This window comes from Augochlora pura, chromosome 10, assembly GCF_028453695.1.
Source record: "Augochlora pura isolate Apur16 chromosome 10, APUR_v2.2.1, whole genome shotgun sequence".
In the NCBI taxonomy this organism is placed as follows: domain Eukaryota; kingdom Metazoa; phylum Arthropoda; class Insecta; order Hymenoptera; family Halictidae; genus Augochlora; species Augochlora pura.
In genome coordinates, this window is record NC_135781.1 from 4,497,449 (window position 1) to 4,569,537 (window position 72,089).

At 39.9% G+C, this 72,089-nt stretch overlaps 1 protein-coding gene and 1 long non-coding RNA gene across 3 annotated transcripts in view; one reads left to right on the forward strand and one right to left on the reverse strand.

The window, feature by feature from the left end:
* Positions 1–8,378: 8,378 nt before the first annotated feature.
* Trpgamma (Transient receptor potential cation channel gamma) lies at positions 8,379–51,621 on the reverse strand. 2 transcript variants are annotated; one of them, XM_078191905.1, is made up of 17 exons: positions 51,494–51,621; positions 45,525–45,759; positions 42,136–42,284; positions 39,962–40,157; positions 30,538–30,708; positions 28,491–28,725; positions 21,955–22,075; positions 18,737–19,021; positions 17,622–17,755; positions 17,394–17,523; positions 16,232–16,427; positions 15,954–16,148; positions 15,849–15,866; positions 13,852–14,077; positions 11,206–11,568; positions 10,166–10,567; positions 8,379–8,545 (listed from the first exon to the last, which is right to left on the reverse strand). In XM_078191905.1, exons 1-17 carry the CDS (start codon positions 51,604–51,606, stop codon positions 8,379–8,381), a joined length of 3,336 nt encoding a protein of 1,111 aa, XP_078048031.1. In that variant the 5' UTR covers positions 51,607–51,621. The 2 variants fall into 2 exon arrangements, with proteins under 2 accessions (XP_078048031.1, XP_078048030.1); XM_078191904.1 differs by lacking the exon at positions 15,849–15,866 and having other exon boundaries at positions 11,206–11,541.
* Positions 51,622–67,441: 15,820 nt separating this feature from the next.
* LOC144476142 (uncharacterized) overlaps positions 67,442–72,089 on the forward strand; it is a 4,772-nt gene continuing 124 nt past the window's right edge. The window contains exons 1-3 of the long non-coding RNA XR_013494978.1: positions 67,442–67,550; positions 67,703–67,782; positions 70,573–72,089. The exon at positions 70,573–72,089 is cut by the window's right edge and continues 124 nt beyond it. This is a non-coding gene — a long non-coding RNA (uncharacterized LOC144476142). The remainder of the gene's footprint in view (positions 67,551–67,702; positions 67,783–70,572) is intronic.

The following is a 72,089-nucleotide window of genomic DNA, read 5'->3' on the forward strand; positions in this document are numbered from 1 at the left end:
CCTTCCGCTCGATACTTCTAGTGTCGAACGCTTCGCGCGAACGGATATACCAATCAAGGTAGAACGATAATAATGATCGAATAACCCCGACGACTTCCACTAAACAATCAGCCTCCGACACGGGACCCCGTCCCAGACAGGCAATGTGATCCCCATTTTTCCCTCCCCCGCGGATACGTTCGGTGCGCGGGCGCGCGCGTGAAATATGCAGTCAGAAACGATAATATGAAATTTTCGATCTCGTGAAAAAATTCCGCTACGCTCGTTACAACTATTATAAGTTCGCCTCTCGAACGGTACGATCTATATAATTACGGTTCGCCCGGCCTTATCTCGTTAATAAAACAGTTGGTTCCGTGGTTTTTTTTTTCTTTGTTCCGTTCATCTTTTTTTTTTGTTTTTTTTTTTGTTTTTGGTATCGTTTCGTTTCATCGTTGATCCTTTCCTCCCCACCACCTCCCACCTCCCCCCCACCCCCCCTTACTCTGTCAACCGCCACACACGCATACCGCGCTCACATTGTTTCCTTGATCGCGCAATAATGACCGCTCGCAAAATTGTAACATTCACTACGACGTTTGCCAAGTGGGACAGCTAAACTTTACATTTACAATAATAATCTCATAAATAATACACGTAGGCGGTACGCTGTGACTAGTGCGATCTGCCGGGCCCAGCGGAAACGAACCCACGAATTCGACGGTCGGTTTTTTTGACCGTCTTCGTCTCGCGGCTGTTGTAAATCGTATGAAAAAAAGAATTCATACTTGAGAGATTCGTGACAATTATTCTGAACAGATTCGAACGGAGATGCTTCGTAAATTCGTACGAAATTCGAAGCTACTCTATTAGCGCGATCGGAATAAAATGGTTAGAATAGATTATAGAGGACGATGACTTAACCCCTTGCCGTACTTTAACGAGTCAGACTCGTGATGGAGATTGCTATTAACCCTTTGGCTACGGCAGACTTTGGCACGGCCGTAGATTTTCGTTAGACATGCATTTCTGAGGATGTATATTAAAATATTCAAAATATTGAATTCTGTTACATTATACCAATATTACTTGAAGTGAACAATAATATTAAGATTTTTTACAATATATATATATAGCATAAATATTACACAATATATAATTAATGAAATTTAATAATAAACGGGGGCGAAATTTGATCTTGACGCCTATTGGCGCCTACAGTACCGGGAAGCCAACGTGTGTCGGACGCCAATAGGCGCCAACAGTAGTCAAAGGGTTAAATATGAAAGTTTGTTCGCTCCCTTCAGGAGGAATCAAATTTTATTCTCTTGTCACCAATCGTTAAACATTCGACTAGATGTAAGCACATATTAAATAAAAAATTCCTTTTTCTTCTAAGAAATTAGTGCGATCGATCATAGTAATCGTAAAGAAAATAGGGCAAGGGGTTAATTTGTTTAAATATCCTAGCGTAGATCAACTTATACAAATTACAAATTAATCAACTTATACATCACAATGGGAATCGACTTCTGCGGCTGGTCAGAGATAATGGCGATCACTATAATCGACAACAAAAAATCGTTCTGTTATGGCAGCTCCATTATAAATACGTCAAAGATGAAAAAGTTCATCATTTAATCAAAAGATTAAAAGTCACAGAATATCAATGTAATTGAGACAATGAAACCGGGGTAGGTTGCAACTGACTCTAGTGAAAGATCCCCTGAATCTTTTGTAGTTTAACAATCCTAGGAGAGTGCATCCTACTCGAACACGTCGTGATAAAATTTAACCCTTTGCGGTCGTATTAAGTTTATAGATAATTGTCATGGTTGTACGAAATTAATTTTCGTTGAGGGTACAATAATATAAAATATAAAATAATAAAAGGGAGAAATGAAATTGATTAATCCCTTTTTAAAAAATTAATCTTTTTTTAAAGAATTTTAAATTTCGAAATTGAAAAAAAATAATATACATAACGCAATATTTTAATTTTATGTAAAAATAATAAATATAAACAAATAAATTTGGGGCTGAGAGTAGACACGCGACCGTAAAGGGTTAACCACATAAATCCAGTCAAACTTGCGGCACTCGACGCATATTGTACTCAAACGAGCGTCATTAAAATAATATTACAGACATTGTAATAATACCTATATAAAAAGATAGACCATAGAAGACACTTAAAGTTACATTAAATAACCTAGTAATCAGGAAGCCCGCAACTATCGTTTGCTACATTACTTTACAAAGAATGTACAGTGCATTCAGCGAAACATTTAAATCGAGGAACTAAAAGGGGCGAAAAATCGTAGCGGCGTCGACATAACTTGTACATAATCTCGACGGTAAGTTGAACGATTGCAATTGTCTTCCGACAAACGCGTCCTCTTATAAAATTGTCCTCGCCGTTTCGCAGCGTTCGCGTCAGCTGCGAACACAGCCGGGACTAGTTTCCGCTTCTCGAGTTCGATATATCGGTCCGTCGGACGTTTTCGCGGGCCCGGCGACGCGTTAACATTAATGGTACTCGTTATTATCATACGTACACGTAATGTCTAGGAAGTAGTACGGATCTTTGTCTCTTGTAGGCCTCTACGCTAAAGCTACTCGGCTCTCGTTCTTTGGTCGTGACACCCGCGCCTCCCCCCCTGTCCACCAGAGAAAAAGTCTCCGCGAATAGAACCGAACTAAACAGAGAGAAGTACTCTTTTCGCTCGAGCCAAAGAAACCTGGAAGCTCCGTCCTTCGCGGGAGTTCCTCGAAAATCAAAGACGCCTCGATCCTTTTGCCCCGCGATCACCAAATCATCGGATCGTCGTCAACGGATCCGAGAGTCGGCGTTTTCCCGCGCGATCGCCTCGTCCGATTTTCGAGAACCCCCCCTTTTTTCCGCTTCTTCTCAGTCAACAAGTGCGCCGGCATCTCCTATCTAATTGGGAGACTCGTCGCGTACGGATCGATGGATCCAGGTTCGACTGGGCCCGCGGATAAATCAGAGACAACCGCCGCCGCGCCGGTGAAAGAAACGCTCGGCCAGAGAGGTTGCGATGTCTCTCTGCGCGTTGACTAGACCACGTCTCGGCGGGCAAATAAAAAAGTACGAAACGCTTTGTCGTGCCTTTCGGGCCGCAACGCCGATAGAAAAGCTCCGATATCTTCAGTAGACCAGCTTTCTGAAGCGACTAGGATAAATTCGACTCGTGTGTGTGTATGCGACTCTCCGCTAAAAACGACGATAACAATCCTTCGGTTTTATTTATAGTAGTCGATGACTCTTGCGAGCTGCTCGGCGAACGGAGCGCTGGTCGGACTGGACCTGGCCGATTCTACGTGATTCTGTTCGAATCTGATTGCTTCTTTTAATTTGTGACAATTATGCTCTGGAATTTGTGCGACAATTTTATTCGCGCTCTTTCGAACAGATTTATATGAAGTTTCGTTGCTTTTGTTGCACTTGCTGATTAGCATGCTAGCTGATACTTTGACTGTTTAGTTAGGTTACTTTGTTTCGTAATATCTGTTTTTATAATTATTTATGTCTGACAAGATCTAACTAAAATAGTGATCTGTATAAATTTATTAAACGTAATGATTCTCAAACCACGAAAAGTGCGTCTAGGTTATAAACATTTTATCTGCTCTTTTTATTCTAATAAAATCTAGATATTTCAAAATATATATCTCAAGCACAGAAACAATCAATTTTACAATTTTCTATTATACCCATTTTTATGTGACTGCAAATAGATCGAATAACTGATTAAACATTTATACAAATGACCAGGTAATTCAATTTTATATCTTCGCCTATGTTCACAATAATTCCTACAGGACTCTTACATAAATTAATTTGTGTCATTTAGTGCACACGTTTATTTAATCATGAGTCGAATGTAATTCATTGATATTTTTCAGCAAAGATTTTTATCTAGCAACAGCCGAGATTTATCGAGAATTTAAGAATGTATTCTTAAGCAATCTTTGTCAAGCCAGCGTTTTATCATCTTCAAGATACCCGCGTATAAACGCGCAAGATGCATGATCTACGAGTTCAAACAGATCCCGCGGAGAATGGCCTGAAAATGGCTCGCTTCGTAACCACCCCCGTCACTCTGATTTATTCCTAACTAGCTGGCTCGCATGAGTAATACGCCCGGGGATATACCTTCAGATTTATATTCCTTAAATTGCAATAAACATGAAACGAATAGACTCCATCCAGCAAGTGTCTTATTACAGCAAAAATTGGATATGGAAAAAACAAAGAGAAAGCGATGTTTTAGTTCATATATCTTTAAAAAAATCCTAGTAGTATCAAAGAAAACTGCTATATAATAAATAATGTTATATTTATTTATATTAGAATTTAAGTTTGCAAAGATACCGTGTTCATTATTCAATAACATTCTTGTTAAAATATATAGATATATTTCTCAGAAAGTCACATTGTAAAAATGCCAAAGGGAGGAGCGTTCTCCCAGAATAAATAAATTCATAGCTGGAATATATCAATTCGTATGTGGAATAAATCAATTCTTAGCTGAATAAATGAATTTTTAACCGAATGAATTAATTTTTAGCTGAAACAATGCATTCTTAATTGAATAAATAAATCCTTAACTGAACAAATCAGTTTTCAGATGAGTAAAAGTCAAATCGTAGCTGAAATAAATAAATTCCGAGTAAATCAATTTTTAGCCAAATAAATTAATTTTTAGCTTGCGAAATAAATTGTTAGCTAAATGAATAAATCTTCAACTGAATCGATCAATTTTTAGCCGAATAAATGAATTTATAGCCGATGAAATAAATTTTCAGCTGAATAAACCAATCCTCGGCTAAATAAATAAATTGCTAGTAGAATAAATAAATTGTTAGCTAAGTAAATAAATTCATAGCTAAGTAAATAAATTCATAGCTAAGTAAATATATTTATAGCTAAGTAAATAAATTGTTAGCTAAGTAAATATATTTATAGCTAAGTAAATAAATTCATAGCTCAGTAAATATATTTATAGCTAAGTAAATATATTTATAGCTAAGTAAATAAATTCATAGCTAAGTAAATAAATTCATAGCTAAGTAAATAAATTTATAGCTAATTAAATAAATTTATAGCTAATTAAATAAATTTATAGCTAATTAAACAAATAAAGAAATCCTCAGCCAAACAAATAAATCCTCAGTTAAACAAACACAGTTCACAGACACGTTAAAATCGAATCTCAAGCAACAATTTCCTTGGTCTCAAAACTCGCGAGCTGTTATCAGTAAAATTGCTGTCCCTATGATCCGAAAAGCCGTGTCCAATCCGAGCACAACCGTTCGCGTTCCCATCGGTACGAGATCGTTCGACTAGTGCTGACTAGGCTAGCGATCGCCGACCCGCTCGCCCGTTCCATTCTGGCAGTAGTAGCAGTGTAGTAGATCGTAGGATGTCAGGGAAATAGATAAAAATCGTTTTCCACCGGCGATCACCGTTCCCCGACACCTGGCCGAATGGGAAAACGTTTCGGCTCTGCTTGCCCGTTCGCTCCGCGACGCCGTTCCCCCGACGTTCAAACGACGTTTGCTTACAGACGGAGGATCAACTTGAACGGCGCCGAGAGTCCCGGGAGAGTAGCCCCTCGTCGACGGCGAAAATGAACGCCGCCGGAGGCATAGGAAATCGATGCCCGGAAGTTTGGATATCCCGACAGACGATGCCTCGAATCTCGATCTACTCGATAGTAGAAGAAGAAGAATTCGTCTCGACGGGCGCCGTCAAGGAACGCCGGCGTCGTTGCAAGGGAACGTTCGCGAAGCTGATCGCTGATGAAGAATAGGGAAGATCGTGATCGAGGAACGCGCGTCTGCGTCGCGAAGGTACCACGCTCGTCGATCGCCATTTCTCTTTAGATTTTTATCGGTCTTGGTTGACTACGAGATCGATCTGTTACCGTTCTTAATTGTTGCGTTTGTGGAACATCTGTGTAAATTAATTCCCTATCGCTTCGCGATTCGGATTTTTCTCGTTCGACGAGAGAATTGGTCTTTTTTTTTGTGGTTCTTGGTAATTCTTGTGGAGGTGAATGATTGTTACGTGATAGATGAAAGGATTAATGGAGAGGTTACTTTGGTTTCTCTTCGATGGTTCATTAATTCTATCGCGTTGCAAAGAGTACTTATTTAAAATCATATAGATAGCAAACAGCGAAAGAAATTATTCGGTTTACTAGTTGAAATAGTAATGTAATAAAAGGCAATAAGACTTTTTAGGATTCGATCTTTCTAAAATAAATTCCTGTAATCTGTGTTCTTGCGTTTCTGTACGGCAACGTTGCCCCAGGGGTCGTTTGAAAAATGCATTTACGATAAAAATGCAAGTCAGAGCTTGTTCTTTGAATCTGATACCGTGACACAATAAAACCCGATAAAATCTCGTACGATTTGAATGCGCTTTCTCGTCAAATAAATTCCAAAAAATCATCCGAGTTTCTCGATCACGGATTTACTGCGCCGTTGCATCGAGCAACAGAATGCGCCGACAGTGAAAAATCGATCGATACAGTTCGTTTACTGCTCCGAGCGATGGAACAATAAAATCTGAAAAGATTTGCCGTGATACGAAGCTACCACTTTTTATGATACAAAACTACCACTATCTAAAAACAATTCTTAAAACCATGAATGCTTTCGAGGCGATTAAAACACTCCATTAAACGTGAAAGAATTAAAAAATTCAGTGCAGTGGGTAAAAATCCACCGATAAAAAAGCGTAGCAATCGCAGTAACTGCTACGAAAGTGAACAACAGGAAAATAAATGAAAAGGAAAACATGGAAAGGGATCGAAGGACGATCAACCCTTTGCCACACTTTGACGAGTCTGTCTCGTGATAAATACCTCTAGTAACAACTTGTTAAACGCGAATATTATTCCGCTTTTTAAAGGCGGATTAAAATTCTGTTCTCCCGTCAACAATATTTAAATATCGCAATAATTAAAACGTTCTCTTTTGTTTCTAAAACGTTATTACTATCGCGGACACGATACTCGGAGGTCGTCAAATTGATCGGTTCATAAACTAATCGGCTTCAGAAAGTAGAACGATGGACTTTTACAAAGAAATCTTGAACCTAAATTAGAGTCCATTGTCTCGTTTTACGGAAGCATAATTATTTTAAGAACCGATTTGTTTTGCCTAAAAATATCGTGTTCACTGATTTTAATGGTATGGCTAACAATGAACTGGAAACCCATTTCTCGCGGTCAAAATACAATTCTTATACTTCCATATTTTGGAAAATTGTTGCATAAATGAATTGATAACCCTTCCTCGAAATCCATAGATTTAGTTATTTTAGAGAATTGTGTGCGAAGACGTCAGAGCGAAGACTAGATTAAAAAATTCAAAGTGAATGCAATAAAAATGATCTGAGAACTTATTATGTAGCATGTATATATCGTTAAACGTTTTTAATAATATTAAAAATTAAACTGTAATATTTGTAAATAGGTCATGGATATTTCTGTAGAATAAAAATGTTCTAGCTCTATCGCAGAAAACTGGAATTAAAGAAAAATCGATATTCTTTTTTCATATTTTTAGTCGATTGAAAATCATCGAACAGTATTGCTAAATTATCATTCTGTGCGTACTTTGTTGCATTCAACCTTGTCACCTTTGTCATAAAAGCATCGAATCAATTAAAACTTTACTGAGGAATTTTAAAGAATTCTCTAAAATTGTCCATCATGAAATACCTCTTTTTAAACGTTAATACACATTTTTGACAATATCTTAGCTGTCGTCGACGAGTGTTGAACGACCTATTGCACCGTGCAGCTGGAAACAGCGTTAAAAATTTTGACCAGAAAAATGTGAATCCGGCCCCATCGCCTATCAATAGTTCGCGAATCGATAAAATGGCGTCGAGATCGTGGGACCACGGCGACGCGCCGGTAAAAAACAGAAGATGGGCCCGCCGCGCCTGTCCGTCGGTTCGACGAGCCAGATATCGTGTTCGACGGTCGACGGTCGCTTACGTACAGTATATAACGTATATATACCTATATGTATAATATAATATAGTTTTCTTTCTGTGTGTTTAGTCTTGGCGAGGTGCGTCGTCGCGAGAAAGGCATCGTTGTGCGTGTGCCGACGACGGCGACGACTACTCGGCATCGTCGATCCATCGGACCGATGATAGGCCCCCGCCCGTTGCTCTGGCTCCGATCGATGTCGTCGTCCGCAGCCTGTCCGCGGGCTGCGTCTCCGATAAGAATCTAGGCCCTCGAACGGGGTCGAACGCCGCGCGCGTCGCGGGTCCGACCTCCGCCTCGGCGTTTTGCATGAAACGGCGTTCGCTAGCTGACACGTCGCGCCACGGCGACCCGAGGATCGTCTCAGAGCCAGCCGCCCGTCACGTCGTGACCGGATATCGGCTCGATCCCCGGAAGCCGTTGCAGCTGCGTCGCCGAGCCGTTTCTCTTCAGCGTCACCGACAGGGAGCCGCTTGCGACCACGCTCTCCTCGGTGGTGGACGGTGTCAGCGGGGCTGCGGTCACCACTGCTGGACAAAAACCAAGCGGACGCTCTCGTCAGTATCAACGTGATTTATTCCCACCGGGCCATTTATCACTCGAGACGTTCATTCGCGGAATAGAAAAACCATCGACTCCGGTCGACCTAGCGCGCTTTTTTCTTCGGGGTCGCCGGGGCTAACCCTGGAACCGCGAGAGGCGCCGGGACTGGGAACCGGGGATTGAAAACCTAAAGTGACCGTGTCAAAATCTTCTACGGGGTGGTTCGCCCTAAGCGTTGCTATATAAATGTCTACCCCAACTGCGATACCACGAGAAATACTCCTTCTCTATTTATTATAAGATATTCTATTTGTATTATAAGATATTCTATTTGTATTATAAGATATTCTATTTTTATTATTTTATTTATTTTACTCATTTATTTAACTCAAGAGACGAAGTATTTAAGCTCATTAATAATAATTTGCACTTTATCGTATATTCTTATTTATTGCATCACGTAACGTGAAAATATATATAGACAAATATAATAACTCAATCTTAAAGTAACCTTTGACTTCAAGCATGATCTTTTAATGCAAAGGTTATTGTGAAGACACTGTACATCTCCAAATGTATTTTAACGCTACACAAAACAATAAGATAAATATAGATTTATGAATGACTCAATATGACTTTAGAAACAAGTTCAAAGTATACAAATATAAACAAAAATAAATATGCAAGAATAAATTGCAAGGGAAGTCTCATAAAATATTTCAACCCCCTAAGAGTTCAATCCCTGCACCTGAAGAGTTCCAGCATTAGCCATCAACCCTTAGAACGTCTAATCAACCTTTTCAGTATGTAATCAATCTTTTCATTGTCGCTAATTAACTCCATGCTGTATTTCTTTAGTATCTAATCAACGTCTTTAGTATCTAATTCTCAGTATTTAATTACCGTCTTCAGTACTTAATCCACGTCTTCAGTGTCTAAGTGACGTATCCGTATAGCGTCTTCAGTATCTAATCAACCATTTTAGTATCTAACCAACGTCACCGGTATATACTCAACGCTTTCAGCATTTAATCGACGTCTTCAGCATCTACTCGACGTCTTCCGCATCTAGTCAATATCTTCAGCATCCGATCAACGTCTTCGGCAAGCATTGAATATCTACAGTGTCTACTTAATGTATTTTGTATCTACTGAATGAATTTTAAATCTACTTAAATTTTTTATATCTACTTTGATGTATTTTGTGTTTATTAAAATTTATTTTGCATCTATTCAATTATTTTATATTTACTGAATATATTTCGTATCTATTGAAATTTACTTTGTGTATACTCAATTATTTTATATTTACTGAATATATTCTATATCTAGTGAAATTTATTTTGTATCTACTCAATTATTTTGTATCTACTCAATGATCTTATATCTACTCAATGATCTTATATCTACTGAAAATCTACAGCATCTATCCAACGTCTCCAGTATTAAATAAAACTCTAATGGAAGTTCCATTCAAACGCAACAACGACATAAAGCGATACTAAATCTCAAGCTAGCTCTACCATACCTCGGTCCTCGAACGGAAAGCTGAAAGACATTACGAAAAGAGCTAAGACTGTGTGGTTGCACTAAGCGAGCTAACTTACCAGGTTGCTCGCCGACGCTGGCGCCGTCGGGATTGTCGAGGCTGGGCTGTTGGCTCTGGGTGCCCTCGTGTCTCCTCGGCGCGATGATCTGCTGGTTCAGTTCCGGTCCCCTGGCCGGCACGCTGCTCGCCCTGTACAACGGCTGCCTCTTCGCGACTTTGGACGCGAACGACGACGCGATCGTGTGCACCGGTTTCTTTCTCAGCGTCGCTAAAGCGCCCAGACCGTGGGCCAGCATATGGCGTGCGTCGTGGTGATGGGTTTGCTGAGGTCGGCCGTGATGGGACTGAACGTCGTGGCCGCCCGGCTCCAACGACGACTTCGAGTCCGTCGAGCCCTCCGACCTTGAACCGCCGTCTTCAGAGCCTGGAGAGTACACAGAGTCCTCCGAGCGAGATCTGCCTGGGGAAGCAGGCTTCTTTAAGAATTTTCAGGGCTCGAAAAGATTGACGGGAGTTTGACAAAACTTTGGTTGCCCTCGAATGGGGGTCTTGGATTGCGTGGAGGACTATCGTCAGCTTGAAACATTGATCTTTTTAGTGCCGTACTATTATTGGCAAGGGTTAAGTCTCTGGTTGCTGTTAAGCAGATGCGATGTTAAATAAGTAATTGGAAAGAGAGCTGAGACAGGTTTCGTTAATATTTGAGGGCAATTTTTGATGTTTTAATAGTTCGCCAGCGGTGCCGGGTCATTTTTGACACTGACTGATGCGACTAGCACCGTCTTCTGATTTATTAAAGTAAAAGTGCATGCTGTAGTGAAGCATGCAGCGCGTTGTTTATAGTACAATACTTTTTACGTCAAGGAAAGAAATAGTAAAAGTAGCAAAATGGAATAGATGAAACAAAATAAAAAGTACGGAAATAAAATTGAACTCAAATGTTAAAAAATTATGAAATACTAAAGTCGTATCGACGAGTCCCATAAACCTATCGACAATTGCCGTGTCCGATGATCGACTTGATTATTCAAACTCGCTACTCCGATTATCCAAAATCTGATGTATCCCCGAAATCTGACGTATCCCGATACAACTTACTCATCAGCCTGGAGACCTTGCTGCTCCTAGCAGACTCGATGATGTTCCCCCAGCCCTTCTTCCTGGAGCCGTTTCTCATCCTCGCCTGTTGACACGACAATCCAGGCACGCTGTTGGTGCTGGTGCTGTGGGGACTCTTTTTATGCGTGGTACCAGGCCCGAACAGTCCACTCAACGTCGAGCCAAAGTCCTGCGAGTTCTCGTGCTGCACCTGCTGCTGGAAGGCTACGAACTCGTCGACCGGTGGCAAGCTTCCGCTTCCGCCTGGTTGCGGGGCGATATTGAAGCCCTTCATTAATCGTCGCTCCTTCTGACGGTTCTTCTTACCGCCCGCACCTATGGACAGCTCTTTAAGGCTACCGTCTGTATGGGCAAGACAGAAAAACCAAAGGACTATGCTCAAGCAGCTACTAAAAAAAAAAAGTAATGGGTGCAGGAGACGACGCGCTGACTGCCACGTTGCACATTCTAGCGGTGGCAGATGATTAGGTATGATTTATATACATGTGAATTATAGTTTTATGTTCATGTGCCTGCAGGAATTATATACATGTAAGTTTATGGTTTCAAGAATATGCTGTGCTATAGTTATAATTACAGTGCGGATTTTATGGATTTATGGTATAGAACATTTGAATAATTTGAAAATATTATTGTATTACTGTGAACACGTCAAAATTACTTAACAAAGGAAATAAATATCTATGTAGCTTCTGTACCTTGGAATTCATGATGATAATTTTTATTTTATATATATATCAACAATCTAGTTGTAATATAATATAATTTGTATATTTTCGTATGACATGTATTAATTTATATGATAAATATTAATTTTATAAATTAAATCAGTATGCAGACTTTTATGCTCTACAAAAATTATTCGCATAAATTGCAAACTTTTGTTATTGAACAAAATTGATTTTTATAAATTCGCTAATTTCGTTATTGTTAAAAACATCGCCTACTCAGTTTTATCATAAATGCATAAAATCTGCAACGGTCTGCTACTACGTTTCGACTCATGCGCTTCGCAAAAATAGACCTAATATTCAATTTATCAATGCTCCACAATTTTTTAAAAATCATTGCTAACACATTTAAACAATATAGACTCAATCAACTAGAAACATTCTAACGAAAGAAACTCCGTCAAAGTGCTTGCATATAGAAAATTATAATAATAACAGAAGAACTAACAGAATTAAAAGCCAACTACTGTTAATTATTATTAATAAGCGCGCGTATTTCCCTAAAAACGCGCAAAAATCCGGAATCTAGAAATCGCAGTGGCAAATATTTCGTTTCATCGATCGAACCCCGCTTTGACCGCGGAGGATTCTGTTCGGCGGTGACCGTGACACGCGAATAAAGCGTGGCGATGACGCGTTGTTAATCGTGCTCTCGGTCCAACCAACAGGTGAAATTAGACCACCCTCTGTAACCCGATCACGCGGGGGTGGTTGGTTTTCGGCCGGGCGGAGAAACGAGAACTTGCGCGGACTTCTTAATTCCCAGTTGAACCCGTTAACGACTACGTAATATCCGGGCCAGACGATCCCTTAATTGCATTAATTAGCCCCCCGCGGCTCGCCGTATGATTAATAGCGCAGCCGGGTGTACGGAACTTCGGAACTTTCATTTACGGCGATCGAGCCCGCATAGATCCACCCACAACACTTTGTATTCGCGTGGCGCGCGGACGCACGGCACCGGGGGAGATGTTAACCCCTTGCTCGATGGACCATTTGGCAACCGATCACTACCGGGGTCCATTCTCGTTCGTTCATGCTTCCGCCGAAGATTTCTGCCTCGTTTGATACTACACAGATCGAGATAGTTGGTTTTACCTTTTTCTGTTTCAACCCTTTCACTGTTAGACTCGGTCAAACTGATTCACATTTTATTTTTTGAAAAAGCAAAATTAATGATTAATTCTATATACTTTGGGGTGAGGTATTCTTATTCTAGAATGTTTAAGGTTATTTCTTAAAATTTTTTAGCGTAGATAGTATTGCCAGTTTTTGAATGACAGTTGTTTTTTTTACATTATTGATGTGCGTGCTTTGTATAGGAAGTGTGAAAGCGAAATGCAAGCGTACGTAATAAAAATAGTGGAAGGTCTAAATAAATACAGTCTTTTATATTACCAAAAAAATATTAATAAGATTATGCACCACCAATAAGTATACCATATTTTATTTTAATTATTGAAATATTTTTACTTTCTGCTAGATATTTCTGATAGGATCAAGTTCACTACTTTTAAAATAATTATTGGCTCTTCTAAATAGAATTTATTTGATATCTTAAAAAGCAATGGCGTCTAATTTTATTTTTAAACAGTAAATTAAAAACAATTAAAAAATGACAACTAGCCTCGCAAGAATAAATCGAATTTTTTCGCCTCGAAATTTTGTAAAATGTTGAGAGAGAACTATTACGTCATTTCGTATAATTCCGAGCACGTACAGACGTGTCAGAACGGACCCAGTGTCCGTCGTCGTAGGGAACAATCGCGACCGATTGCACAACGACCGCGTGTCGAGCTAAGAAGCGCGAGGAATGCTACGCAGAAACTGACAAGAGGCGGTGCTCGTCCATCTAAATGAACTCTAAACATTTTCCACTAGATAATCATCTCACCGGTACCCGTTCCGCTAGCTGTCGACGTGTTCATCCCGGAGTTCTTCAGTATCTCGATCAGCTCGTACCGGAACGCGCTGATGTCCTGTTTGATCTCGTTCACGTCGTCCTCCGTCACGCCCTCGCTCTCCGCTTTCCTCTGCTCCACGGTGACGTACCTTCTCACGAGGTTCCTCATGATGCTTTGATAACGGTAGTCCCTCTCCGACGCCTGTTTCGCCTTCCTCTGCAAGCAGGGATCATAAAGGCGTGTCTGTTGTTACTTCGGGGGCTGGAAATTATAGATCCCCAGCAGCAGGAGCCACGTCTCCGCCTTCCGATACTCCGGCGATGCGCATCCGCTTATTTTCGCTATGCTAGACCTAGCTAATACCTAGCATGGTTGTCATACAATAACTGATCGTAGCCAGACGTTCTTCACGAGCTTTTAGCAAGTTGATATATCAAAGTCGACTGTAGTAACTAATAATATAACAATACTGTAACTTAAGGTAGCCAAGTGTTCTTCTTATTTTAAACAAATTTTTGGATGCTGATCGATCAAGATCAATTACATCACCTAATAATATAATTATACTATAGCTGACGGCAGCTAAATGTTCTTCTTACTTTAAACAAATTTTTGTAAGCTAATAGATCAAGATTACATAACACTAGCTTTTCTCTGTCAAATATTATTAAGTTGGAAGATCAAAGTTTATTGTATGACTGAATTAGTTGATCGTAGAGCAACGGGGAGAAGAAGCCTTGATTCCTACAAGGGTGGATGAAAGACTTGAATAGTTCCTAGAAGGGATCAAGAGGCAGAACTTTCGGCTCTTAGATGGGTAGCTAAAAGGATCTAAAGGATTTGCTGGCATTTCTGTAAATTTTAGAAAACTTTTGAAGCTTTATGAGACACTCGAACATTCTAGAATCACTTTCTAAAATGTTAATGAAAAAGATAGGGATCTAGTTGGAATTTTTAATCGACTATTATGGTTTAATAACAATACTTTTTTAAAGGTCAGTTAGGATAAAAATTTCTAATGATTACAAGGGTGTCCAGCACAAGAGTTTCCAGTCTATAGAGGAGTAGCAAGCAAAAGTATCTTGCAAGAAAATGTTTGATTTTGCTATAAAGTTTGTTTATTTATAAAGGATCTTCTAATTCCTAAGAAGACATCTAGATCAATGTCCAGCTTCTACAATAGCACCTAAAGAAGCTTTAGCTTTAGCTAAAGTGCCAGTTCGTACTCTCTAGAATTTTTCATTTTCATTCGCAAAGGGGATGAGGACAATAGCTAGATAGTGTCTAGTTTCTACAATAATACCTAGAAAAATAGCCATAGATTTTATCAAGATAGCTAAGGTGCTAATATGTACTCCGTGAAATGTTTAATTTTTATTTACAAAGGACTAAGAAAAATAGATGGATTAGTCTTTAGTTTCTACAATAGTACCTAGAACAATAGTTTTAGATTCTATGGTGCCAGAGTGCCAATTCGTACTCTGTAGAATGTTCAATTTTCATTTACAAAGGTTGTTGGAAAATAAAAGGTTCAGTGATCAGTTTCTACAACAGTACCTAGAACAATAGCTTTAGATTATGTAAAGGTTGTCAGAATGTTAAATCGTACTTTCTGAAATTTTCAATTTTCATTCGCAAAGGGTCTCAGGGCAGTAGTTAAATCAGTGACTAATTTGTACAATAGTACCTATAACAATAGCTTTAGATTCTACCAAGGTAGCCAGAATGCCAATTCTCAATAATATTTAATTTTTAACAGCTAGATCGGTGCCTAGTTTCTACAACGTTAGCTAAGAGAACTAGCCTCAATGTCTATGAAGTGCCGGTATCTACACTCTACAAAAGGCATCTAACTATGTCGTACCAGCTTTCTAAACCCTAGGAGAGTCAAAGCCAACGAAAGGGTGTCTAAATCTCTAATAGGGCGTCTAATCTATGTAGTTAGCTCTCTAAGTAGGTATCTAGAAGAGTAGTAGCTAATACCTACCGAATTCTTAATAATCTTCTGGTATTCGAGAAAGGAGAAAGAGATCTATTCAAGAGAATTCAATATGTTCGCGCGACACAGACGACCAATTAGAAGTAATCTCACCCTGATGGTTCGCATGTGCTCTTTCTTGGCAGCCCGGCTGTGGCCGCACAGCTTCCGGTACATCCATTGGCCCATGTACCAGACGCTCTTCGGCGTCGGGATTATGTTGAACGGCGGCGGCACCGTTCCGCCCTCCTCGAAATAGCTGATCCACAATTTGCTCCTGGCGAACTTCCACTCGACGTCCGCGCGTTCCTGATTCGAAAACAGATCGTTACCGGGACATAAGCTGATTTGCCACGGTCTTTGGAGGGATTTAAGGGAGAATCGCCACTCACGGAGATCAGCTGATACGAGTGATTCATCATCGCGATCAGAAGGTTCAGCAGGACTACGATGTTGATGACGGAGTAGGTGCCGAACATCAGCATGCCCCAGAACCTCGTGAACGGCTTGATACCGTCCAGCTCGAAGCTCTCGAGGTCCACTAGACCGAACACCGCCCAGAACAGCGTCTGTGCTGTCTCGAACAGGCTGGGGTACGAATTTAAGGTGTTTAAGGTTCACGAGACTTAGCAAAGTTGATACTTTATCGACTGGCTTTCAATTTATAATTGCTTCATTATGTCAGAAAGGAAATAGTTTCTTATCTTTTGAAAAGGCATTTTTAGTTTTTATGATAATAATAATCAATGTATATTTTGTTAAGCCATCTATAATTTTGGTCTGAATTACGTCAGAGAGACTACACATTAGGGAAACATTTTTAATTGACATGATGATAGAACATATTTTATTATTCAGTTTTAGTTCTATTATTTGATCATATTTTATTTTTATGAGAGTAGCAGACAATATTTACTTTGTTATTTAATTTATAATTCCGACTGCATTCTTATCGACGTGACTGTACTTTTATACCTATCAGAAGACTGCTTTTAATTCAAACAATATTAGAAGATAATATTTGTTTTCTTATACGATGAATAATTTTATATCGAACTCTATGAAAAAATATATCTTTGAATTTGGTAAAAAATTAAATACTAGAAATACGTCTCTATTTATCTTATCTAGCATTTTACTGCAAATATTAACTAACTTTTAACCCTTTGCGCTTGAAGCCATTGTAACTAGAATTCCAAAACAATTTTTTTAATTTATAGTATTTCCATTTTGTATGACAAAATACATTTTATGCATATGAAATTAAGTCTCGTGACTCGAAGAGCAGCTATACTTCTAACAATTTTATATATAAAAATTTAAAAATTATCTTGGAACGTGATCTAAAAATTCTAGCAGTGCCTCAGTGTTACCACTCGAGTGCAAAGACGATCTCTATTCCTTTAAATCTTTATCGAACATGACAATAAACTTCTGTAGAATCTCCCACAGAATACAAAGCAGTCTCTGATTGGTAATTCGCTGGTTCCGTCACCGACGCCAGAAAATGAACTTCCTTAGACACACCGCTACCACAATGAAACATTCACGTACTTGGCAAAACGTCGCCAGACGATGCAGGCATTTGAATCGGGCGCGCTGGAATTCGATGGGGCGTAGGACATGGCAGTCGGGCACCGTTTCTTCTCCATGTCGGCGTAGTACCACAGCAGCTGGTTCAGACCTGTCAACAGACACGCCGTATCGTCAACCGGCTCGAGCCGCCTCGAACACCGCCGAAATTATATTTCGCGCGCGGAGTTAATATTCTAATCGGTTTACCGCAGGAGAATGCGAACAGCACCAGCACGTAGAGGAAGAAGAATTTCATAATGTCCATAACCATCCTGGACAGGGAGACCTGAAGCGGTCCGAGGTGGGGGTTCACGGAGAAAATGTAGACGAGCTTCAACGAGCTGCAAGCAGACGAGAGACGACTTCATGGTCTCTGTTCAATTACGGTTAAATTGAGTACGTCTGTCCGTCCGTGTGTGTGTGTGTGTTTGTCTCCGCCGCGAGAGAGAGGGTGCGAGATGTGCGCGGCCGGCTGCGTTTTAAGCAGCCCGGAATTAACGCCGAGAGGGGGGGAAACCCCTAATTATCCGCGGAAGGAGTTCGCGCGGTGTTAACTGCGTTCCCGAATAGAGAAATTCGTACTTAATTGCTCCTCTAATGAAAACCGCTCGCCAGCCTCTGCGACCGAGTAAGCTCGAACGAAAAACACGCGAGTGTCTTTGACCGAGGACTTCCGCGAACCGATAGCTACTTGCCACAGAGCTCGCTGGATAATTAGCGTAATAACTTAATCCTCCTCCCTGCTTTATTTCCTGAATTGAATTTTAGAAAATTAACGCGGAGGGAAGGTAAATAGACGCGATTTCCGGTGGGGAGGTAATTTTTTGTATCAGGAAATGGTTACTCGGGTGGAACGAAGAAGTTAATTCAGTTGGAGGAACGTTAGTTTCATGGTCTTTTATAAATCAAGGATGCTTAAGTCAGACTCTATGGCCAACCATATTTTGATTACTAATGAAAAGTAAAAGCTTGTTTTAATAACAAAACTCTAATATCTTCTAGAGAAAGCTTTTGCATATGTTTATACAAGGTCTATAATATTGTCTAATTTTTGATGGCCACTATAGTGACCACCATAGTGAGTTTTCAAACAGCTATTATAGTAGCCAAGTACAAAATTAATTTTTCAATTGTTGATTTTATCAATCGATCGTGTCAATTGTTGATCATGTCAATCGTCTCAATCGTTTCGCACATATACAATTTCTACATCCGTAAAATTGTCCAGTTTTCAAATGATCACTATAGCGGCCGAGTTTCCTCAGTCGAAAATCATTTCTAAAATTCGTAGAAAAAATTTGAGTACAGCGAGATCAAGTGACCTGAAGATATTGGCCGCGGAGAACAGGCCCTCAGAGATGAGCATGGGGTCCCACGTGTCCCATTGCTCCCTCTGCAGCTCGATCACGGTCCCGGCCTTCTGCCCTTCGATCTCCTTCTGCACCCTGTGATAGGCGACCACCCTAAGCGCGACCGTTGCGACGTACAACGAGTTCGTGACGAAGTCGATCACGTTCCACATGTCGTTCACGTACTCCTCGAGCCCCACGTCCCACAACTGCTTCACCTCGGACCAAATCAGACCGGACACCCAGGCGAGGATGAACCTGCGGTACAGAAAAAAAAAGAGAGAGAGAGAGGGAGAACAGCGCCGGCCAAGACGTCGCACGTTCGATTGGCAGAACTCGACGTTTCGTTCCCATCAACGTGAAATCGCGTCCCGCGACGCGAACGTCCTCGAGAAATGCAATTTCGATCCGAGCACGCTCCCCGTGCCGTCTTCGATTCCAGTCGAGGAGATCTCGAGCGTATCGCCGCGAATGGAGACATCAGGGAATCGAATGAAGTTTTCACTTCTCCGAGAACACTCCGTTCGACTGGATCGAGCTTTTTGCAAATCAGCTTTACCGTCGTCAGACGACACGGATCATTAGAGTGAGGGGATCTCTGTTAACGAGGAATTGGACCGCGATTTCATGCGATAACTCAATTTGTTGCAAGGAGCGGCGTTGGATTTTATTTATTTTTATAATTATTTTAACGAAATGGAATAATAGTTGACAGTGTTGTAGTTTTGAAATTTTGGAGTTCTTGGTGTTGTAGTATTATAGTTTCTTATCTTTGATCTACTGTATTATACTATATGTATTGACTATAATTAGGTACCATAATTGTAACTATATATGATATATAATTGTAGCTATAGTTATAATAGATACGAAATATTTTATTGACAATTCATATTTCCCGGGCTTACAGTATTAACCCAGTATTATAATAATTATAATACTATAATTATAGTATTAAATTTTTAAATCATTGATCTATTAGTTTCTACCATATATATGCAAAACAATCGTAGTCCAGTAATAATTATTAATTTTAACAAACTAACTCCAAACAAGTAACTTTCAATTCTGTTTTAGTATGTCTCTATAGCAACACAGTGATCTATCATGTTTTTAATCGAATTCCAATGCAATAAAATCATGTTTCTCTGTAAGTCTCCTTCGTTGTAAAAAGATTCAATTTTCTCTTTAGTTTGCGAATGAATTGTTAATTATATCGAGAGGACGATATTTACTGGTTCCATGGTACGTTTTACTACCGTGCAAAAAGTTCCGTGCTAAACTGGGTTAAATCCGAGTTTACAGTTTAGTATTCGACCTGTACATTTTCGCCATGAATGCATAAAATCCACCCCTCCAGTGGTAATGACCAGAGCCGGGCATTATTCGAATTACTTTTTATCTTCGTACTTATTCGAACGAGAAAGAAACTTTGTAATTTTATTCTGTAATTATCTTTTTACGAATAAGTCGCTAAAATTTTGTACGAATAATTCGCTACTATTTTTTTACGAATAAGTCGCTACTATTTTTTTACAAATAATTCGCTACTATTTCATTCGTGAATAAATTGTTCGCGAATAGATTGTTCACGAATAATTTAATCGCGAATAGTTCATCCACGAACAATTTATTCGCGAATAGTTTATTCAGTTTATTTGCGAACAGTTTATTTTCGAACAGTTTATTTGCGAACAATTTCCTCGACACGTCAAGTCGTCGTCGTTACTGTCGCTCGACGGTGACCGACCGCAGGCACATCTACGGTTGGAAAGTTAGGTACCCTCGAACCGACGGGAAATCCATCGACCACCCTTAACGAAACCGAAGAGGCCCGCCCCGAGACACTCCGCACGCGGGACAATGCTCGCGTTAAATATCGGCGGGCGTATAATTCGCGGTTGAATTTCGCAATAGCGTACGAACGGTTTTCCCGCCGTGCTTAATTCGCCGCGGTAATCAAGCAGAAATACGTTGAGCCCATTAAAAGTTCTATCGGCCGCAAAAACAAGATAAACCCTCCATCAAACTCTATTAAACTTCCACGCGGTGCACCGAACTTCCACCCGCGAGCCTGCGAACGCCGCGAACGCGAGCCGGCCATACGTCAAAAACGGTTCGGTTTATTTTTACTTATCGTGGTTCGCTCTTCCGCGGCCGCACAATACCAGCAAAGATTTATCGTGCTCGGTGAAAGTTTCTTGCGACAGACTACTTTTCAATCGTCTTCCGTCCCTCCACGGCAAACATGTTTACTGCCTCGCTATCGGTCTTTTCCGATCGCCTCGAACCGATCCCGCGGCGCGAGTTCTCCTGGCGAGCCTTCGACGTTATTTTTCTCCTTGTGTGGAGAATATTGTGTACTCGGGGGAAGAATATTGATCATCGTGTCGACGAACAGAAGGATGCGCGGCGAAGATCTGATTAATAAATACTCTGAGAATTTTATGCATTCGTAAGAAATATACAGTTCGCCGCTCTTTTATCCTTTTTTAATAACGATTTTAAAAATTATTTGTCTTTTATTTTTGAACACTAATTGTTTGATAAAATCTTTTATCTATTATCCTTTCCTGCACTGTACATTTTAAAATGGTGAAAACATTGAAACGCTAAAATTTTATCGTATTACTGTCAACTGATTAAAATGGTCGATAATAGTATCTCAGAACTAACGAATTTTTATTTTGTACTTTATTCTAAAGTATTTTACATTAAATATGTAAAATATTAATTTGGAGTTATTTTCGATGGAACAGAATTTTCTTTGCAGCCTCTAGATGCGCCAGTGTCTTTATTTTATTATTATCATTTTGTACTCTATCGTACATTAGTCAAAATGAAGTCCAAACGAAAGACGTTTATAACAATTAATATATTTTCGAGAACTATTGATATTTCTCAATGGAAAAATTATGAACATTACTCGAAGGTCTACTCTTCTAAATCCAAAATATTTCATCCAAAAAAATTTACTACTTCCCCAGAAAAGATTTTCTAAAGATTCTGTTTACCTTACCACCTGATCGAAAAAATATACACCTGTTTATTTCGATTTTTTGAAAAAGGATCTTTATAAGTATTAGTGTCCAGGCAGACATATTATTACTATTATTTCGCACTGGATAGTAGTACAATTATTGTAAACGAAGTTCCGAGAGAACGTCCTGATTATTATAGTATTGTCTTACCACTCGACGATCGTGGGCGCTGCACCCCTTTTTGTCGGCGCCGGCTCGTGCTCCACGACGTCGTGTCCCATCCAGTTGCCAATCACGCTCTCTATCCTTTGACTAGCTAGAATCAACATGACTGTGGACAGAACGCGTCACCGTTAGCTCTCGTCGGCAGCCGCTGCTATATCATGCTCATTAACCGAGCTGTGTTAATAGCTATTAATATTGACTCGTTCCGAGTTCGTTTCCGAACTGATTAAGCCCCGATTTCGGCGCGGATGATCCATAGGGAAGCGATTAAGCGGATCGTACCGAAGCTCGGATTCAACCCCTTACACTATAACAGGATCTAATAAATATTATGCAGGATCTAACAAATATTATGCATAATATACCTGCACGACATAATAAATATTATGCATAATATACCTGCACGACATAATAATATCATGCAGGATCTAATAAATATTGATATTATTAATTTCCACTATATCGAAATAAAAATAAATTCTGTTATCAAAGTCTATAAACGAAAGTGCATAAAGAAAATAAAGGAAACAAAAATTGTCTGGTCCTATTAAGGAAAATATTAAAGATGAATAAATATTAATCAACGCAGCGTTAAAGGAGTCGTAGTGCAAGGGGTTAACGTGGCGATAGTTATCTCGCGAACTTTATAATGTTTAACAAAACTGGAGTCGAGTTTAGTCAGTGAAATGCATTAAAATTATTCTTGATGAGGATGATCTCCAATAATGATCGCAAATTATTTCTAAAAATTATCTCTAAAAATAATCTCCATTAAGGTGCTAAAGAAATTTTGTTTAATATTTTTAATTCAATTATTATAATCTTTACAATAAAACTCTTTTCAACATCGGAAATATTAAATTAATTTAAGTATGAATGAATTCATTCACTTGCTATTTACTGTGATATGGTTAAAAATATTATTATTATTACTATTATTAATGATTGTGTAGTATGTTATGTATATTTAGAGAACAGTGCCAACAATGTATAAATTATAGACTAAGTCTATTAAATTTCGGGCAAAAGATTATACTGTCTTTTTATGGTAGATAATATAGTAATTCTACAGAATATTATTTAAATACGTGGATATACAAGTGTTGCTAGTTTGTTGAAATGTTGGTCCAATAACACTCGAAAGTTTCTCGTCATGAGAATGTCCTATGAAAAGCAATTTCTGAAGAATTTTAGTTAATACATGCTTGACATAAGGACGCGGCAGAGAATTTATATTACCTACCCCAAAAACTTCAGCACGCTTATGTCTATACGCAACGACGTATAGCGACTCTTAGCTTCCGCTATTAATCATATATATTACAGAAGTGTACAGTTATTTTTAAAATATTAAAGTAACAAGAACGTTTCATTTAATTAAACTGCTGTTAATCTCAGAATTTAATTTTCACAGAGGATATAACGTCTCCCAAATTTTACCGACTATTTCACTTAACATTTCAGTATTTAAACTATACGAATGAAGTAACCTTTCTCAAATTTTAATTAATCTCTAAATTAAGATCTGAGAAATTAAATTTTAGAAATTAAGTAATGCCTCACAATTTGAATTAATCTTCGATTTAAAATCTGAGAATTTCAATTTTAGGAATGAATTAATGTTGCAAAATTTTAATTTGTCTTTCATTTAGAGCTTAAGAAATGAAATAATGTTCTACAATTTTAATTAGTCTTTCATTTAGAATTTAAGAAATAAAAATTTTAAAAATGAGATTCGCAATTTTGACGAAATCTAAAATTTCTGATTTCAAAAATAAGATAGTAACTCGCAAATAAATCTTTCGTCGCCAATTTGAGAATTTCGACAGAAATCGAATTTCCTCGAATTCTCAAAGAAGGGGAATTTCAGCCAATTTGCCTAAGAGAACTCGAAGGCGACCGAGGGAGTGCGAAACGACAGGCGAGTGAAACGAGGAAGCTTTTCCTCGAGCTCGCGATAGCGTCGTTACTGTTCGGCAAAGTGCATCAGGAAGAATGCGGCTCGCGCTGCATGTTGATACACGCCGCTTCGTTTCGGTGACCTCGAAAGGTGGTGTCCCGGCGTGGCATCGAACTGCGCGAACCCCGCGCGCGACACGGTCCCCGCCGCAACTTCTTCGCTATTTTTCTCGCGCGACACCTGTCACCATCTTTGACTTTGAAAGTACCGACGGAACTCGAATAAATCCAATTAAGCTTCCACGCCGACTATAACCAGTCAGGATGCCGGGGTAACTTCGATAGCAGCTGTCGCGAGGGGATAATAATTCTCGAGTGTGGCACGAACTTTCTTCCATTTCTTTTTCGGCCTTGCTCGGTATTCACGTTTGGTGTTCGACAGACGCTGCTCTGGCTGTCTGGCCTTCTTCAGACGGTAGAAGACAGTTTCAGGGATCGAGATGTTGCCGTTAACACTTCTTTTAAATACCTATCTGGTTTCTATGACTATTGGTTTATCCAGTTAATTAATTGAATTATTATTATCATTGCTATTATTATAAATATATCTTAGTGAAGATGGATCAGTTTTATATTTTATTTGGTAATTTTTCCATTTAATAAATCAATTATTATTTTTGTTACCGTACTATATAAATACTACAAGCGCTTTTTATCTAAAATATTTGCTTTTTTTTATTTTAGTTTATCTGATTTATTTTATTCTGTTTATCTTATTTATTTCTTACGTTTTATCTGTACGATTTTTTCAACACTTGATCTGTCTTTTATAATGTCGAAAAGACTTAATAAGATTATTGAAATTACATTAAAATAATTAAATAAAAATATATGAAATCAAACAGGAGATTTAGAGTTAAATAAACGTGGTTTTATTACTTTTTTATACGATGATCTCCGACGAATTCCCTTTAAATTCGTCTTCTACATTCTGGAACAAATTCATTAACAATTTCTGTCCAGTTTTTAAAGTATTATTCCGCGCGTCCGGTTCTGTAAAAGTTCTATGTTAATCCTCCACCAGGTAGCAAACTGTTTGCAGTTGAAAATAACATTCCCGCGCGTATATTCAACGCACGATGCCCGCTAAAAATCTGCAAGTACAATTTCTCTGCACGAGAATGCTACAGAAAGTACTCCACCCTCGATTCTTGCCCGATCCACGGTTCACCGCGGCATCTAAAATTTTCTTGCGCTTAAAGGCGCCTTTGTAATCCCGTTTCCCTGTTCAACGAACCGGCGTCCGCGTCCAAAGACCGTCGAAACTTTTTCTCCCAAGTCCATAGAACGGTTTTCTACGTCGATTCCTGCGAAACGCAGCCAGCTCTGTTTCGTCGCTCGACCGGAACGTCGACGGCCGGGAGAGGGCGGGCGTCGAAGCCCCCGTCGGCAGAACGAGGCGGGCCTGCCCCAACAGACGAACCGATACGCGGTCGAAAAAGAAATCCGCGTTTACATTCCATGCCGGCATTTCGCCGGGCGAGTTTATCGCGTTTCGTCCGACCTCGTTTCCCTCCGCGACGTATTTCACCTTTCGGCACGTCGGCGAGTCAAACATCGGCCGGGACCGCGGCTCTAAACAGTTTACAAATACCTCTCAGCGGCGGCGGGGTTTACGAATACCTTTCTCTCGCTCGACCAATAATAGACGGCCAGGGCGCGGGTAATGCTCTAAATTTGAGTCATCAGCCGGCATTTACGCGGCCGCGGCGGGACGATAAACATGTCGGACCCAAGGCCCAAGCGGAAACGTAGTCCGGAAACAAACGGGGGGGGCTCTCTCGCCCTTTATCGAGCGCGCCGATCGAATCCCGTGATCGGAATTCCCCCCCCTGAGCTTCACGGACGCGTCCCGCGATTCCTATTACCGTCCTATCGTTGCACTTTTTCATTTTTTATCGCACCGTTTCGACGATCGTTCGCGCGACGACGATCCCCGAGCGGTGCTCGAACGACTTTGAAGAATCGTCCGACGGCTGAACGACCGTCGAATTTGTTTAACTTGAATTCGTTTTCGAGTGCGATGTTATCGGGAATTTATTCTAGAATTTCGGTTAAAAAAGGTCCCGTTCTGATAAATTTAATAATTTTTGCATAATAAATTCACAAATATTTGTTTCACTTTTTCATCAGCGATGGATTTTTGTGAAACTTTTTTCTAAAACGTCCCCCGGAAAAATTGCCATATCTTCGACAACTGTTGATGGTTCCTAATAAAAAAATTCTACGTGTTACACGAAGGTGCACTCTTTCCAATGCAGAAAGTTTTATCGAAAAAGATTTGTTAATTTTCTAGCAAAAAATTTCCAAAGATGCCATTCGCCATATCACATACACAGCTCATTTGTACGTTACCAAAAAGGACCTTAATAAAAATAAATGTATTTCTTGCAACAGTTAAGATTTTTGAATAAAAAAATTCTGAGTACCACTAGAAAGTCCATTCTTCCTGCCACAAAAGAGTCCCATCACAAAGGCTACGTTAGTACCCGAAAAAAAATTCCCAAAGATCCTGTTCCTCTTACCATATAATCTCCAAGGTACACAGCTCATTTCGACGTTACCAAAAAGGACCTTAATCAAAATGAACGTATTTATTGCAACCGTTGACATTTCTTAATGAAAAAATTCTGAACACTACCAGAGGGTCTCCCCTTCCACCCATAAAAGCGTCCCGTCGCAAAGGCCGCGTCAGTGCCCGAAAAAGAAATTCCCAAAGACGGCGTCTATCCCCGAAGCAGCGTCGGCCGGCAGTCGCTCGAGAACGGTCCCGTGAACATCACTGAAAGGAACAGGCAGCGCGCGACCCCTTCCCCCTCCCCACCCATCCCAGCGGCTCACGACATTCTCGAAAAGCGTAATTGACCCGGAAGTTAGACTAACGATATTTTGAGGCAGCGAGTTACGGGACCCGCGCGGGTAATGCGCGCTCCTCGAGGACGCGCAGAATTTCAGGAGAGATTATTCGGGAACAAGCCTGGTTAATCCCGGAGGCTCTGGAACGCGGCCGCGCGCGTAGACGTCGGGAACCGCGTTTTACGGCGGCGATCGTCGACCTTGCCATGATTTGACGGCGCTAATCTGCCTGGAGATTGCTCCGAGACCGGTCCGCAGGACCGCGAGAGCCCGGGGATCTAGAGATTTCACGAAATCGCGTCGAGACCTGCCCGTGCATGCTCTATTCTTTGCTCTCGCATTCGTTCGGGACATCAGAGGCTGTTACACGATCCACATAATCGCGCGATGGGAACACGGTGATCTGGGACCTGGCGATTTTAATCGAGAGGATTTTGTGGTCGCACGTATAGTGTGCAGACAGATTTCCGTCAGAAATCTTCCGCTTTCCACGCTAAACGTTGCGCTTCGAATGGATCGCATCGAGTGTTTTATTTTAGGATTATTGATAATTGTAATTAGCAGATATGAACTTCTCGATTCAAGCACATCCTATGGTAAAAATAATGATGCGTTTTAATAGGTTCAGTTTTGTTATTTTGATAACTGTGTTGATCTTAGATTTTATTTTTTGAATTAATTTTTGATTTTGATAGATTTAATGCTGATGAGCGAAGAAGATTTTATGGCACAGTATATGCCTTTACTGGACAGTGTTTAAATATTTTTCTGCAGATTTGTAAAATATTTTAAACACCTTTTTATAGCCGGAGACATTGAATAAAATTTTTCAAACAACTTTTTGTAATGTGTACAAATTTTACAATGTTTTAAATACTTTTCTGTAGTGTATTGTACTTGCACTATATTTTAAGTACTTTTTTGAGGACCATGTGTATTTATATAGTGATATAACACGTCATTGAAGCGCGAGCAACTTTTGCAGTATTTTAAACACCTTTCTGCATATATTATATTTGTACAATGTTTTAAATACTTCAATATAGTCCACGACAATTATACAAATTTTTAAAGACTTTTTATACTACATATAACCTAACCTTCCTGTAATACATCGCACAATATATCAGCCCTTAGTAGCGAAAAACTGCTACACTATTATTAAAAGAATTCTTACGTTATTAAATCTGAACTCGATAAATTGTCAAATAATATAATTCTCGTAAAATTCAATTTCAAACGTATCAAATAAAAATACCAAACGAAAGTATTGCAAGATGAAACAAATATCTCCATTTTGGAATTAACCCTTTGCACTCGATTGGTGACTCTGAGGCACCACTAAAATTATTTCGTCAACTTCTAAAATAATATTTACAGCAACAAAGTTTAATTTTAGAAAAATTATTGAACATGAAACTGTTGCTATGTATGACAGAATTAATATATGATAAAAGAATTAATTTGGTACGTGTAAAATACACTTGATCGCTTAAAATGGGAATACCGTACAGCAGAAAAATGATTTCAGATTTCCAGTTAAAATGGCTTCGAGTGCAAAGGGTTCATATAGTCTCGCACGCAGAGGGTGCGTCGAGCGTCTCTATCAAAGTCTATAACACTTACATTGTTGTCACCGCGGAACGAAAATAAAGAGAAACGTACGGAACGGCGAGAGACGGTGGTTTTCGAGGTCGGATACTCACACAGAAAAGTGAAGTAGGATGCCGAGTGACAGATGAACTTGATGAACGGTTTCCTCATGGTCTGGCCGACGACGCTGTGCGGCGCGATGATGTACGCCGCGCTGTAGAACGGGAAAAGCACGCCGATCCTGACGATATCCACCGCCTGCAGGACCATGTTTTTCCGGCGGAAGCCGGGCAGGCCCTCGTACCAAATCGATGCGAGTAGCTGCTGCACGTTAGGATGCGCCACGAACTGGAAATTCCCGGGGATAATCTAATATCGGTCGACAGTTTCCGGTCATGTCGCCGGGAAATTCGACTTATTACACGGCACTAATCCCGGGGAGTTTCGGGCTGGTCGCGCGAGCGCGCGCGCGCGCGGGGCCGATACCTTCAAGGTTGGCTAACGCGATTACGACGATGCTATCTCACGACTCCGGCGGCTTCTGCTCGAGGAGAGCGGGCCGCGATCTCCCCACGGAACCACGCGATTTCAACTTTCCGTGGCGAGTTTACGCGAGCGAAATCAAATATTTACGCGGAGCCGGCCCGGGGCCGGAAGCGTGTATTTCTGCGAAGATTGACAAGCATTTAGGCGATAAGCAGCGAAAGCTTTGGGTATCGCTCTCTGCGCGCAGAATGCGCTTTGTGAGATTGGACGCTGGTCTTCGTCTTGCTCTTTTTTTCGGCGGAGCTTCTCGTCGGTGGCGTTCTTTGAAACTTTATTTCTGGAACTTGCCGGAGCTTGCTCTTTTTAGGGAAGGTTTCGGCGCGGTGATTGACAGCATTTTTTGGGAGGTTTTTGCTGGAGTGCGGTTTTCGGAGGGAAGTTTATCTCTGTCGCGGGGAGATTTTATTCGGTTTATTATTTTAGGGAAATTTCTTGTATTTGCTTGGGGAGGTGGGTAAAATTTTGCGATTTAAGGACGTGTGGGATACTAAGGAGTAATATAATTGCAGGGAAATTTATGATAAAATCGATATTAATTTCTGACAAGTTAGACTATATTATGATATAATAAACTGTAGAATAATTAACGCGAAAATAATTCGAAACTTTCAAGAAAAACGATATTAATGTTCAGGAGTCGCAAATTGAAATAAAAGAGCGCAGACAGCTGGATTAGAACAGTAATAATTAATCGAAAATTTAAAATTGGAAACTTGAAATTCTAGTGAATTAAATCTGACTTAAATCTGACTTACTATAATACGTAAATGAAAACAATATATAAAATGGATCACTTATAATGACAGTAATTAAACGAACCAAAGAAACTGTTCAAATAATTGTAAAGGTATTACATAAAACAATAACGGTCACCAAATTGTACTACATTTGAAAAAGAATAATAAATGGTATTACATTTGCAAAAGAATAATAAATTCTACAAACAGTGTCAAAAATGGCAGAAATAAAATTAGAAATGGAAAGAGTAAAAGAATATTCAACAACGCCTCGCGATTTAATAAAATTCCGCCACAGTTTCGAGGTAATTTATTCCACGAGAATTAACAATAGGAATAATGAAATTCTCCTCAACGTCGTCTCTTATAAATATGAAACTAAAAACAGAAAAAATAGTCGCCTTTTAACTCAACCAAACATCCTATAATTTCGGGTTAATTTATTCCATGGAACTTGGCGCTACGAATAATACAATACTTTTTAACGTCACTTCCTAAATATATCCCCCAAAAAAGCGGGATAATACCCGCCACTCTTTTACTCGGTGGAAAATATGAAAATGGACGGAGTAAAGGGTGCGAATGGAGGCGAGTCCAAAAATTATGCGAAAAAAGGAAAATACGTCGCGTTACAAGGATAGCGGAGAAATAAATGAAACGGGTCGAGGGTAAATAAAAACGCGTTGAAAAATCGCGTTGACGGTAAATCAAAACGTGTCGAGGAACCGTGGGAAGGGTAAACAAAACGTGTCGCGAAATTGTGAGAAGGCAAACAAAACGTGTCGAAAACTTTATCGAAATTCTATGGGAAACGATCGAAGCGTCGCGTGTACGCGCGTCGACGAATAATAGAAAAATAAAAGCACGCGGCACTCACCTTCTTCTGTCGAAACTTGATGGCGAGCTTAAGTCGGTTCAAGTGCATCCTCTCGCCGTGTTCGAACGCGGGTCCGGTCGGATCGTGATTCAGGAGGATCTCCAGCTCCTTGGAGCTCCTGGTGTGATCCAGCAAGGCAGTGGCGAAATCCTGGCACTGTCTCCTAAGCTCCTGCAAAACAGGATCGCCGTCGTATCGACGAATCAGGCGCTTGCAAATAATGCCTCGTCGCTGGGCAACGACACTTAGTCGGCGTAAGGGCTACATTAAATTGCTATAACTTTCTTTTAAAAAATCGCAGCTAAGTCCCTTTTCCTTTAAATTAAAGGGGAAGGATGAAACTATATTCAGGTGAAAATGGCACCTCTGAAAAAAATTTATTTTATTTTTAAAAATCCGTGTATTTCGTCAAATTAGCGATATTTATTAGGATAAATATGGAGTCGAATTTAAAGGGTTAAATTGGGTCAAATTTAAAATCAAGGAAGAGTGTTTTAAAGTAGTGATTTTAAGCTTTATTATAAAAGAAAAGTCATTATAGTACGATGATTCTTCGCGGAGTTATCGTCGACCAAAGTTGGCCAATTTTGCTAAAAAATTGTCTATCTCATAATCCTTTCGAGCGATGTATTTTATTGCATTTGAATCGCTTTAGGCGACGAACTTAAAGAGACCGGTTTGCGAAACTTCTATTCACGAGAATAGCAGGTGCGACAGTGCCGTGAAACTTCCCGTTGTGACACAGGTAAGTTACCCGGCGCCGTTCCCTCGGGTTCGATCGAAGTTAGCGTCCCTGTTGATCGACCGATTTCCGAAACTTCTTTCTACCCGATCCGGAAAACGTCCTCTTATTTTGCCACCGGGTCTCGAACAGTTCGACGAATGGCTCCGTTCGAACGTGAACGACGCAACAGAGGTGAACAAATGGAGACCACGGGAAAATTGTATCTCGGATGCGAAGACGCGATGATTTATTCCCCACCGAAGCTGGCCGATCACCTGGAAGGTTTACGATCCCGGCCATTTGTTGCCACGGGATTTATTGGATACGAAGGTTCGAAGGGAATTGCTGGGCTCCGAGGGCCCTTCTAAATCTCCCGGGTCTTATATCGGAAGCGTTTTTATGAATATATGCAGAAAAAACTAAATCGTTCGTTAAACGATAACCGAAGTACCATTAAATGCGCTCGCTGCTGAGCCTATTTCGAAGAAACTTGTTTTAGATGCCAATAATTATTCGTCTAGAGTGAACAAATAATAATGGGTGAAAAATAATAAGTAAATTATAAATAATTATATTATTAATAATATAAGAATACAACTTTAAAAAACTTAAAAATATTTAAGCATAATATTATGTCATTTTTGATTGTTAGATATTTATTAATTTAAATATTTTATATTATATATTTATTAATTTATGTATTTTATATTATATATTTATTAATTTAGATATAGCTACTAGTTAGATACACAGTTTATATTAAAACATCGTGCTGCTCGATGTACATACAACTTTGAACATTCTTTGTTTTTTAACTATAAAACATATATAAATGATTCATGTACGATATAATTCTGTAGACTCTCCTGAATACAATGGTATGTTTTAATAACTGTCGATACGTTCAGACATGTTTATTAAACGTTGGAGACGAACCTTGTCGTTGCAGCGATTTTCTCGGATATTATTCCATTTACCTTGCAAAATTGAAGTTCGCGAGAGGATCTATGTTTTAATTTTTCTAAAAGAAGTATTTCAATTTTCATTGTATTAACCCATTACACTCGAGTGACTCCAAGACACCACTAAAATTATTTTATCGCGTTACAAAATAATTTTTGTACTAACAAAGTTTAAATTTAAAAAACTGTTATATGAATCACAAGAATCAACTTCATACGGACAAAATACAATTTGTTGCATAAAAATACTATAAACCAGAAAAATTATTTTAGATTTATAATAAAAATAGCTTCGAGCGCAAAAGGTTAATAATAATATCACGAACGCTGAGTACGTACAACGAGGGGATCAGAATGAATTTCATTCGAATACTTCCGAAAACGTGCGCCCAACAAAATGGCGGTTTTATGGAGACGTCAGATCGTCATTCCGGAAAAACAGGGATAAAGCCGAGGGTAAGTTTTTTCTCCGTTAAAAGTAGAAGACGGACGACGTTCAGCCTCCTGTAATCTATTCTCGTTAATCGTTTACCGATCCCTCGACAGACTTAATCAATTTGCTATCGGGGATGATTTATTTTACCTAACCTAGACGTCGTGTTCAACCGGTTTGATCTTGGATGTCATAGTTGCCTGATGGACGAAGCTTTTTTCAAGCTCTCGCTCCCTTTTTTCCTCTCTCTTTCTTTCTTTCTTTTTTTCTCTATCTGCCTCTCTCTCTCTCTCTCTTAACGAAGGGATTCTTGAGGTCATTCCAAGCAACTTTTTCCTTTGCAAAAATGTTCTCCGAGGCATCGTTAATGAGATATTAACAAAAAGCGGCGACCAATGAGACGCGAGAACAGTTAGCGCGTGGCGGTGGAGGCAGTCTCGCGCTAGCTGTTCTCGCATCTCATTGGCCACTGTTTTTCGTTGATAACTCGTTAACGACACCTCGCAGAAAATTTCAGCAAAGGAAAAAGTTGCTTCAAATGACCTCAGGAAACTTTTAGTTCCCTATTAGTAGATACTTTTGGGAGACTGTATACATCCCACCCTCTCTCTTCTTCTCTCCTCTACTGGTCCATTCGTGTACAGAACGAGAATAAAGTGGTACAATTTTCTGGAAGAGCCGGCTTGAATGTGGATAGAGGATCACCGTCATCCTTGTCCGTCCTCCACGATGACGAGTGGAATTTTAAAGGTTCCCTCGATTGCCTCGGTCTCTTTAATTCCTGCACGGAACCACGAACGATGATTTTCTGCTCCGAGAGCGACTCTGAAAGGATTATCCGCGGTCGGGAGCTCGGGAACGGACCGCAGCCTTGTCCATTGTTTATCTCCGAGCGGAAGGAAATCGAGACGACCAGTTATTTGCAATTTTCTGTGAGAATTCGTTGGCAGGCGGATCGATGGGCCGAGCGATGCCTGTTCGAGGCGAGCGGACTTCATTCTTTGTAATACGGGCGATAAACCGAGACGTTTCCATGCCCGAGATCAAAAACAAATATTAACCTTTATGGGAGCCGTTCCTCCATCAGCAACTTTTCCCGTAGGGGCTCCCGGGGATCTTGCATTTTATTCCGGCTAAGAGAAAATTGGAAATGTTTGCGAGTTTATTTACCCTCGGTCGTTTCGTTGACTGCCTTTATTCTGACGGAAATAAAAGTGGTATCGCTGCAATGTACATTGTTCATTTGCTTCTTGAATATTGTCATAGGAGCGAGTCTTTCATAATTTTTTTTATTACCATTCAATTCGACCAGTTGTAAAATTAAAACATTAAAATAAAACCAGCTTAAGATTAAAATATTCAGAAAGGCTGAAGAGCAGAAAGTTAGGGAAAAATGAAGAGTAGAATTTCAAGAAAAAGTAGGTAATAATATTTCCAGAAAAGCTAATAATTTCAAGAGAAAATAAAGAATAATATTTAATAACAAAAATAAAGAGTAGAATTTTCAGAAAATATAACAATTTCAAGGGAAACCGAATAAAATCTCGCAAAGAAATTGACAGTAAAATTTCTGCAAAAAACGAGTATTAATATTTTTTAGAAAAAGAAAATTGAAAATATATAAAAATCAGGATGCATTGTTCAAAGTAAAAGTAACTCTATCTCGACGATTTCGTGCCGGCTAATTTCTCACAGACGACTTTGTTGACGCAAGGCGTCGCGTTTTCCCGCGGCGCGAACGCGGCCGTTGTTAATCCCGCGTAAACATCGATGGAACACGTGGCGCGGGAACGTGAAAACGTCTCTCGAAATACACCCGGGAACGATTGTCTTGCACAGCGGCGGCGGGGTCCGTGGTTCGCTCGCACAGAGAGACACTGTGCCCGGCGCGGCGGTTTCACGGTCGCCGCGATATTTAACGTCTCGTTATGCTTTGGCGATTCGCGAAGTACCGCGGCCACTCGGTGATATTAGGAAAACATCCCGGTCGTTACGTGTATCGCTTTGATGTTGTAAATATTTGATTTGGCACCAGCGCGAGCCACGGCCTCGTTTCGACCCGTCGAGCCCGTCCCCTTCGCACCTGAAAATCGACCCGCTTATGACGATATCGAAATCGGCGGACCTCGAGGAGAATATTTAGGATGTTGGAACTTGTTCTTAGAAATGTCTTCTGATTATTTTAAAGGAGAAGAAAGAATAGACTTTTATATGCATTGTTGTTACGTCTTATTAGCTTTTTAAACAATTCATTTGTAAAATTATGTCACGGATTTTTAGTGTGCTATATTTATGTATCAGGTGCTTTAGATTTCAAGTAAAATTGTCTTTAATGATACTGTAATAATATTTTATGCATGCTAAATATTTTCTGTAAACAATAGAAAGCATTAGTTTCAGTTTCAAGAAAAATTGTCTTTGATGCACATATTAGTGCCTAGTTCCAAGCAAAAACATTTTTAATATTACTACGAAAATATATATAAAGATAAGTAAAAAAAAGCAGACATTATTCATGTGCCTTATTTTCGAACAAAATTGTCTTTAATGCACCAATCTCTCAAGCAGAACGAGTATCCTCAAAAAAATAAACCTCCAATACAGAATACTTAACTACAAAGGACGCAAAGATTGATTACCCCAAAGAAAAGATATTTCACCTAAACGATCTCAGTCATCAAGGCAATCAATTCTACCAAGAAAGCTGAAATATCTCACGAAAAATCTTACAATATCACAAAAATTGCCTTCCACGAGCCCTTTCAAAGAAAGCATTTTCCAGCTGGAATGTCCTCGCGGCACATTAGGTTCGCACTGAAATATACGGACGAGCTGTCTCAAAATTTTAATAAAACTGGTTTCGAGCATATCGATTTTCACGAGAGAAGTGAAATATAGGGGGAAAAAGGGACCTTTAGACAAGACACACGCACACACACACACGGTCGATCGCAGAAATCATAAGTCTAGACGGTCGAATGCAGACGACCGAGTCGATGGTACTTTAAATAACGAATAAAAGGAGCAGCGCCGGAAGCTCCGCAGCGGTGCACACGGTGACCGATTTCTTCCAAAGCTCAGGCGAGGCTCCGACAGGAAGTCTGGAACGTATCCGAGTCGCAAGAAGAATACGTCTTTTCCCCGGCGGAGAGTACAAAATAAATCACGAATACGTTTGCGAAGACGGAGGGAGAGCCTACGCCGTTTTTGCGGCTCGTTTTTCCGGGGCGCGTTCTCCCCCTTTACCTCGTTCTTTCTTGTTTTCTTCGGTTCTGCAGTTTTTTTGTTTCCACTCGATTTCTCTCTTTCTCTTATTTCCTCTTGTTCTCTCCCTTCCTCTCTTTCTTTCTCGTTCTCTCTCCTTTTCTGCCTTCTTTACTCTATTGTTTTTTTTCTCTTTTTCTCTATTCCTCTCTTTATTTAATTCTCTCTCTTTCTCTTTCTTTTTCTCTCTATATCTCTCTTCTTTTCTCTATTTCTTTCTCTTTCTTTCTCTCTAATTTCCCCTATATTTTTCTCTTTATTCTTCTATCTCTTTCTCTTTCTATTTCTCTCTGCCTTTCTCTCTTATTTCTTCTATATTTTTCTCTTTATTGCTCTCTCTCTTATTTCTTCTATATTTTTCTCTTTATTGCTCTCTCTCTTTTTCTCTCTATTTCTCTCTACCTTTCTCTCTATTTCTCTTCTTTTCTCTTGCTTTCTCTTCTTTTCTCTTGCTTTCTCTTTCTGTATCTCTCTTCCTTTCTCTTTCTATTTCTCCCTATTTCTCTCTTCCTTCCTCACTCTTTCTCTCCCTTGTTTCCTTGTCGATCACCCCATCTTCCTCTTGTTCTTCTAATACCATCGAGGAACGCGCGTCGCGGAAAACGGCCCGGCTTTTTCCATTGAATCATCGCGATACGTTTCCAATACGGTCCGCGGGAAACTGAATTCTTTTCCTGCTCTCGAACCGCGGAACTGTCTTCGATTCTTTGTGTCATGAGAAAACGAACTTTCGTGCCCGAGGCCAGGAAACGAATATGCAATATAATATTATCCTCAATGCTTATAAAAATGAGTTACCGCTGGAAAAAAAATTGACAAAGAAGAGGAAAATTGTCTCTGCGTGTTTTTCTGCAACATAAAAATTTATTTGTACAGATCTTAACACTTTACAAATCAGTCGTTCGGCTGTAAATGTTTTTGTTGTTATAGGGTAATTAAATCTGCTAATATTTTTATATTTTTATAACGTTAGTATTAATTCTTATTACTCGAAGACTTTAACACTTATTCAATCGATTAATTTGATTAATTTATTACTAATACTAAAATTGTTCTATTACGTTCAAAAATAATTTTTATAATAATAGGTTTTAGATTTAAGAAATTGTTAAGTAGTAGAGCTGTTGCTAGGAGTCACAAGAAACAATTTCATGTGTATAAAATACACTTTGTTACATAAAATTGAAATATTATGAGCCAGGAAAATTGTTTCACATTTATAATTAAAACGGCTTCGAGTGCAAAGGGTTAAGATTCCCACGGGGTACCAATGTTAAAGAAGTAATTGACACCATACAGCTCTGAAATTCTTATTCAATTAAATAAATAACTTCATCTAATTAAATACTATAATGTTATAAAATATTTTAGCCTTCTGTCACGAAGGTATTAAAATTGATCAAAATCATCTTCCACAAGAATTTAAAATATCGCACTACTGCTATAAAAATCAAAAACAAGAATAAAACTTAAAATCGAGAAAAAATCGAATAAAAATCTAAATGATTATTTCCTTCACCCCAGCGTAATTACAATAACCAAGATATTCATTCCTTCCGTTTAATCGTCCCATAAAAAAGGATCCTGTTAACAAAACGACCGAGGAAAGAGAGGAAGCGAAATTATTTATCAGATCCGCGAATAAAAGGAGGGAAAGAACGCGAACAAAAGCGAATGAATAATTGAAAATTTCGTTACCACGGTCGCTCTGCGAGCCACGCCGCTCTCTCTCTCTCTCTCTCTCTCTCCGGGATCCGCCGCCATTTTCGAGGATCTACAGTGGATCACGAAAAAAGCAATCGGACCGGAGAGGAAAGTAGGACGGGCGCCGTGGAACGGAGACTTCGAAGTTCAGAGGTTGTTTTATATTTTCCTCCGACGGGCTCGCGGACACTTTTTCGGACCGGGAGATCACGTTCCTCCCGGGCAAATTGAATTTCGCGGTATGTTTCCCGGCATCGGCCGGGATTACTTCCGGCAGAGTTATCGTTACCCGTCGAAACGTGCGGTCGGATCCGCCCGAAATTCGAGATACTACCCTAATTGCCCGAAGATGTCCTCGGTTACTCGCGTCGGCTCGCGCGCCGTACACACAACTTCCTCGTCGTTCAAGAGAACTTTTGAATCTCTTCCGCGGTAGAATCTTCCGTGAAATTCAAGATTGAAGATTACCCTTGAAAATAAGACCTTGAATAACGATTTATGATCGTTTTCTGCCGTTTTATGGGGGTTCGAACGAAAAGCGCGCCATCGTTTTCTTAGTAATCAAAGTATACCGTGACTCGTATCACATTTTAGTGTTACAAAATAGTAGGAAAAAATCGTAAAGCAAATTTGTTGAGTTCATCGGAAAGAGGAAGCTTCAATCTTAAAATTCATGGTTTGTTCAGTCATAAAGTCAATTTTTTAATATTTTTTTTACGAACGTTTTAATTCGCAAAATTCGAAGATTCATGTCTTCGGACTCTCACGTGCTATCGAGCAAAATTAAGCGATGAAAAATATTTTAGGGGAAATTGAATTATGGTGTGTGAAAGTAGAGGTTTCAAGGTTTAAAATGAGATTCGTTGCTTTGTCGCACGATTTTCTTTTATTAAAGTAAAAATATTTAAGTAACTGCAAGATATCGATCGCTTACTTTTGTTACTGTGATGACAGTTTTTTAAAACATTTTTGCAGACAATGCCTAGTCATTTGCAAGTGATTTCTCCGGCTTTTTACAAAATCGCCTTGCTTCAGTAATCAGGAAGTTCGCATGCGAGCAACGATCGCAGAGGATGGGTCAACAATTTTCTGGATTTTTGCCAGACGGCGAACGGAGGTGAGACGGAAACAAGGGGAACAGAAGGAGTTTAGGCGAGCATGTCGCGAATGATGCCGTCCGATAACGTATTCCTGTATAAATCAGAAGTTTTGTTAAACCGCCGAGCAGGTGAACAGCGCGCGGAATCTGACCGTCGGGCGCGAAACTTAATATTCGCAACGGTTTCACGGAGGAAATGAACTTCGCAACTGAAATAACGGAAGAGTTGTGTCTCTCGAAATATTTATGGAGACGCCGCCGCCGCCGCCGGTCAGAAACTTTTCCCGCCTTGTTTAAACAGTTCCGCGAAGAAGCGTCGCTCCGTTTAATTAAACCTTATCAAACTATGGATTTTTTTCTCTCCGGCTGGTTTCGCGATAACTTTTCGCCGTGCCGCGGCGGCACGCTCACCCTGTTCGTAATTATTTTTCCGACGGAGCGACGCCGCGCGGTACGGAAAGAAGAGCGATAAGAGCTCTCCACGCTGGATCTTCACGCATTTATGGCGCGTAAAGTGCAAAACGTAATGAAATTTCGTTCGGTTTCATTTTCGCCGCGATTCGACGGGACAGATAAAATTTTATTCGACCACGGGCCTATCACAATAACCGTATAACAATGCTCGCGTGCGCCGCCGCGAGTCTGCGAAATAAAACTCTCGAACTCGGATCGCATGGATGATGGCGCTACTTAGGGTTCGTCCACTTTTAATAACCCGGCATTGATGAGCTCGTTTGAGAAATTCAGGGAGCAACTTTTAAAGTCCGCTTTGTGCCTTTGGAAATTGTCTGTTTTTAAGAGGTGCGCTGAATTAAATGAAATATAATTCGTAGTTTCAGATAATGAATATTCATTACCATTTATTCGATTTTAGATAGACTATATCGTCCACCGAATATTAAATCGAATTATTAGATACGTATAATATATATTTTAATTATATTTTCCTATATTATTTCGTACTCTTCTATATTTTTCTATAAACTCTAGCGCTTCCAAAAACAATTGAAATAACGAATAGTTTTCTTACAATAGAAAATTCCAGACATTTTCTGTTTTTATTCTAGCGATATTAGACCGCTGCTATAATAATTGCGAAAGCATTTCTCGCGTAAACTCTAATGCTACCGGAAACAATAGAGACAATGGACGGTGTATCTTTGGCGGCTGTGCCCGTACCAGTTTTTCGCTAGCAAAAAATGGCCGGGTTCAGACAAAGAGTATACTTTCCGGCTCACCTGGTACTCGCATTTGAACTCGTGCTCGAGGAACGAAAGCCTTCGAAGTTCCCAGGACAGTTCAAAGGCAGTCAGAATGGGGTCCTTTGAGGAGAGGGCGATCAAGGACGGCGAAGCCAGCGCCCTGTAGGCGTTGATCCGGCTTCTGGAATGCTTCAGGGAATCGTCCTTTCGGGACGTCACGCATTCGTCGCACCTGTCAATGCCAGAAACAAAAATAAACATCGGGACAGTCGCGGGCTTTTCTTCCAATAGCTTCGCGACAATGTTATCGGACACGCTCCCCCCTCTCTTCCTCTCTCTCTCTCTCTGTTCTATTCCAACTCGACGAATTTCACGACATTTCGCATTTCATATTTTACGTTTTCGTATCTGCTCTATATTTTACACAATTTCGTTTTATACTTTATTTTTTTATTTTACTCCGTGTTTTATGTTTCACGTTCTACATCCGACGTGATATTTTACAGTGTATTTTTTAATCTAGCCTTTGTCGCGACGGTATTATTGCAGTTTGTTTGTGTCGTTGATTTGTTAATTATTAGAACGCGAAGCGTTTTAGAAATTCTTATTTTTGTAGATTATTTCGTTAAGATTATAATAAGGGGTAACTTTATTTTATGGAGTAAGTCATTATTCAAAATAGAAATAAAATGTATATAATTGTAGTAGTTGTTAAAAGGAGATATTCTTGTATTTTTAAAAATTTATTGCTATAATAATGAACTAGTGATTATATTTCCTATTCAGGATTAATTGATTGATATTTATATGATTTGGTGCAGCTCAGATTAATTTTAATAAAAATTACCTTTTAAGAGTCTTAGGATGAAGTTTATTTTTATAAAGATTTATTAAAGATGACTATTTTTTAAAAGTCTTCATTGAAGACTATTTTTGAAAATTCTTTAATGGAAACTCTTTTTCAAGTATCTTCAATAGAGACCCTTTTTTAAGGATTTTTTGAGGATCAAGTTTCTTCCCGATGATCTTTAATTTCATTAAAATTATCCCTTTCGCGCCGCGTGTCTCGTTAATTCCCGGCAGCGCTACGTCGCCTAACAAGGGCCGCGAACGATTATAATAATAATGTACAATCCAATTTCGGCGCCCGTCCGTAGGTTTATCGCACGCGACAAATCCTATAATTTAATTCGCGGGGTGAAATTTCACCGTGATAGGGGTATAGCTCGCAGTGCATCCACCTCGACTTAATTAGTTTACGCGGGGGCCATGGCTCGAAGATTGCAAGGGCAAGGCGCTAAACCAGGTCGAGGGAATTAATCGGACTGGAATGGTATATCTAACGAGCGATTGTAGCCCACCACGCCTACTGCTTCCCTCCCTCCTCCCCCTCCCTAGCGTTTTATTTATCGCTATAATTCCGCCGTTCGTAAAATACGCAGTTAAAAGTCCAAAAATTTATCTGCCCCGTCCTCTCCATGGCCGCCGCGCAACGAAAAGAAAAACGAGCGCGGACATTTCTCCGGCACCGTCGCAAATTTTTTCATTTAGCTTCCCCATTGTAATCCTCCGGACCTTTTCCAGCTACCTTTTCCCCGCATTAAGCTTTCAAGCGTTCCTCCTGCCTCATTTTTTAAATGGTAATTAAAGCGGAACAGCCACGGCTTAATAATTCCGTAATTGAAAAGGTGATATTTTGCGGCCGCGGCGATACGTTTAAGTTCGCGATACAGTTTACCGTTCTTCGGTTGTCTCTGTTTTCAAGCGTCGATACTTTGCTCTTCACGCTTCGCTTTGATTTTTAATTTCACGGCTCGAATGAAAGTTTACGCCGTGTGGAACGTGAAAAGTCAAATAATTTAACGCAGTAATAATTATGACTAGATCGTGATCACAATACTCATTCACTAACCCGATGAATATTTATTGTTATTATAATTTTATTTTAAATGCAGGATATTTCTTTCCGACCATATCGGTTTAAACAACATAATTAAAAGAAGTAATAAAATGCATTGGACTGAATTAAAGCGTAGAAAATGTTGCGTTTTGGACAGAGATTCGGTCGGTTCGGGGTCGCGTAGAATTAACGACGCTGATACTGGAAATGATTACACAGAGAGAAAGAGAGGCGGCGATAACCGAAAAATTATTCCGGGCGCTGATAAGCGACGGGTTATAAATTTCCCGTAGATAATGATCATGCTCACCCACAACGGACGTCGTGAGGCATGGGCAGCGTGGATCCGCGATCCAGGAGGATCTTAATAATCTCGTAATTGTCCCTATGAGCGGACAAAATTAGGGGCGTGATGTCGGGCGTGAAGGTGGCTGTGTCTGGCGGCACGGCTTCCCAGCTCTGAAAGGGGCAAGCATAATTTCCTGCGTTACCAAAACTGCCACGGCGATCCACGTCTCGGCCCCCACCCCCCTGAAATAATTTCCTATCCGGCCGAACCACGCGCCGCCGGCTTTCGCCCCGCCCCTTTCCCCCACCCCTCCCTCAGACGGTCGAATAATTGTTAGACGGCGTATTAAAATACGGCGCGGCACGGCGCCAATGCGAATCGGCAATGCGAGGCGGAACGCTACCGTTTCGGCCGGCTCGCCGCTCACCCGGTACAAAGGATTAAAATTTATCCGTCCCGCCGTCCGATCCGACAACACCCGATAATTATTTCGAATCGAAACACCGTCCGAGCTTCTGCAACGATGGTCATCGACTCCGCGTGAAACTAATCCACCTTTTGCTCCAATTCATTGTCCAGATTAATTATCCGCTCTGCTGCTTTCACCGGGGGTGGCTACTTTTATGGAGGCGTTTTAATGGACGAACTGAACGTGGTTGCGCGAGTTTGAATTGTTAGGCACAATGTCAAATGATAAGTAATTTATTGCCAATATTAGATTGCTTCCAAATTTTCTTCCGTGTTTAAAGATTAATATTGAAAGAATTTTTCTAGCAGAATTGACGATATTCGTGCAACTTGAAATGGTAGGAACGATTTGGAGTAATTAATAATTTACTATTGCTATCAGATTATTTTTAAATTTTCTTTTAGAAAGAATTAAAATTATAATTCTTTCACAAAGGAATAAAAATTACAAATTGACAGAATTTCAGCCGTCGAACTGCTGCTAACGTTCGTGGAAACTTGAAATATTAAGAACAATATGCAGCGACAAATGATCGAAAAATGCAAAAATGAACACGAACGTTACGTTAACATTTTCGTCTATTGGACAAATAATGACCCACAGACCTTCCGTGGTGCGCTATTAAGACAAAAGTGGGACACGGAGTCCACTTACAACGAATATCGGGAAAAAAGGGGACGGCGGACGCGGGCGAACGGAATGTTTCGCGTGCAAAGGGTCCCCGGGGCGTTCCAAATCACAAGACAACCCGGAGGGGGGAGAAAGCGGGAACGTCGTTAACGAGAAGCTTTATTTTTCGCGGAGTGAACGCAACAAACATCTCGTCGGACCGGCGGGTCGGGTCCAACAATTATTCCCGAAGTTCCACGTAAGCTGATTCCCCCGGTGAAAGCCGATTAAATTAAACCCATCGGACTCCGCGTCGCTTTGCGCCTTCGTTCTTTGCTTCTTTTTTTTTTTTTATTCCGTTCCTCCCCTCACGGGGCGTTCGTTCTGAATGCCAAAGCTCGGACACGGTGCCGGGGGGCTTTGCCGAAGATGAAACCGGCTCGCCATCCCGGGATTCGGCGCGCTCTCCTCGAATTCCTCGAACTTTTTTTTTCCCCGAGTCCCCGCCTCCGATTAAGAAGTTACACACTCGGCCAGGAAGAGCTCTAACTTTTCGAATTTTTTTGTTTTTGTTTAAAAAGTGGCCGACCGTTTACCGTCGAACTTGCCGCGTTTCGAAGGCTCCGCTTTCGAGAAAGTTTCGCAATTTCGTCGGCATCAAATGTGTAGAATTGTTGGACAAGAGAGACTTTTTTTGGACGCGCCAAGCGTTTTTGCTGGTGGCGCGTGGTTTGCTGCGATTCTACGTGTTTGAGAAAATCTGTATTCTACTGTATTCAACTTTTTTAATGTAATTGCGGAGTTGTAATTGTGATTTTAGTCAATTTAATTCTTGATTTGTAATAAATTAAATTTAATTATGGATTTGTAGTAAATTAAATTTAATTGTGGATATGTAATAATAAATTTATTTTAATTGTTGATTTGTAATAAATTTAATTCAATTTTGGTTTTAATAAAAATTGTCAACTAACCTTTTGCAGTATTATATTAAATACTTTTGCTATCGATTGCACAAATGCAATCTTTAAGATAAGAAATTAATGTGCGAGAAATATTTACGAGAAATATGTTAGAAAAAAAATTGTAATTTTTTAACATTTTCGATAAAGTGCAATTTGTAATTAAATCCATGCTCTTTTAGAAATTTAATCAGAAGGAAAAATGCGAAATCAAAGACGCAGAAAATTTTATATATATACAGCAAATATTAATATAAATTATACAATTTTTCTCAAAATTTGTTTGCTTTTTTTATCACTGTATAAAGTGTTGAAAGTAATTAATTCGTGTAAACCAGCGATTCTACTTTGTATTACAAATGGCGACACCTGTCTTTATTACCATATATACTTCACCACGTGTTCCTATTATTATTTAAACGACGTAATTTACACTACGTATTTCCGAATCAAATTACCGTATACATTATATTCTGTAATCGATTTTGCCGGCTTAATTAACAAATAATAAATAAATTTAGAGTTACAAAGCCGGCTATTACCGAAATTCAATTACGTTAGTCATGAGCAATCAAAGCAATTTCATTTATGTTAAGTCAGGATCTAACGAAAATTCACTGTACGTGATTAAAATCAATCTTCGGGAATTGCACAAGTTTCCCAATAGAACAGTTCTAACTAAACTAAATCTCATAAAATGAACTGCCTAATTAATTAAAATTAACGCTCCAACAAATTAAGATTAAATCTCCAATAAATTAAAATTAACTCTCCTACAAACTAAAACTCCAACAAATAATAAATAAATTAAAAGTTACCACGCCTTGCGATTACCAAAATTCATTAATCACGACCAACCCTTTTCAAATAAATAATCCAATTTATTACAAATTAAAATTCACTGTACGCGATTAAAGCCAGTCGTCAAAAATCGTACAATTTTTTAAATTGAACAATACCATCCGAAAACAAATTCTCTTAATCTCTGTCACTTGACGAGTCGCGCGAATAATTCCAGAGTCTCTCCCATCTACAAAAATCAATTCCAGCCCTTCGCAGCTTTTTTCACGAGGCAATAAAAACCGTGTAGACCGAACACGCCTCGAAAGTTTCATAATTTTCGAATTATCCGTTCGGGACACATCTTGTTAGCAGGTCGGGAATTTCGATAAGCGAAAAGAGATTGGAGCGGACGCAATCGTGGCCGTGATTACGAGTCACGTCCGTCGGGGTAAATCGAGGCGGCAAATAAAGGGGAAACAGGAGGCCGCGCGAGCAGAGTCGGACGGGAACGGTAGCGATTCCCATGGTAAAACAAGAGTAGGGTACGCGCGAGACATCCGCGCTGTTATTTGCGAAGACCGACTAACGTGACGCTCTCCGTTCCTGTGAAGGGTCTCCTCGTGCTCCAGGAGGACTTCCACCGCCTCGACGAACTGCTCGGAGATAGCGTGGAGTAGCGCGTCCTTGGTGTCGACCTTGTGCTCCAGCAGGAGCTCGAGCATCTCCAGGTTTTCGTTATCGATCGCCATCAGAAGGGCAGACCGTCCCAGTGGATCCACGCAATTGATGTTCATCTCGGTCTCCAGCGCGCCCTGCAGCATCCTGAAACAACCGGGGACAGGGTCACTGATCATCGTCGTTTCGTTAGCGGCCGACTAATCGGTCCTCGAAGGCCTGCCACGCTCTAAACGCTTTCGCCTAACTAGCCGGCTGTAACCACTTTGCGAAATGAGATCGATTCATCTGCCGCGATTATCGCCGCAGATTTTTCGATCCGATATTACGGTTCAATTTTGTTATACTTTTTAGACCGGAAAATATACTGTATTTACAGCAAACTATAGGTAATCAATTAGGATGGTATGTTAATTATGTAGAACTGGATTTTATTAAGCCTTTTATAATTTGTGTGATAATTTAATGCGTGATATTTTACAGAAATTAATTATTAGGTTATTATTGATATTAAAAGTTTATTCTTATTATTGATAGATTGTTATTATTATTACTATTGTTAATAGGTTACTGTCGCCTATCAATATCTTAAGCCCAAGCAATTATACCATAGATTTATTATACTTTTATACTAGATAATTTTGACAATGCTGCAATTACTTACGCAATATATTGTTAAAAAACAATATGTATTTATTACTGATTTTCAAATAAATAATAATATATTCATCTGTTAATTAACAGTATAATCAATCCACTAAATGTAAATTGGTTCAATTGATCTAGAAGAATTACTATTATTTTCGTAAAATCAGGATAATAAACTCACAAAAAATATTAAAACTAACTGCTGATTAAAAACGATAAAAATGGTATTATTTCATATTTATCTCCCAGCGGAAACGGTAAGGGAACACGTGCTAAGGCTGTGATTCACGAAGCAATAATTAGATAGCGGATGTTTGTGCGACCGTCATAGGCGGCCTTATCGAAATTGGAATCGAGGAAAAATGTTTTCCTCCTATTACGGATTCTATCAGCCGGCAAACAAGATAAAAATCCCATTAAACTTCATAAAACGCTTCATTCTACCGCGTTTTACAGGATCCGGAGTCCTCCGAATACACAAAATCCCGAAACCCCCGTCAACGATCCGCACTACCCGAACAGCTACCTTGGGCGTCGATAATTTCCGTGATCATCGCGTACTTTTAACCCGGTTCTCTGTGCGGCACACGGTTTTCAGGGTGGCCCCCTGGTGCATGCGACATTGTAAAAGACGGCCGTACGAAGTTATATGGACTGTTCAGTAATTACCAGTGCAACCAGGGGAGATGCGATTCCGCGAACAAACCTGAATGGAAATGTAGGACACTGTTTTACTGGACAGTTAATGCGCCCGACTAATTCGACTGGCTAGGATACGCGTAACATTCTTGCGCTACTTTTCCGTCGAGATTAAATCCGTTAGGACTGTCAAAAAGATGAAGGGTGCTGCATCTGTTGCAGTAACCTTCTGCGAATTCTCTTGTTCTTCTGGCGCAAGTAGAAATGGCTTGCAAAGGTCAGACATGGTAGCCAAGTGTTGAAAACGGGATTTAGTGAAATTAATGTTTATTGTGCCTGGGTTTTTATTAACTTTCTTTTATCCGAGCAGTATTGTTGCACGAGCTATAAATTGATGAATTAACAGAGCTAAAAATTTCTGACTTGAAGCTAAAGTTAAATAAATAAATGGAAAAGTTAATGAAGGATTTAATATAATTTCTTCTCCGATTGCATCAATGGTTATTTTTAGAATCTGCTTATAGTTTATTTACTACTTATAGTTTATTATCAGGATTGTCAAGGTTAATAACTGTCTTTTGAATAATAATTTCTGAAGTCATTTTTAAAAAATATTTTGACTACTAAAGTTTAATTATAAAATTATACTGTCATCGATTGTTCGAGATTTGCCAATGGATAAAGTTTCCAGTAGACTATTCGATTGTTCAATTTTAGATTAAATGTCGCACAATCCTCTCACACGGATCACCTGTAAAAATGATTGACTGTCACTCATGATTTCAAGATTACTAGAGAATCGTGTTCCTGTCGATATAGTTATCATTTGCATCAGTGTCTGTGGTAATAAAGCTATGATTTCTATCAGTGTCTCTGTCAACGCAGCTATTAGTTCGTCATGTTTTAATATTTTCGCTGTCATAAACAAAGCAAATAGATTTTATAATAAATTCCACCCTTCGATATTCTATTTACACATGAAGCTGCAATAAAAAATCATGTAATATGATAATATATTAATAGTAAAAATAATGTGTTAACAAGTAGCTAATTGTACATAGAAAATATAATTAAATGTATACATATAGACAAGCAAATAAATTCCAGAGACCTTGGAATATTTAAAATAAGAAATATATTAATAATTGAGTTCCTTGACAATCACTATAGTACTCATATCATAGAGAAATTTTGAATAGACTATTCTATCGATCATCGTCAATTTTTCATAAACTGTAATCATCCACGATTTAACACCAACAATATTTCCCAAAAATATATATATAATATATAAATATATAGTAATTGCAAATGAGCGTCTACTACCCTCAATCCTACGAAGCTTCTTCGAAGACAGAAAGCCCTACAAAAATGCAGATTTATTTTCGCGAGAGAAATTCTAGCCAAGGCTCCGAATTTCGACGAATACAGGTCTCGTCCGCTAATCTGCGAGCTTATTGGTCCACGATCGGTCCGCTCGGGTTTTTCCCAAGCCCTTTTCAGTCCTGGTCGCGGCATTATGGCCGAGGCCGGCGCGGCGGATCGGCTTGGCAAACGTATTTCGGTGCCCCGAGACCCACGCCAAATGAGAATTCCACGGCCGCCTGAAACTTTCTCGTGCATCGCAATCGGTATTAATTGCGTCAGGAGCACTCGGCGCGCGCTCCGGCAAGAATTCCTGGAAGTTTCGGGACCGCTCGGATCGCTCGTTGGATAATTAGATCCTTTGTTGACGCGCTACTGGGACATCCGCCGCGCCTTTGACCTTCTCCCGCGGGACTTCTCGTCCTCTTTAACTCGCGAGACCTACATACATCCCGCCGATATATCCGCTCTCTCTCTCTCTTTCTCTCTCCCCCTCTCTCTCTCTCTCTCTCTCTCTCTCTCTCTCTAGTTCTCTCTCTAGCTCTCTCTCTTTCTCTAGCTCTCTCTCTTTCTCTCCCTCTCTCTTTCTAGCTCTCTCTCTTACTCTCTATCGTGCTCTCTCTTTCTCTATCTCTCTCTGCCGCGCTCCCTCCCCGCACTCGTTTGCATAGAAACAACGATACCGCGTGCCCCCCGCCACGCGCCCTTTGTCCTCGGAGCCGCGGCAACGAAAACGGTACTCTAATTTTCGGTACTTCTCGCCGGATGGAAATTTACACTCCACGAAGTCCCGCGGTACAGTAAAAGCCCATTTACGAGGGACCGGTAACACGGAACGCCTCGGATAAGCGACATACTTCGGCGACGGTTTATCATCTCGCCGCTGACTTTCCCTGTTTCCGGCGCGGACGTGACGCCGTAAATTCAATCGGATGAGGCTTAATGCGCCACTGTCTTCATGTACGACTTCGAATTTATGAGAAAACTGCGAAATTCTCGGAAGAGCATGGTCTCGAATATTTTTCGCATAACGACGTCATTAACGTGGACCGCTTGTTAATCGAATGACTGCTGTTAAATGTTTCGCTACTGTGCGATGAATTAATCATTTATATTATATCGTTTATATATTTATTTATCAATTTTTAATTTATATTTTATTATTTAAAACTGCTAAAACTATTCAAATAAAACTTTTCTATTTAGAAGTAGTATTAAATGATTGAAAATATTGATTTGTTGGAATTTGCCGTTGTTTCGACGTTCAAGTTCTCGTTTGAAAGTTTCGAAATTTGATGGAGAATTGTGTTACCGCGAATTGTTTGTTTTAGTCGTTCTGATGTGTTTTACTTGGAGCTGCTTGCCCCGATCCTCTTGCATATTTAAAGCTGTAGTTTTCACTGTGCTTCGTACTCGTTGCTTTAATCATTATTGGTAGCTCAATGTAACTTCGTTTTTCTCGAACTTTGACCTCCATTTTCTTCTACCTTGATCCTCATTTTCTTATAATTTGATCCTCATTCTCTTTTACTTTGATCCTCATTTTCTTTTACTTCGAGCTTCTTAATATTTCAAAGCAGTCTTAATTTTTCTTGGAACTTTACATTTCAATAATTTAAAGTAAAACAGTCCAATTTCCTGCAAATCAAAATTGTCTCTATTTTATTGAAAACTCTCTTCTTCAATATTCTTTAAAATTTAAGCTCTGTCTTCATAGTGCTTTGATCTCGCAGCTTAAATCATCTTGGAAATTGAAGACACGTAAACTTTATTTCTCTGGGAACTCTTCGCTCTAATATACTTGGGAATTAAAGCTCTGTAGTCTCCATTGCGCTTCGTGCCCTTTCCTCAAATCTTCTCGGAAATTAGAAGCGTGTAAACTTGATTCAACCAGGAACTCTTCGCCTGAATATTCTTGAAGGTTAAAGATCCTGCGTAGTCTTCATTAAGCTTCCGGTCTCGTTGTTTAAATCTTCTTAGAAATTTTGAAATATGTCTCCGTTGCGCCCCGACCTCGTTACTTAAATCTTTACCGGAGGCAATTTACATTTTGCTACGAACTTGCCGCTTCAATCTTCTTGGAACTTCGAAGTAGTCATCGCTGTGCGAGGAACTCTTTACCCGGATCTTGTATTCCGATGATGCTGAACGAGTCATGGATTATGTCAGCTCGAAGTTCCATGCTTAATTATACAAGCGGAACATAAAAGGCGAATGTTTGAATATGGCGGGCACATATTACGGAAATGTGATGCAGTGCGAATGATCTTCGGACGGATGAAAAGTCGACCGAAAATGTAGAGCGAAGACTTTGTCGTATTACAGGGCTTGGCTTTCGAGGAAACGCGTGACGCCGGAGGTGGAAGGGTTGGGTTAAAAGCTTTTAGCTGTCCCGGCAAGACAAAGAAATATGTTGCTTGATATCCGTTTTTGAGGGATTAGTTTTTCCGGGCCGTCACGTCCGCGGTTTTCGGCGGGCACGTGCTCCTCCGCAAATGACGGCTAACGAGGGAAACGGGGCGACGCGAGGCGTCGCGGCGGACGCACGTGCGTCTCGTTTGCGAACGATTAACCCTTTGCTTAGTTTTATTTGCGGTGACGATTAGAGACTTTTTGATCGCAATCATTTCTTAGATGAGACAGAAACGATATATTTATTATTTGTTTATTTCTACTCGAATATTTAAGTACAAGGCATAGAGACGTAAGCATTTAAACGTCTTATATTAAATATTTCGTTAATAAATTCCTCGTAAATATATATTTACGATCTCAATAATCGTAAATCAATTAAATCTAGAGTTAATTATTTGCCTATCTATAACTATGAATTATTATCCTATTCGATGTTTTTATCATTTATGAATTGCTTCTGTCAAAATCACAGACTAATAAAGAACGATTATATTTTACCTAAATTATTATCATTAACAGAATTATTACAATTACCATTATTATTATTAACCGCTTGATCTCCTAAAATATCAAATACACTAAATTTGTTTATACATTAAATAAGCCCAGAGACATGCAGAATGCAACTTCGAGTTCCCAGGCACCGTTCCATCGAGTCTCGCCGAATCAGAATCGCGTTTCGAGCCGCGCAGAGAGTTCATTTTGCCCCGGGGCGTAAACCCTCTATTTTACGAGTATTATTTGAGCAGAGGCGCGCTTTAAAACATCTTCGATTTGATGGTGGTTTTTACGGTTATCGAGCTGGAAAACTCACCGTCTGACGGAGGCCACGTCACCGCGCTCCACCGCGAGAAGATACTTCTTCTCATGGCAGGACAGGCTGGCCATCTCCTGGTGCGGCCTCACAACGTTCTCCTCCTCGTTCATCCCGTGGATGCTGTGCCTCTGAAACCATAATAATTCCTCGTTAAACGTTGCTTCAATCTGCCGGCTCTGTTGCCTTTACCTCGATCAATATATTGCTCTAATCTCCAGAAAATTATTCCTACGGGCATCGGACCGGGATAACCGTAGAAACGTTTCAAACAGGGTCTAATAGATAGTCTCGGAGAATGTTGGTTGTGTTAGGATATTGTTTATTGCTTACTATAATATTATTACAAAGTTTGTTATATATTTAATATGTACTCAAATGTGTACTCGGTTATACGAATTAATTGTGAGAGAACATCCACGCCTGGATAATAGAACATTTGTTATTTAATTATTTTGATAATCATTCATTTATGAAATTCATAATTATTCTCATTTGACAATTATTTGAATTTCTTACAAAGTTTGATGTCTTGAACAATTTTTCTTTGTGTAAAAATAGTCCTAACTACTTAACCGAGACTTAACTAAACCTAACCTATAATACGTTCAAGGTATTTTGAAAATCGTTTTGGAAAACGAAAGCAGCAGAATATTAATCAAAAAGTAAAAGATCGTATAAAATGCCAAGCTGTCTAATACAATTAAATTTCGTTAAGAATAAAGGGGTCCTTCTTGTAAAACATTACCGAATATTTATTTAAATAACATACGAGAATGTTGCATTCTCTTTAGAATAAATAAGGTTGCTCCAGGTGGAGCCATTTCCGTGTGAAACATGATTCGTTCACAGCGAGTTCAAACATCAGAGGCTCGAACAATCGAGGTGCGTATTTCTCCCGGCTTGAAAAAAAGCACCAGTTCTCCATTATCAATATCATTTTTCGAGTTTCACGATCGGGTTCTCCATTATCATTATTTCACATTTAACGTGAATATACCAACACAATGGATTAGGTATCGAGAGGATAGTACCATTTGAACTAAATAAGAGCACACGAACGTATTGTTAGAAATAGGTTAATTTCTAGTGTAACCAACTCGATCTAGTTATTTTGGGCAGCACTGGCCCACGCCGTTGCGTAATTAGTACGCGCGTGCGTTGATGAGTTGTCGCTAGTGTTTTGTTCCCCAAATGCGATTCTTCCTTCTTAAACTAGTAGTCGTACGCGGAACGCGTGCTTTGATCTTGTCCGTAATATTAATCTTTCTATTGTGTGTTATACATAAGCAGTCGCGTTGAGGTTAGATATTCGTTCCTTTTAATTACTTCTTCATTTCGCGTATTCCACAATAAAATCCTAACAAGTATGAAATACAAAGAAAAAGGAATCTCGAGTGTTCGGGTCGCAGAAAGTCTATCGAGAAAAGTCTGTTAACCTCCAGGACCCAGCCCTCCGACTCGTCTTTCGCTATCTCCGCAGCTATTTTCAAACATCGTAGCCCCATTGATCCAGCTTCAGTCGCTCGGTAGGTACATCATCGAACCCCAAGGCCATCCCGGATCACCTCTCCTCCTTATTTGACTTATCATCGCGCTTTTACCCTCCACGAACCTTTCTCATGGGCTCCATGATCACCGAGGAGGGCCGAGAACCTCGAGACCTCCACGGTGTCATTGATCCTAAGGATTCTGAAGATCCTCGGGACGAAGCGATAGCGAATCATTGATTTAGAAAGGATTTAAGAATAATACTGGAGGCTTTAGGATGATCTGAACGGGCTTTCGAGCACACCTGGGGACCAATCTTATTTCAGACGAAAATAAGAGATACCTGTTTCAAATAATTAACTTCATTTAGACCAAGGAATTGTTTCGCTATTTTCTGTTTTAAATATGATAATAAAATGATGTTAAAAATGATATGCAACGATAAGATTTTACTTGAGAAAATTCCATCGAAGCGAATTCTTTTCTCAATAAATATACCTTTGTTGTATTTTATTCTACTGTATTTTATTTTATTTTATTTTATAGTATTGGGTGTGTAAGAAGATGGACGAATTGCAACCCGTAAAGAAATCAATAAAATTTGTTAATTACCTGAAATAATTATTTCAAGTTCAAACAATATAATTATTACAATTATATATTATATAACTATAATTAAATATTTATAAAAATATTTCCAACAGCTCAAAAGTGATCGCGGACATGGAAACAATTATGAAATAAAACAACCAGAAAGCAACGGAGTCGATAATTCCCGACCTTGACTAATCATCGAAAGGGCCAGAGCGTCGGAAAATGGTTCCGCCGACTTCGGAAGATCTTTAGGACGAGGAAAGGGGAACGGCGGAGTTTGTAAAGGGTCTGGGCTGGGTCTCTAAAGGAGTCGAGGGTCAGAAGATAGGTTTATAATGACCCGGCCGGTGCTCGGAGGCAGTCTCTCGAAGGAAATAAAGGGGAGTAATTGACTTCGGGAGGGGGTCCCCGGCCAGCCCCCCAGAGACCGTTCAAAGGGTCTGAAGGACAATGGACAGTTATAGAACGCTGTGTGCCATCGATAGTGGCTATTGAATGTGGCCAGGTGGTCTCCGAAGGCCGCGCGTAGTATAGCCGTCGAGTTCGACAACTGAATTAATGCGAGGACGTTGTCGCGTCGTAGCGGCGGGCGTTGTTCCGACGGAGTCTACGATTTCTCAAAACAAACACCCCCTTTGTTGTGGACGCGCATCGATCGGGGATGAAGCTACGGTGAAAGATCGCCGGAATTAGGATGATAAATGTACCGGCGCGATCCCTTTCATCAGCGGCGGCGAAAGCTCCTGGTAACAGTTGCGGAAAAAGGGGGGACGGAGGGGGATGGTCGAGGCTCAGCTTCGCTTCGATGTCGACGTTCTGCATGATCTTCGATCATGATGAGAGGGTGGAAAGCTTGGATTAGCGAGGATAAATGCTGTGTTTCAGCAAGTTCGGTCTTCTCTGGTGAAATAATGTAGAAAAGTACAATACTAATCTGTGATATTTATACAAATTTTAATCTACTTTTTTATTTTTATACAGAGGAATTCACCCTTTGATACCTGTAAATAATAATACAAATATCTATCAGGTTAACGATAGTAACTTCATCATATTATACAGGGTGTCTTAATTAATAAAACTTAGATTGTACTAACATTACAGTCATATTTTAATTAGTACAAAAAGCATGGTAGTATTAATAATTTCAATAATCATTTCAGTAGATATACTTTATTTAAACTGTGATACAAGGTTGTTGCCAAAAAGAAGGCATCGGTATTAACAGAAAGGTGTTAATACAGAGGTTAAGGGATCAAATCGGCCAGCACCGCGTCGATAATTTTTCCATCTGGACACAAGAGGAAGGGAGAGTCTATCGGAGCTATTTCTACAGTTTTGCCGATGATCGCAATTTCCCTCGATGGCATTCCATCGGTCCGCGAAAAAACGAAGAAGTGATCGACTCAACGGGAAGCGGCCTGTGAAGATCGATCGATCGCTAGCTCCCTCGCTCGCTCGCTCGCTCGCTCGTTCGCGGTTCCTTTCAGCGAGGAGCCAATAACAAGCTTTAACGGCCCTGTTCTCGGAATCGCCTATCGTTCTCACTCCCATCGGCGTTATTCAAATAACTTTAAGGCAATTACGACCGGCCGATAAACAACGCGGCCTATTTCGACGCGGAATTCGAGCAATGCGCGGTTTGGACAGGCGTTAGGTTTAGATCGGCGTTAGGTTTAGATTGGTATTAGGTTTAGATCGGCGTTAGGTTTAGATTGGTATTAGGTTTAGATCGGCGTTAGGTTTCGATCAACGTTAGACTCAGATCTGCGCTAATTTTAGATCAAAAGGTTATATTCGATCTCGATGAACACTTGTCAAAATTGCTCGACGATGACAAAAATTGCAACTTTGCTCTAATCACCGGTTCAGACTTCGCGAGGTCCAAGTCAAAATTTAATTGTCCCAAAATTGCCCTATATTTTCCTATATTTTTCGCACCAAGTTTTTGAATTAGCCCAAAGTAATTTCACTAAAACGTGCCAGCATAATTCATACATCCTTCACCCGGCTATCCAGCGCCCTAAGATCCTCCTGTACCTACAACCCGATCCGTTAACTTCGTGCCCGTGGATCCACGACCACGCCTCAACTAATTAATGAGATTAAAAACTTCGAGCATCGATCCATCGTTCGAACTACGATTGCTCGGGCGCACTTAATCTCCCGAGCACCGTTCGAGAATGCAGCACGCACAAGTCGTACATCATCTCGAAGTCAGCCATCTAACTTCGCGGAAGCCACCGGAGCCGATATCCTCGCGACGATAAGATCGGATCTGCTAAGAGGGTGGCAGCGTCGCGCGCGGTGACTAATTGGCACGGCCAACAGCCGAACGAGTTCTGAAGGCAAGCATCGTGTCCGTCGGCGAACTAAGTAAGATCTTATTTGTACGGTCGTATTTGTGCCGGCAACCAGAGGCCCGGGGGGGAGAGAGCAAGTCAAACGGCGAATTACGCGGCGAACCGTTCGCCGGTGGTCCCGCGGACTGGAACACGGGATAATTGAATAGACGCCGGCGGGATCGCGCAAAGCCGTCCGCGCGGATATCTCTTGTTCGAGGATGCCCGGCACACGGTAGGGAAACGCCTATATATACCTTTTAGCCGGGGTGAAGCACGCGGCGGCATAAAGGTTAATACCGCCTTTGAATACCGGACTTCTCATTGTTTCCCTTTACGTTCCGATCTTTACGTGTTGCGCTATCCGGCCCGCGCGCGCGGTCCGACGACTCTCTCTCTCTCTCTCTCTCTCTCTTTCTTCGTCTTTTTTTCCTCCCCACCGGTGGCCCTAATAGCAAGCGTAACGAGAACTTCGCAACGAGCGCTTTCCACGTCGAACAATGGGCGGCTATCCGAATCGTTAATTGCTCGCCTCGTTTTCCCTCCCACGGTCGTCCCAATTTCAGCCGAGGCTTCGATCCCGCACGCCCACGCCCCAGCCTCGCGGAACTCTGTCGGGCGCAAGGAAATCCTTGCGGACTGGCGATCGGTCTGCGAATCGATCCGTCGGACCGCGGAACTTTCCGCGTGCTGACCTTGGAACTCGAGGCTCTTTTCCGTTTTTTCTTCCGCGATCCCTTTCGTGGATATGGCGACTGGCACTGGGCCGTTTCTAGCACTTTGATTGCGGGGTATACTTGGATAGAAACATTGGTATGAGGTGGAACTGGTAAATCAGTGATTGGCTATTATATATTATTGAGAAGATAATTGTAAAGAGAGAGATTGAATATTTATAGTAAATAGCAAGTTTTATTTGACGCGTTTAAAGCGGTAAATTGGTGCAGCAACGAAGGGTTGCAGTACTTAAAATTTGCAGCTTTAATACGTAGTGATGCTTGTCTGTGTATATATATATATATGGATATATATTTGTGAATATAATTATTTCAAATTTTAACACGAGCCATGATGTTTAGAGAATGTATGGCTTTTTCTTTGACGTAATTTTTATCATATTTTATAAGAGGATACCATGTTTACGATAAATACAAGGAATGTACTTCCGACTATTTCAACCGAAAGTAGTCATCTTAGTTAATACGACGGAAAAGATTCTTATCTGGACAAATTAGCATTCGGTTGGATATTTATTCGATATTGTTAAATGAAATAATATACATTAGCTTTTATCAGTAACCCGTCAGCCGAATTAAAATTAAACAACCCGAACAATAATACAATTTTCGAGCTTCGTTCTTTAAATCCGATTTTTATCTCACGAAAATACGAATTTTTTGTATCATCGGTAAAATTAGTTTTCAAAACAATTTTCCCATTTTCAAAAAAATGCAAGGAAACGCATGTATTCCCAAAATGTCGTCCATTCTCGCCGCCAAGTGGCGTACCTAAATTTCCAAAATCCCTGAACAGTGATCGCCGCTATTAAAGGGTTGAACAGCCGACAGTGAACCCCATCAACGATCCCAAGCATCCCAGCCTCCGCAGGTATTCGAAAGATTTCACGGGAAACAGAATTCTCAAAAGAGCATAGATACTCTCGGCCGAAGCCTGTGTGTCTCTCCGGCAATTAAGCGACCCTCCGACTCTAATCATAGAATGGTACGCGTCCTTTCGGCGCAAGGACGTACGGCGACGCGTATATATCTGGTCCCGGTGGAAAAGAGCGGCTTCGTGGGGGTAATAGTAACCGAGGGGGGAGGGAGGGACGGATCGCTTGCGAGAGGAAAGCGAAAGGGAGAAAGGGGGATGGAGAACGTTAAAGAGAAAGAGATAGGATGGGGGGAGGGGGGGGGGGCTACGTATAGGCAAGCGGCAGATGATGGACAGTGTTTGCGGAGGGTGTGGCGGCTCGACAATTAGGGTGCGCCCAAGCAAACACTCGTTCGCTGTCAGTGACGGCCCTTGGCACAGTATGTCATCTTCTTGAACGCCGAGAGGGGTAATCGCGGGCTCGCACGTATTCCACGGGCACTCGCGAGCGTACCTCGAGCTCTCTCTCGAGCACCGTCGTCGACGACACTTCCACCCCTGCCGATCGCCCCTCCTCTCCTCCCCCCTCCCTCCTCTCTGCTCTTATTATTTTCTAGCGTCTTCGGGGGGGAAGGGCTTTCAACAGTTTTCTTCTGGATCCTCTTTGAGATCGTCTCCAGGTTCAGACGAAGTCGCGCTCTCTCTTATCGATCCGCGGGCTTTGTTCTCAGCTTTTTTCTCAGCTCTCGGTTTTCGATTGCCCGAAGCAGTTCGTATATTATATCTTGGTAATGTTGTCGACCTACTGAGAACGACAGCGTGTGTACTTCTTGGAGGTTGCAGAGGAATTATTATACTTGTTCGGTGATATAATGGCGACTGTTATTCAGAATTTTAGTGCAATTTATTGCAATGTTTTTATATATTGTTAGGAAGTATAGTAGAGTCTGTAATATTTTTGGAATGATTATGCGTGGTTTGAAATGGATTTCTATCGAGTTTTTAGTACGGAGATATAAGAAGAAAATTAAGAGGAAATGTAGAGAGAATATTGGATACTATTGATTATTATTGCGAAGTGAATTTTTTATGAAGAACTGTGGAAGACTATGAAGTACTAAGAAGGACTATAAGACACTATAAATTACTATGAAGTACTATAAAACACTATGATGTACTATGAAGAGCTAGAAAACTCTGCAAAGTACTATAAAGTACTATGAAAAACTATAACACACTATAAAATACTATGAAGAACTATAAAACTCTATGCAGTACTATAAAGTATTCTGAAGTACTATAAAGAATTGCAAACAACTACAAAAAGCAACAAACTATTACATAAACCTAGAAACAACTACAAAGAACTATATCGAACAATAAGAAACCATAAAAAATTCAAAGCATAGAGAAAAACAATTTGCAACTGGAATCAAACGACACCGCGCGATAAAAATAATCGACGTTATTTGATAGATCATTTCACAAGGTAAGAACGCCACAAGGAAACGATTTTCGATACCAGCCCGGAGATTGCTGGTTCTCTTGAGAGGAGAATTTTCTTTAAAATCACGATTTTACGGGATCTTTGATCGAAATCGTTTCCCAGCGTTCTCTAAGCGCGTCGCAACACTCGTGCATGTATACTACACATAGGTTGGCACGCTCAACTGGTGATGAGATTGCATTCCGGTTTCGTCGTGACTTGATCAACGACCAGCGAGCGCGTGATTGATTCATCGATCATCGGGAGAAAGTTATGACAGGAATATGATCGCGATAAACGCTCCAACCAGGCTAATGCACATTGGATCGGCCGCGGAAATTGGCTAACTGGCTTTTGGGACGATCGACTGTGGCTGACTTTGGAAAGGCAAATAGTGATCGACTGTGTAAAAATAGTTTGGTCCGGGTAGCATACGATTGTTCAGAACGTGGCGTTGTTTAAGCTTTTGCGAATGTTTTAAATTGATGAGGAATTAGTGACTAAATTAGGGGATGGTTGAAAAGTGTGATTGGCGTGGATGATCACGAATCGTTCTTTTTATGTTAATAATTTGGACGAGCAAGTGTCTTTTACAGCGAGTGAGCATCGTTTAAAAAATTCAGGACTATCATAAATTACAAAAAATTAAATATTAAAAACATAATAAATCTGAAGAATACATTAATGATCATTCATGTTACCCTAATCGCTACATATTTATTTTAAAGGAAAAATATACGTACATATATGTATATATGACTTATATAACATATTATAATATATTTTAAATTTAATTTAAAATTCGAGAGATACTATCTTGAAGTAGGTCTTTCAACTCTTAATTTATAAACAGGATCATTATTCTACGATGATTTTCAGCTGAGTTATTGACATTTGAGGTTGACTAACTTTTATCCAAAATTTTATCATGCTATAATTTTTCTCAACAATATATAAAAGGTTACAATAATGAAATGTAACTAAAAATAATCATAGTGAATAAATTTAGTAATTTTGCAAGCATCAGCAACAATAGACGTACCAGTGAACAGTTCTTACGTCATAGATAAATAAAGCTGAGGTACCCTGAAGTAAACGCGATTCAGAATTCTATACCTAATACGCCACACAAGCCAAAAACAACACGTTCCCTCGATTTTCCAAAAAGCCTGACTTATGGCTCGGTCAACACGCCGGGAACAATATCGCGTTCAGTGTGAAACAGTGTTGAGCAAAATGTAGTCTGAATAACGAACACTATTCACAATCGATCAAGTAATCACTATTAATAAATAAGTTAAGTGACAAAGCGAACATAATCGTTGGTCATGGATAACAAAGTAATCAATCACATTATAATAATTTAATATTATTATATTTGTAATAATCGCGTTCACGTATTTCATAATTTACTTAATAAAAAAAATCAGTGACAAGGCATGTCAAAGGATAAATTCTTCTGCGATAACAGATTATTAATTAATAAGTGATGACTGGAAAATTAATGCTGGCAGATCACTATTTATTGTTTTTAAATTATTAATTAATGATCATAAATTATTACACAATGATTGCAGATTGTTACTAATTGATTACAGATTATTAATAATTGATCCCAAATTATTACTAAATAGTCACAGACTATTAAATAATAATTACAAATTACCAAGTACAATAAAGACCATTAATTTCTTCCACTTAATTGATTTATAATTACAATTACCACGATTACTTTTCGCAATCGATCAGAAAACTAATTAGGAAATAATCGATGAACAACTTTGACGCAGACCGTGATAGTTTAAGCTCGGCCGGCGGTTTCGTTATTCATCGAAACGGGGACCTTATACGCAGCCACGGACGACCACGAGATTTTGATGCGTCCCGTGAATCAAACTGTCCCGCGAAACAAAAGGAAACGGCGCGCTCGGGCTCGGTCGGGCTTGGGCTCGACGCGGACCCGCGATGCGGGCAGAAAGATTGAATCGGACTGAATGAAACCGCGGTGTCGCGGCTGCAGTTGACAGCCGGATCGGAGCGTGCCGTTGAGGACGTTTACGAGGCAATAAACGGGGCGGATCTCGCTGCTTTTCATCCCCGGGCAGATTTCACGTTGATTTCAGCGCGCTGATCGCCGATCAGTCATTCCGCCCGTATACCATCTTAGGGGATGCCTTCTGAACAACCTAACGCCGTTATCAGGAATCTCTAGTATTTCAGAATTTTATAAATAATATAAAATAACATAGCTAAAATTGTCACGAAATAAAATCAAAATTTTTAGAAATAATAAATATAATAGGATGTTAGCTTGTTCAGTTATTTGAAAATTGAACTTAAAATTGTCTTAAAATGATTTGCATTTCCGTATATCTAATTTTAGTATTTTCTGCAATTCGCTTCGATATCTCCAGCAGCCCGTTTCCCTCGAATCTCGTCAATAATCTTGATTGGATAGTTCGCAGGGTGTCCCGTTAAATTCGCAATCTGCTTAGCAACGGACTGCGACTTTTTAGACATTTTTCAGACGTTCGGCGACGCGGTTGAAATTGCAACCGCGCCGTCCAGATTGCTTCCGAAACAGGGTATGGTCGAACTCGGCCGGGAAACGGCTTATAGGAAAACGAAAAAAAAAAAGAACGGTTGTTGATTATAGCAGGCAGGAATGCGTTCGGGGGAGGGGGGAATCTGTTCTTTGGCGTTCGCCTAACCGGGACACGAGTTCTGCCGTTCCACGTGCCGGTGTGTGATCGATCCGGCCTAGCTTTTACGGTGCAGTAAAAATGGAAGCTACGCTGCGAGCTCGTAAAAAAAGCGTTCTCCTCACCTTGATACCGGGGGCTTTGCCAGGAGGCCGACAAGCAAATCGAGGAAAACAATTTGCCGTAGCCGACCCCCGGGGGACCGCCGCCGTCTCGAACAATACGCGATGCTCGATAAAGAGATCGACGATTGAAGCGGCATAACAACTGAACGAAACGCGACTTTTTGAAATATTTCTGATGAAGACAATGGATCTCGTTTTTTTTTAAAAAATATTGGATTTAGCGGTGGATTTATTGCCGAATTTGTAGCAATTTTTCTGTGTCAAAAATATTGTAAAATGACTGAGCTGTGGTGCACGAATGGCTTGCATTTCTGGGAGCTGTTTCGAAGAGGATGGAAAATGCAGACAATGGGAAATCGTATTTTTGTAATAATAAGTTGTTATCGATTTTTGCAGATTCGTTATTCTGTCTATAGTGTGGTAGTAATTAAGCAGTCGGTGATTATAAAAATTGAAACAATTATTTATTTACTTAGTTCAATTGCTAAATAGACTCGTATATTAATAGAAGTTCCATCGAGTTTTTAATTCCAGGTAAACTTCTTCCAAAGAACAGGCTGTCACTCCGCCATTTCTCACAATTCAGCAATAAAAAACTGCAACGCGTGGTCCAATATATGCACCACCAAATAACCTAATCGTTCGTAAAACCCCCATCATTGTTTCGCTAAAAATTCCCAAAGCACGTCCCATTTTCCTAACTGGCCGTTGATTCTCTTAAATCACAGTCATTGATTGCTCGAATCAGATTACCCACGATTATCGAAATGACGTTAAGCCAGTCCTACGAAGAAGGAGCGGAGAGGGGAGGGGGGGGGGGGGGGGGGGTGTGAAGGGGTCGTCTGCTGGTAGTCCGCTCCATCTTCCACGATCCCCTGGATCGCTGGATAATCGCGGGCCGGGAGAGAAGTTTCAAGAAAGCAATAAAAAGGGCGGACACCGTGGACGAGCGTTGGGATAAAAAAAAAGAAAGTTCCGCCGACGGTGCCCGGCTATGGGGAACTTCCGCAAATTGGATCGGCGTCGTAACGCGGTTATCGTTCGACCTTCTTCGGCATTCTTCTTGCGGAATTTTTCGCGTATCGCGGCTTATTACAACCGATTCGAGCCGCGATTCATTTGGACGTGCCGCGACTCCGGGATTCGCTAGGGTCTGATTTCTTACGGTGGCAGTTTATTGCGGAAAAGTGGCATTTTGTTATGGGGAACCGGGGGAGAAACAACGACTAATGAAATAATCGTTGGTCGTGAAATTTTCAGAAATATTCGTGGGTTGGGAATTTTTCTTTGCGAAGGGCCGTGACGAATCCTAAGTTATTGGAAGCGAAGGAATCTTCAGTGAATAAGTCATCAATGATAGTATCACCAATGAGAGAATCGTTACCGAAGCAATTACTAATAAAAGTATCACCAATGAGAGAATCATCGGTGAAGCAATTAATAATGAAAAGATCAGCAATGAAAGAATCACTGATAGAAAAATTATCGATAGAAAAGTCATCAATAAAAATATCTCTCACCGATGAAAGAACCTCCAGTGAAAAAATCACGAATGACAGAATCACCAGTTAAGGAATTAGCAATGAAAGAAAAATCACTAATAGAAAAGTCATCGATAGAAAAATTCAACAATGAAGGAATCACGAATAAAAGAATCATCAACGAAAGAATTACGAAAAAAAGAATTACCAATGAAAGAATCATAAATAAAAGAATCACCAATAAAGGAATCACGAATGAAAAAATCACCAGTAATAGAATTACAAATAAAGGCGTTACCAATAAAAGAATCAATGAAAAAATATAAATAAAGAAATCACCCATGGAAAATTGATCAATATAACAAATTATCCCGAATTCTATTTTTTATTCAATAACCCAGGAAAATATAAATTTGCGTTATCTGCTCTTGAATAAGGTCCTGGGATTTAGGGTACTTCTAGTTCCGAGAAGATAATTTCCAAAACCAGTGCAAGAGGGTATTGAATTTGCAAGTAGGATGCTTCACACCAGACCGGCGGAGGTCTCCCGGCTCCTTATTATCGCGACTCCCTTTGTTGACCACCGGCCCAAAACCTCTCTATAACGACAAGCTTGGTTTACTACCACCTCCCAGGGTCCCCCTTATCTTCAAGTACGCATCATTTGTTAAGACCAGGTCCCTTCTAACTTCTATCTAGCAACCGCAGAGGTGCAGGGTCTCTCGCAATCGACAGGACCAGCGCAGGCAAATCTAGAGAAATGCATTTTCTCCTGCGCGCTGGTTATGGAATGATAAGGGAACCGTCGTATAATATGACGAAATGAACGGGGTGCGAAGAAGAAAATACCTTTTGCAAAATGATATTTATACCGTCTTCGAAATTTTATTTAATATTGACTTACAAGTTGAACCTTTAATTATTATTTAAAACTCTAGCTACTGATCGATAAGATTTTGTGTTGAAGAATGGATTGTATTTATGAAAGATAATTTAGTAAGTTCTGTGACAGATACACCGTGACGGTTTAAATATTCGGCCATTTTGTGTATATTCTTGCCGGTTGTTCACCTAACGAGCTTCAGCCAAACTCGTTGCCGTGTAAGAAAAACCAGCGTCCCGCGAACGTTCTTGTACACAGGCCGTAGGTGACACGGGCAAGAAATAATTTGACGACGACTCCGAGTTGGGAGAAAAACAATTCCCTGTAACTTTGAACAATTGTACCACACGATCTCCAATTACAATACATGTATCAAAATAACAAAATAACGAAATCGAATAAAAAAAAGTAAGATACAAGAAAGAACATATTCTTCGAAATTTAAATATTAACTTGTAAACTGTATCTAATTTTTAAATGTTACGTAATAGCAATGTTAAATAAAACTAAAGAGAACGCAACATGGAAAATATTTTTTAAAATTGACATTGAAATAATGGCTTTTAGATTGAACCTAATTTATGTTCTATAATATTATAAAATGAAAAAGAATGAAATTACAAAAGAAAAAATATTGCAAACTGGTAAATACTTATTGAAATTGAAATTTAAGCTGCAACATTGGATTTGATTTATAGTAGAAATTTATGAACCGTTCCAACATCAGTGGGAGGAATGCGTATTAATATCAAGGAGCCTGAGGCAGCTTTTGATCTGTAGTTGATTGAAATAATGTGAGAGATATATTCTGTTCAATCGGAACACATTATAATACAAACCTAGTAATAAATTATCTGAACAATGAATTCAGTAGAGTGTTATAGAAATTCTTTTCAACTTAGAGAAAGTATACTACATATCTAATAACACTAATATTGAAATATAAATAGAAAGTCAGATAGGTTCTTTATAATTTAGAAACATTATATTTGTTCAAAATTACAGCGAAATCATTTTTCCGCAAGGTAGAAGTCCGCGAAACCGTTTCTTGCTCGTGTCACCTCGGCCGCTGTATAAGAACGCTCGCGCGACGCTAGTTTTTGCACTCGGCTAGCAACGGGGCAAGAATGTACACAAAACAGCAACATGTTTATAACCGTCACGGTGCTCTTGTCTCGTCTGGGCCAGCATTCAAATAATCCTAATATCGAATACGTTACATATTTTCCATTGTCTCATATACAACGCTGTTCGTTACGGCTTTAACGAATTTTCCTTCCGCCTTGCAATAATCAAAAAATTTGGAAACGCGGCAGAAACTCAAAAACTGAAGGCTTATCAGGTATTTAATAACCAATAATTGTGTAAATTATACAGTTTTAATTATAAATAATTTTTAATTATATAATTATCTAATAATATTTGATGAAACATTAAATGAAGTGTCAGACAGATTTCTTTGAATTTGGACAAATTATAATAATTATTTAATAATTGATCCATTTTAGGAGGACCCCACAGAGTCCGCACGACATTTTTAAATTATTTGCAAGCTTTTGAATAAATACTGAAACATTGAGGTTTTCCGTATCCTTCCAACTGATACAGTACTTTATATTTTATATTTTAAAAATGATAAATAAATTATTTATATATTATTAAAGAGATTTTATTTTCAGCAACCCTGCAATGTAGTTTATACCAAAACATATAATAATGAAAAACGTACAAATAAATTAATTTAGAAAATTATCACCGAAGAGGCTTTTTTTTACGCATAGCAAATAGTTATGGTTGTAGTAGAGTATGACGGTGGTGCTCACCTTGACCTTGTAGTCCTCCTTCGGCTTCTCGAGGAGATTCATGGTTTGCTGCGTCTCGGGCGGCAGCGGCGGCGCCTCGGGGTCGAAGGTGACCCGTTGGCCGGCGAGGCGAGGAAAGCCGTGCCCGAGGCTCGAGTTCCAACCCCTCCCCGTGTTCGTGCCCATTTTCACGGCGAAGTTCCCGTAATCCTCGCCACGAGCACCAGCAATTTCGTCGTCGGCACCGGTCGTTTCACCGGGGGATCTCGCGCCCCTGGCGACTTGCTCCTCATCTTCGTACGCGCTTTCTGGAACAGCCCGGGGACCCCGGAAACTTTGATTAGGATTCGAGCCGGTGCCTCGGCCCCGCGAACGGGGCCGAACGTCGCGGGGGTGGAAAGTCAACCGTTGAGAAACTTGTGTATCGACTGCGAGCGACGGGGGTTGCTCGGCGAGCGACGCCCGCCCCGTTCGACAGCCGTTTCGATTAAACCCCTTCGATTAACGTGGCCATTAGACTGCCGACGTTTATGGCGGGCGCGATCTTTCTGGGTCGGTCGTCGAAAACGGAAACTTGCTTTCCGTTTCAATGATAACTTTTAAATTTAATAATAGATACGAATCTATTAGGAAAAGGAGAAACAATAGTATAACTATACGAATTGTAAAGAAAAGGAACAGGTGAAATGTTTAGTTTATTTTTCTACTGTTATATCAATCGTGAAAAATAGGAACGAAATGAGTGCTTATTTAATTTTTTAATAGTATAAACTGTCGGAAATAGAAACAGCCTATTTTCTATTTCAATAATTATATCAATTTTCAGAAGCAGAAACAAAGTGCATTACCAGTTTCATTTTTAATAATTACATTGTCAGAAACAGAAACAAAATATAAGCTTCCTTTTTAAATAATTATGTTAATTGCTAAGAAGAGAAATAGAATAAATGCTTATTTTCTTTCTCTATTATTATATCAATTGTCAAAGAAAGCAGAATGAAAGATCATTTTATCTTTCAATAATTATACTAATTGTTAAATATAGGAACAGAATGAAAACTTCTATTTTGCAATAATTGTATCAATTATTGCATTAATTTATATGAAAGGAAAACAACGCCTTATTTTCTTTTCTATATCAATAATTAATTGTCAAAAACATAAACGAAACGTAAGCTCACTTTCTTTCAAAAATAATTATATCAATCGTAAAAAAACAAAGTATAATATCACTTAATTTTTCAGTAAGTACAGCAAGGCAAGACAGTGTAAGTTTTTAAATTCTTCCGACGGTTTCACGGTAGCGTTTTTGTCATAAATTTCCACCAATCCGCAAGCTAGTAATTATGCTTCGGTTTACCAACACCAGGGTCGCCGATTGGTTTCTGCCGATTAACGGCGGTGTCGTGGATTGGTTCGCAGCGATGAACGGCACAGTCGCGTATTAGGTTTCGTTAACACCAGTCGCAGATTAGGTTTCGCAAGCATCAGTCGCGAACTAGATAACGCTAACGCCATAGTCGCGAATAAGTTCACCTGTACGAGCCCTACGAATAAGGTAATTTGTCTAAACAATACATCGGTATAATTGATTCTTAATTTCTCAATCTTAACGTTAATATACTGCGAACTGCTTGCGTTAGTTATTTAAGCGAATCGGTGAAATTAAATAGTGAGATTAATCATTTTGCTTTTATACTTATATTATAGATCTATACGCGCACCATGAAGAAGCACTTTTGAAGTATGAATAAAATTCATGTCCTGATCTATTGATTGCTTATCCAGAGGTAAGTGGAAATAAAACATTGTAATTTTTATGTTGTTCATGTTGCATTATTATACGCGTTATTTGGAATCATTTCTAACGAGATTCGATGTATTAAACGCGGCGCGAAACGATTTTCGATTTCATTAATAATAATAATAATACGAGGGTGAAAAATTTGAGAATAGACTAGGAAGACATATTGTTTTAACTATAGTTTCTTGTAATTTGAAGGAAACATCACGATTTATTATCTTTTAGTAAGAAAAGAATGTGTGATTTATAAGCATCTTTTTTGTTAGCATTCATTACTTAATTAATTATCATTAATTCTTGACTAACGTTTCACTTATTATAGTTTAATTAATTAAATTATTATTTTTAGAATCGATTTCGTCACTGATCGCATTAATCTAAAATTCTGATGACGATTGGAAATTACGAATTTTCCAAACAGTTTTTACATTAATCATTTTTCCTGTATAGAATTAATTGCTTAATTTAACGAATGGAATAAGGCTGAAAATAACGTATACAAAAGAAGAACAAGAAAATATACAGTAGAATATTTAATGATTATTTTATCAATATTTTATGAATATTTTAACGAATAATTTATGAATATTTTAACGAATAATTTATGAATATTTTAACGAATATTGTATCAATATTTTATCAATATTTGGGATTATACGAACTCTAATAGTAATGATAATAACGAAAAATGAAATCGAAAGATATTCGCATGAGCGTTGAGGTTTTCTTGAGCTAGAAAGAACGGCGAAGCGTAGATCGAAACTGGATACACCCCGCTCGTAATCCAAAAGGATGATGGATCGCGGGACACACTCACCCTTATTGCGCAAACACAAACGCGTCCGCGACATTCATAGACTCGTTGCGGCGTAATTTTTGGAGTTCCGAAGACATTGTATTCTTCGCAATAAAAGCCTCCCAATCAGACAAAATTGTTCAATCGATTGCATTTCAAAAATATTATTGACTCGATTACAATTTAGACTCAATTATTAGTGACGTTATCAAAAATATATATATATCAATTGTTGTATTTTCTATTTAAAAAGTACCGGGCACTTTCAATTTTGTATTATTATTGCAGATGAAATCGTATTGTGGATTTTTATGTAAAATAAAAATTGCAAGACAAATGAACTAAATAGCATAAATGCCTAAACTAAAGGCTAAACTAAATGCCTAACATTTTAAATTGCAAATATCCAATTTTGACGTAAATGTATAAAATTCGGCAAAGAGTGAGTTTCTTTCTCTCATAAAATAATTAATTTTCTAATTTCGTTTATATTTAATATATTGTACATTATGTATTTACTTGCTTATATTAACTGTTTTGCCTCACTGTATATATTTTTATTTATCTATCTATTACATTTTATATTTCCATTCATCTATCTATTATATGTGCGCGCATTTGTTGACACCTAATAAACATGGAATACTATATGTATGATATATACATATAGTGTTCCGTGTTTGTATAATGTATATAATAATATAATAATACTATTCATAGTTTATTAAGCATTAAAAGATAGATATAGTTTTTATCTATAACTTATCGAAAATACAGCGACAAAATATATCTAGAATTAAAAATGTCTGAAAATACGAGATACATGTTTAGCGCATTAAAATTTCCAGGATTTATCGTGAGTGTCGGCAAAGCAAAAATTGGCTTAAAGTTACGATAATTGAGACATCTGCCCTACTTCGGTCGCGGCTGTACACCATAAAACGACTCGCAAAAGATCCATATCTCATCCAAAACGACTCGCGAAAGGAGCACTAAAGTCAACTTCCCCAAGACGCCCCAATAATTACTGGCACGCTCCACCCAACTCGAAATGGAACGCGTCCCGTTCCAGAGAAGAATATTCCCCGGCATTTCCACCACCCCCATCGTCAAGTATTACAAACTCGCGAGCGAGGGTTTATTTTATTCGACATGAATCGTTCCGGTGCCCGCGTCCCATCACAGGGCCGCCGCCGTTCGGGGAAACGCGTTGTCTCGTTCGCATCGGATCGACCGGTTCCCAAAACGTCCGGAAACCCGTTCGGTTTTTCGTGTCTCCCGTGGAAACGATCGGTTAACAACCGGTCCTTTAATTCTTCCGATCCATCGGCCGTCGGAGCCGGGGAGGGCGCCGCCCGCTCGATTGTCCGCATTTAAAAAGCGGAAACGAATAATCTATCTTTCGCCTCTCGCCGACCGGTTCCGGCCGCTTCCCGATACTTCGATGGGTTTCCGTTCGAAGAAAGTTGAAATCGTTATAGGAGAAAAAAGTCGAGAGGCTCGTTCGTTCGTCGACCCTCGACCTTTGTGTCATCGATGGCACCGGCCGGCCATTAACCACCCGAAAACGACGTGGAAATTCTTCTCGGTGCTTCGCGAAGTCCCCACTTGTATTCCATCGTTTTCTCGGAATTTTTTCGCGCGCAAGTTAACGCCGACGATGTTCGACCAAGAACGGTCGAATCTACTTAAAAATGCTGCCCTATGCTTCGCAATGTCCTTTTTCCGACTACTGAAAATCTTCGAGGCTAACCGACCGCGTTCCAGTCACGGCGTGCTTCGCGTTAATTCTAGCCTAAGAATGGCACATAAAGAAAGTTCCGTCCAGGCAATCCGCTAAGAAAATGGTAACTGCTCGCCAGATGGTAGCTACTCCGAGAGGCCACCTTTTATCCCAGTTCTCATAGACATAATCCAGCCGATTAATTTTCCAAAGGTTCAAACGCCAGCACTGTTTAAGAAACTTTCTTTATGTTTCAGAAACGGCGGCCAGAAAAGAGTTGCGCGGCACAATGGCGCGATTCCCTTTCAACTTTCTTCAGCTCTCGAATCCACTTTCCTCGTCGTCTCGCTCTCCACCAAACACCGGCGATGTTGCCAGCAACTATCAACACAGTTCTTCGCGGTTTCTCTACTTCCTTCTCATCTTTTTACTTGCACAAAACCTCCAGACTTCTGCGCCTTCCTGTCCGCTCGATTCTTTCAACGAAGAGAGAGAAGATGAAACGGCGTGAAGTTCTGGGCACGTGAATCTCGCGCGCGAGCGTGCGCGCGTGCCACGAAAGAGGGAGGAAGAGAGAACGGCTGCGTTCCATCCATTAGTTTATCGAGCGCCGCGCTATTATGGCGCGCGGTTAGGTAACGAGATCGTTAGAACGCGATCATTTGCATAAGGTGTTGTGTACCTGTTCCATATTTCGCGCGGATACGCCCCCGCGGCGGTGAACGAAAGTTTTCTTTGAGCACGGGAACGGGCTGCGAGCTCGGTCGCGTCGGATGCTGCGAAACGACGGAAAAATGTGCGATCGCGAGACTGTCGGGCTTCGGGACACCGTCAAAAATAGATCGCGAATTTCAACCCGGAATAGTCGTAGCATGTCGAACCAATTTTCGGCTCGTCGAGCGCGAGTATCGAATTCCGATTGTCGAGAATTATCTTCAAGATCGTCGTGCAATTCCATCCAGAAAATATAAATGTTCAACGAGGGTTAACAATTTCGATAATATAACGATGACGCTGTTTTTTCATATCGGACTTGATAATCAATTTTTACTCGACAGACGCTGCTATTGACTATTTAACACACCTGCTACTCGACTGCTTTAATTTATCCAATTTTCATACCGTTAGATAAATTACTTTGAAAGTGTAGCATTTTCAGAAGTTACTACGTTGGCCATGAGAATATTCAAATATTTAAACTTATAAAGTATAGAAACAGTGCATCGGACCGTTCGCTACAAAATTAATTTAATAAACAACAATTAATTCCATAATTAATTAACGATGATGACAACAGTATTTTTGTCATCCTCGTGACGTCACCTCTGATAGTCGGTAGCATCATCGCAGTCGCGTCCCGAACCTTGCATTTTAATATTTTAATTAGCGTCGCCGGAGATCCGCGGAGAATATTAAAGCGAAGACTTCGTTCGGACCAGTCCGTGGCAAGCCCCTGGAAATTTCTGGCACGGTCCTCGCTGGTTCCCTAACTGCGAGTGGCAACACAAGAACACCGGAAGTCGTTCAATCGCTGTGTACCCACGGCAGGGCGAAGACAGGCTTCTCAAGTATCTAGAAAAAGTTCTCGGGGTTAGGGTCTTAATGCCCTCGAACAAAGTGCAGGTCGGCGAACTTGTGTTCGAGGTGCTTGCGCCATTCGATAGCAGACCTGCCAGCAAACTACTCCGTAGCGGGAACTTTCTAAATGCCCTCGAAACCGTGCGCTCTAGCGATGCAATTTTTGCGGTGCCCCCCTCCCGCGCTGTCCGTGAAG

What these genes read in the sequence shown, in the direction of transcription:
- Trpgamma (XM_078191905.1), bottom strand. Translation starts at nt 51,606, where the DNA reads ATGAACGAGGAGGAGAACGTTGTGAGGCCGCACCAGGAGATGGCCAGC. An exon ending in ATCCTACTTCACTTTTCTGT is followed by an intron (nt 22,076 to 28,490) that starts GTGAGTATCCGA and finishes TTCTGTCCACAG; the next exon opens with TCATGTTGATTCTAGCTAGT. An exon ending in CAGCGTCGGCGAGCAACCTG is followed by an intron (nt 8,546 to 10,165) that starts GTAAGTTAGCTC and finishes GTTTTTGTCCAG; the next exon opens with CAGTGGTGACCGCAGCCCCG.